Here is a 71,294-nt window from a genome sequence, read left to right as displayed (position 1 = left end):
TATAATTAATAATAAGTGTTAGTGTGGTTATTTGGGGAGTGGCTGGTTGGGGGTCTAGACGGAAAATCCTGTCTACAGGACTTCCCTCAGAGGAGCCTATAGGGGAAGGTACAGGGAATAACTGAGCCAGTATCTAAAGAATGTGTAGATGCACTAGATGCAGGGAGGGGCGTTAATCCTGATGATGGGAGGAGAGAGACCTCAGACCCAAATCGTTATGGCCAAATTAATTAAAGCAAGCAGTTAATTAAAGCAAGCTTTTTGTATTCCTATACACAGGCTTCCTTCCCCTAAGGCGGGGTTTGAGAGGTCAGCACTGGCTGTGAGGAAGACAAAGCTTTTACAGCTCAGGGGTAGGGGGTTTCCAAATGGGGAATTTGGCAGACGAAATAGGTGGGGTTCCAGGAGCAGGACACAAGCATACACATTATTCCTAACACACTCCTGAAACAAAGACGTGGTGGCAAGGTGGGTATAACAAGTAGTCAGAAAACAGGTAGTCAGAACAAGGGAGTCATAGGTGGTCACATAACCTTTTGAAACAAAAGTAGATTGCAAGATGGTTATAAGCAACTTTTTGAAATAAGGACATGCTTGCAGTTTCCTGGAAGAGGCAGGGTTACAAGTGGCTCATAGCCCAATCCTTGAGAAACAGAGGTTTAATCATAAACAGGAATGAACCTAGTTTATCTGTACTATAGGATGGCTTTTAAGCTTAATATGGAAGCAGGCTGGTTCATGAGGGGGGAAGATTGTCCCAGACTTCCAGAATAGTCTATGTAAAGGTCTTGCAGTAAGAGGGAACACAGTGAGTCTGAAGATGAGGTGGTGTGTGTGTGTGTGTGTGTGTGTGTGTGTGTGTGTGTGTAAAAGCTGTGTCAAGGGTGTTGCTCTTCATCTTTTGGAACACACAGCACAAGGTGCCTGCTCACAGCCTTCAGGCCTTACCCCTTCAGGTGTACCCCACTTTCCAACCCCTTCTGTTTGGTTTCTTTGCCTGAGGATATCCTGCAGTGGGGGAGGCCTTCCATCTGCGCCCTGGGCAGGCCAGACTGCTTGGTGAATTAAGCAGGAATTGGGAACAGATGACAAAGGGTGCTCAGATCTCTAAGCTCCATCCTCCACCTCCTTGGACAGAACGGCTTTGAGTTTCAAGTTCTGTACCACTTCCCAGTGTTCCTGGAAGGAATGAACCTGACTTGTGCACTGTGTTTAAACTATCTGCCTACTGCCCTTTCCCGGCTTCCCCCTGCCGAGGAAGCAGCTGTTCCCTGCCTGGGGCCACCTTCCCAGGAAGGTGCTCGCCCTCCAGTCTTTGCCCCATATCTGCTTCTGGAGGGATGCACACTGAGACACCCTTGAAACAAGACACAAATGTGCCTCTGGCCTCCCGTTCTGATTGTCATCCTCCTCGCCTGGACACCTTCACCTTACTTCACTCTCTCACTTGTAGTGTGGGGACTGGATGTTTTATTTTTTTGATTTGAACCTAAATTGATATGCATGGGTTGTAGCAACATTTTGGACACAACACTGGGATACACCCTACCCCTTGAGGTTGCAAAGTTTCACAGAGATCAAGCCTGGTGAACTATGGGAAAGCCAGGGGACCCAGGTCTCTGTGCCCCACCCCACCCCAACTAGCAGACCCACCCACTGATTCCATCACCAATCCCCTCTGAATTCAGTCCTTCAGTTGTTCTGTACCCTCTGTATCGGACAACCTCCAGATGGAGTCCACTAGGAGGGCCCGAGTGGTCAGGGGCAGGAGGTACTGGCAAACACCTCCCCAGGCATCAGCCTGGCTTTCTCAGTATGCACTGAAGCATTCAGGTCAGAATCAGGCTTGAGGCAGACGATCAGGAATCTCTCCTTAGTCCAGATGCTCAACTGGTCAGAATGAAGGCCTCATCACTCAGCTTCCCATGCAGCTAGGTGTGGCCGTGGAAGTAAATTCTGACCCACAATGAGTAAGAAGAAATGGCCTGTAGCCCCAGGCAGTGTACTGAAAGGGAGGTGTGGGCTTTTCTCTCCCCTTTTCCTCTTTCCTGCTGGCTGAAACAGGCCTCCATGGAGAGCAGAGCCGCCATCCTTGGCAAGAGTCAGGGTAACAGGATGGAAATGCCAACTAGCTCCCATATTGAGATCAATCCACATGAGTCTATTTAATGGGTAATGGGGATTTATTAAGATATAAATTGAGGAAGTACACTTGTGAATACAGAATGGAGTAGACAGCTGAAGTCCTCTGATCTGACCAGGAATGAATCCACTTCGCAGGCATCAGGGAGAGGAGCATGTGACCCCTCTCCCTTCCCTTTAAGAGGTCATGGGCAACAGCAGGAACTACTGCCTCCTTCGGGCCCTATCTCCCAAGGTCATGGGCAGAGCAAATGCCACTACATTACCCCTTTTTGTCTAAATAAGAAGATCCTAAACTTAACGCAAACTATATACAATAAGAATATTAAGTATTGTCCAGGAAAAATAAATGGTAATAACATAAACAAAAATGGAACTACAACCAACAAGAATAACATCAAACAAGAAAGACATGCTAAATGTCCAGAAATGTCCAGAACATAGGTGAATGGCAAATTACCAAGATTACTCCAATAGCTAGCCTGTCTTGAAGATTCTAACTCTAGTACTATGTTCTAGCTAAGATATGAAAAGATTGTAACTGTAACTATCTAGTCTTCAACTTTATCAAAGACCTGAGAAAGAACATAATAATACCTGAGAAAATGGAAAATGCAAGCACGCAATTTCAAAAATTCTTGTGAGAATAGACAGAGACAGCTGGCAGCCTGGACAGTCACCTAAAGTTTCTCAGCATCATTGGGGCATCCAGTTTGGCTACAGGCATAGAATACCTGACAGGCCATTTTTCAGAAGTAGGAATTTTGAGAGACCATCATACCCTGTCTTGGCAGAGTTCAGTAGTCACCTTTCCTTGTGTCCTGATTGTCCGGAAAGGACAGCATTCATATTGTCAGCCGGCGAGGCAAGGGCAGTTCTTTGCCCAGCAGGCTATTTTGTGCCAAGAAGAAGACAAACTTCCAAACAGAAATGTCTCAGATGCCGGGTGGTGGTGGCACACGCCTTTAATCCCAGCACTCGGGAGGCAGAGGCAGGGGATCTCTGTGAGTTCAAGGCCAGCCTGGTCTACAAAGTGAGTTCCAGGAAAGGCACAACTACACAGAGAATCCCTGTCTTGAAAAAACAAAAAACAAACAAACAAACAAACAAACAAACAAAAGTAAAATTAGAAATGTCTCAGAAGCCCAACATTCTCTTGGGATCAGATTAGTGCTGCCAGGGGCAATCATGTCTTGTGTCAACAGAATTCTAAGTTATCAAAACATTTAAATGCCATATTCTCTAGGTCTATGAAGTGTTTGAAGATTACCTGTCCATCTGACATATGTTTCTGTAAATCTGGACAATCCAGTCAACCTCACCTCACCAACTCCTCAGCTTCCAAAGAGAGCTACTTCCTGTATACCCACACCTACATGCCTTTCTGTTCTGCCATCTTACTTCCTCTCTCTGCCCAGCTACATCACTTCCTCATTCTGCCCAGCTCTGTCACTTCCTGTCTGTACAGACCTCCCGATCTTTATGGTTAACTAGTGTTGTAATTAAAGGCATGTGCCACCACGCTTGGCTCTGTTCCCAGTGTGGCCTTGAACTCACAGATATCTGGATGGATTTCTACCTCCCGAAGTGCTGCGGGCCTCAAGAATATTATAAGAACTCAGCTGGTTATGGCAAAGTCACTACCTGGAGGGATCAGGGAATTCCTCCAGAGGAAGCCAAATCCCAAGGAGTTTTTGGTGTTACTTGGCTTGTTATATATCAGCTGTATTCTGTTATGAAAATCATGTGTGCCTTCATAGCTTTCCCAATTGATTTTTCCCTAAGAAGGGCTGACAGTGTGGACTGAGCACTCTCTGGACATACACATTCCAGGTATTTGGAGAACAGCCTCAGGAAAGGCTTTCTCTGCAATCAGATTGTCCCTTGGCTACTTTCAAGGACTAGCAGTAATAACAGTCCACATACAAGTCTCCTGATTTAAGACAAATTCCACAAGGAGACACCGCCTAGGTCAGGTGGACATTAAGTAATAGCTTTACACAATTCAACTCAGACCCTCCTTTCTTATAGCTTTACCAACTTTATAGACCACTAACTCCTTACCTAACCACTTCTAGGAATATTTAGATAACCTTCTGTACTGACAGCTATGCTCAGCCAGAACCCCAGTTCAAGCCTCCCTGTAATTATCATTAGCAGCATCCGGCCAGGTCCATCCCCAGATGGAGGAAAGTACTTTATCAGAGATACTTCTGTGCTCTCTAAGAACAGACTTAAACATCCTGGCTACCTGTTTGAGAAGGCCTGGTGGATGTGCCAATAAGCCTTACTTCCTCCTTTCCCAAACCTTACCTCCAGTTCCAGATCTCCCTTTAACTATCACCAGAGGCATCTAGCTGTACACAGATTGCCTAGCAACTGAGCACACTTTCCCCCACCCTGCAGAAAAAAACGTCAGATAGCTTGGACAGATAGGAGCCACAGGAAAAAAGAAGACAGTTTTATTTTCTCCCATTGACCTAGCAACTTATAGATTCTTAACACTTTTTACCAATTATGTTTAAGATTATAGTTGAGCACACAAGAGCCATCTTCTTAGATATTACCTGAATTTAGTCTTTAGTTAATTCATTTCCCCATTGGTCACTTCCCTTTGGGGTTGCAAATGATAATTAATGGTTATTGCCTCCCTATGTGATTCTTATCACCCCTCCATTTGACCCTGGAAGCCTGGCTTTGCACTGCTAAGGGAATACTGCTTGTAAGGGTATATATACCAGGACTCCCAGGGCACGAGAGACAGAGAAGAGAAAAGAGAATGGAAGAACTAGATGGGTAAGAACTTGAGAGGAACAAACTGAGATGGGGAAGAACTAGATTGAAGGGCTAGAAGAGAGGACTAGAGGAACGAGATGGAAGATGAGGAAGAGCCAGATGGGGAAGAACAAGATGAGGAAGAGCCAGATGAGAGAGAAGGAGACGGGAGAGGAGCTGATAGGGGAAAGAACTAGATAGATGAGAACCTAGAAGGGATAGAACTAGATGAAGGAATTAAGATAGAACCTAGAGGGGACAGTAGATAAATATAGAGAAATCAGGCAAGAAAGGAGCTAGACATGAGAGCAGAATAGAAGCTGTGTAGAGAGAGAACTATCACAGAATAATAAAGTGTATGAACTAAGGAGTTTCGTGTACATAGATTCATTTCTTCTCATTAAAGATTAATTATCAGCTGGTTGTAGATTCTTCCCGGACCCTGGGAGGGGACTATCGAGGGGCTGGACCCCCATAGTCCCTGATACCGAAGACTAGGATTAAAGGCATCTGCTACTATTGCCTGACTTCTATGTTTAATATAGTGGCTGGCTTTTTCCTCTGATCCTCAGATAAGCTTTATTAGGGTGCACAATATATTGGGGGACACAATATATCACCACACCTGCCTCGACCTTGTTTGTTGAGTTTTTCTTACAACTTGTAGAATTGTCACATCAGTGGATGAGCTACTACTTCTCCTCAGCAAGGGGTTTCTCCTGTTCGAAGCAAATTTTTATTAATTTTGTTGATATCCATAATTTCTCCTCTCCTGCAGAAACAAAAGCAAAACCTCTTCCCCAATGTGGGACACATCCTGGTTTCCATTCCAAAGTCAGCAAGCACATCTTTGAAGTAAACCCATTGCTTTAGCTCAGGAGTTTTTTTTGTTGTCCAGTGTCTCTCTGCAGCTGTTGTTTCTTTCTCATCAGCATTGAGAAAATTCAAGGTTAATAAAACATTATGTGATCTATTTCTAGGAATCATTGTTACCTGTTTCTGTTTATCTTTAAAGTTCGATTGGATCTTTCTATGACTGCTAAGCCTGTGGGATTGTGTGGTATACCTGTGACATGCCTTATATTGTAATAAGCAAAAACAGTCTCATTTTATATAAGACAAATGCTGGAGCATTGCCAGTCTTAATTTGTACAGGTATTCCTATGATGGCCATTACTTCAAATAGGTGTATAATCATAGAATCAGTCTTTTCAGAACTCATAGGAGTTGCCCATTGAAATCCTGAATAGGTGTCAATGGTATGGTGTACATATTTTAGTCTTCCAAATTCCGCAAGATGAAACACATACATCTGCCAAATTTCACTTCTTTGTATACCTTTAGGATTATTTCCTGCAAGTTAAGGAGTTTGGTTATAGAAGGAACAAGTAGGAATTTTTTTTATAATTTCCTTGGCTTGTTGCCAAGTGATGGAAAAGTCCCTTTTCAAACCTTTGCTATTTACATGGTGTTTCTTATGAAATTCTGAGGCTTCTGGCATAGTACCTATCAATAACTGATCAATCCCGTTGTTACATTGTGCTAGAGGACCTGGCAGACACTTATGAGATCTGATGTGTGTTATATATATATATAGGATGTATCCTATTTCTGATTATTTCCTGTAATTGTATAAATAGTGAAGTTAATTCTGTATTATCAGGAACAAATTCACTCCCAACAAAGCATCTTGTGACATTTGGGAAGGAGCAAACAGGAACCCTGAGCTTCCTTTGATTGGATGAAATGCAGGAAATCCAAAGCTTGAAACAGCTCTCAGCTTTCTATGTCTGTGAGTGGCACATCTTTTATTCATGGACTTCTTAATTGAGTGGGGACCAGGAGCTGAGCACTGAGGGGTCGGGGTGAGGTGGGGGAACACTAGGTTTGCAGCTGGAAGCTGGATGCTTGGAGAATGTCCTCAATACCTTCATTGCCATTCCTGACATTTCATTCTAAAGTGTTTCTAAAGTCACCTGCAGTGATGATGGCACTGAGTTCATGCTTTAAAAATACCTTCTGCTCCTCACCTAGAATGCCAGGGTGCAAAGGAGCAGCTGCTTTGGAAAGAAGGTGCAAGTTTTTTTCCTTCCTTCCTTCCTTCCTTCCTTCCTTCCTTCCTTCCTTCCTTCCTTCTTTCCTTCCTTCCTTTCTTTTTCTTTTCCTTTCTTTTTGTTGTTGCTATTTTGCTTCTGCAGAATCTCATGTAGCTCAGGCTAGCCTCAAACTCCTACACAGTCAAGGCTGGCCTTGAGCTCCTGATCCTCCTGCTGCTACCGCTCAAGTGCTAGGATTACAGATGAGTTACACCACACCAGCTAACCTAGAAGTTCTATGAAGTTAAGCATATACTTACCACACTGCCTAGGAACCCTGCTCTTTAGCAACCCAAGGGAAATGAAAACATATCCATGCAAGGACTTGCACATGGATGTCCACCAGCCCCAAATTGGACACAGTTTAAATGTCCATCAAGAGGAAAATGGGTAACCATGTCCTCATGCAACCGAATACCATTCTAAAAGCCACGAAGTGTGGGAGTCCTCACCAGGAGCTCAGGGAAGATGTCACACAGAGCCCATCCAGTCTCATTCCACTGACGGAATTCTGGCAAATGCACACTGATGTTGGGAGGGACCAGTGCAGTCTGGGACAGAGCTGGAGAAGGGGGCTGCAGAGGGACAAGCTCGGCTTTCCGGGGTAAAGGAAATCCTTTCGTTGTAGCTGTCATTATGCCACTGTAGGTTCAACATCCACTGGGTCATGCACCCCAGTTGGTGGTTTTATTGAATGAAAGTTATACTTCAGTAGTTACGATATTAAAAAAAAAACTTCATGAACTAATGGGGAAAATGTCCTCCACTTATGTAATACTGTAATAACAGACAATTTTTATCTTTTAAAGTTAAAAAAATCACACTCATAAACACAACAAACTTTTCTTTGAAATAAGAAGAAACTGAAACTCAAAGATATACAGAGCTTGTAAGCTGAGGCCAGGCTGTGACTCTGCAGTGGTCAAAGTCCTACAGAACACATGGCGATAGAGTTGGCCTTGGGGCTGGAAACCAAACCAGAGGGGACAATAGCAACCTGAGGCAAGCCATCCAAACTCAGTCAGGCCTGTGCCCTGTCTGTTCTCACCAAAGGCTAAGAACCCTGAGCTGTTGGTAGGAAGCCTCACTTGGAGCTGAGGTCAGGGACTGGCTTTATCCACGTGCAGAAAAACAACATGGACAGAGCTATTCTTCTTCAGAATCAGGCTTCAAACAGGATTCTAAAGGCCATGAAGAAAACCAACATTAAGGGAAATCCAGGTGAGCGAGATGGCTCTGTGGGTAAAGGTGCCTGCAACTAAGTCTAAGGACCAGAGTTAGTCCCTGAGACTCTCATGGTGGAAAGAGAGAAAAGACCCCTGCAGGATGTCCTCTGACCTCCATATGCTACACACACAAATAAATAAAAAACAAATACATACATACATACATACATACATACATACATACATATATACATACATACATCATACATACATATATACTCTAAAAAGAGGAAAGCCAACAAACTCAATACAACAAATAAATCTACTTGTGGTAAATATATGTAATAAGAATTCTGAAAGTCATTTTTAAACAGATTTAAAATCCTAACAAAAGTAAAAGAACTGACTCATAAGAAGAAAAGTTATTAAGCAAAACCAACTGTAATCACCTGTTGATGTGAAAAAGAATGAGAAACGAAAAGACCAAAAAAGAGAATTGTTGAAGTGAATTCAGATGAGCAAACTCTAAAAGATAAGACACACTGGAAGGAACAATTGGTAAACTGAATGTCCTAAGGAATTCATCTGGAAAATGTCACAGAGAGATAAACACAAAGGACAGATGGACATGATGGACCAGCCTGACTCCATCTTATGGATAGCAGCCACTTTATTATAAGTCAGACTAAGTTTTTCTTGTTTTTGGAATTTGACATGCTCCCCACCCTATGAAGTTTGACTCATACCTTGAATGTACCCTGATAAGATAAAAATATCCTGCCAAATAATCTTGAAATGGTTAGCCAAGTTCCTGTGTAACCAAAATTCCTCTGGAAATTATCTAACCCTTGAAAATCCCTAGTCTTGAAGGTTTGTTGGGCTATATAAACCCCTATCTTCTCCTGTGTTCCATGATAATTTTGTAAATCTCACTTTAGAGAGATAGCCCTGTTTGACAGAAAATAAAGCTTGCTTAACTAGACCAAAGAATTTGGGTAATGGTCTTTACTCTCATTCTGTGGGATTAACAGACAGACAGACACATACACACATATACACAAATGTAGATGTAACCAACCGTCTTATTAAATAAGAAACACAGAACCAATGTAAAAGAGAAAGCCAAGAGGTCAGAGCTCAGAGCTAAAATCTCACCCTTCCTCCTGTGGTGTTCCTAGCTCCCCAAAAGAGAGCTACTTCCTGTGTGTATGTCTTTTCATAGTCTTTTTTGTTCTACCTTCTCATTGGTTATAAACCCAAACACGTGACTGCCTCATCACTGCCTGTATGTACAGCCCCCCAGGTCTTAAAGGCGTATGTCTCCAATGCTGGCTGTATCCCTGAACACACAGAGATCTACCTAGCTCTTCTATCAAGTGCTGGGATTAAAGGTGTGTACCACCACCACCACCACCACCACCACCACCACCACCACCACCACACTCTTGCTATGGCTCTAATAGCTCTGACCCCCGGGGAACTTTATTTATTAACATACAATCAAAGTCACATTTCAGTACAATTAGAATACCACCACACACAACTATTTAAAAATAATCTCAAAGACTATAAGAGAATAGACACAATGTCTACAAAGCAGTACCAAGTAAGATGATGGGATTCTGTTTCTGCTGTTATTGTAGTTTTTGAGACAGGGTCTCACTAGGTAGCCTTGGCTTGTCTTGATGTCACAAAGTCCCTTATGCTTTCTTTCCCAAGTGCTGGGATTAAAGGTGTTCACCACCACACATGGCTCAGTAGATTTTTCCTTAGCAGCACTGGATGGCCTACAGAAAAGTGATATTCTGAGCATGCCCAGTGAAGAGAGTCTATCATTCTACCTCAGTATACACTAAGTGAACTTTTAAAAAGGAGAACATGTCATGGGCATTTTCAGAGACTGTAGACTAGTTCATCACCCACAGCTTTCCTGAAAAGACCATAGACGTTAGCCAAATACACTGGTAAATCTAATTTCTGATCACGTGATCCATTGTTTTTTCTTTATTTATGTAAGGCTGGGGATTAAACCCAGGCTCTTGTGCATTATAGATGCACACTCCCCCCACAGACCTATATTTCTGACCAATATTTATTCTTGGAGTGTGGCCATAGCTCAGGTGGTAGAGTATTTGCCGAGCACTCACAAAGCCCTGGGCTTAATCTCCAGTTCAGTGTAACTCATGTGTGCTGGCTCACACTTGGGAGCCGGAAGCAAGAAGATCAAGAGTTCAAAGTCCCCAGGTATGGTGGCACACAACTTTTACCTTTAATCCCAGCATTCCAGAGGATAAGGCAGGAAGATCTCTGTGAGTTTGAGCATAGTCTGGTCTACAAAGAGTTGTAGGACAACCAGGGCTACACAGAGAAAACCTGTTTCAAAAACCTAAAAACAAAAACAAAAAACCAACAACAACAACAAAAAAACCCAAGAGTTCAAAGTCATCTCCAGTTATACAGTAAGACCAGTTTGTGCTGCAGGAAACCATCACATACATTTTTAAAAAAAAATTTTTTTTTGAGACAGGATTTCTCTGTGGAGCCCTGGCTGTCCTGGAACTCTCTCTGTAGACCAGGCTGGCCTTGAACTCACAGAGATCTGCCTGCCTGGGATTAAAGACATCTGTGCTGGGATTAAAAACATGTGCCACCACAGCCAGCAACTCATTAAAATATTTTAATGATAAATGTTAGAACTAAAGTCCTAGATAATAATGGAGATGGGGCTGGGAGGAGTGAGACTTCACACTCGGTTCCGTGTGTGTGTGTGTGTGTGTGTGTGTGTGTGTGTGTGTGAGAGAGAGAGAGAGAGAGAGAGAGAGAGAGAGAGAGAGAGAGAGAGAGAGAGAGAGAGAGAGAGAGATTGTCTCCACGGGAGGAGTAATACGCCATTAGGACACTTTATACTTAAGCAACTAGGTTAAAAATTAAAATGAGTAAGCCGGAGAGATGGCTCAGTGGTTAAGAGCACTAGCTGTTCTTTCAGAGGATTATCTATATGGTGGTTCACAATAATTTATAACTCCAGTTTCAGGAGATCCAACATCCTATTCTACCCTCCACAGGGAGCAGGTCACAAAAGTGGTATTCAGACACCCATGCAGGCAAAACAGCTGTGCACAGAAAATAATAATAATGATAATGATAATAATATTATTTTTCAAGTGTCTGGAGAGATGGCTTAGTGGGTAAGAGCTCCTGCTGTTCTTGAACAGGCCTGGAGTTTGGTTTCTAGAGCCCACAATGGGTGGCTCATAACCACCTATAACTCCAACTCCAGAGAATCCAGTGCCCCCTTATGGCCTCCAAAGGCATGTGAATGCACATACTAACATGCTGACATACACACACACACACACACACACACACACACACACATACACAATGTGATTTTTTTTTTTTCAAAACAGGGTTTCTCTGTGTAGCCCTGGCTGCCTTGGAACTTGCTCTGTAGACCAGACTGGCCTATAACTCACAGAGATCCACCTGCTCCTGCCTCCCAAGTTCAGGAATTAGAGATTTGGAGTTGTATGCCACCACATCCAACAAATTTTCTAAAAACCTCAAAATTGCCCTTGGGAGGCAGAGGCAGGCAGATCTCTGTGAGTTCGAGACCAGCCTGGTCTACAAAGTGAGTTTCAAAACAGTCAGAGCTGTTACACAGAGAAACCCATCTCGAAAAACCAAAACCACAAAGAAAAAAGAACTCAAAATCTAGCTAAAAGTTGCATATAAGGTACACCCAACATCCTGGTGAAGCCAAAGGTGAAAACGGGTGTAAAATACGTCCTCGGCAATGGTCTGCGTGGGAGTTTCAAGATAACCAAGGCTATAGAGAGAGATCTTATTTCAAAAACAAATACACCCCAGGCAAATACTAATGTTAAAAAACAATCTGGTCTGCCAATAATAATATCAGGCAAAATAGACTATATAACCAAAAGCAGAACTTGGGTTAAAGTAGGTCAGTACATTCACAATGAAAGCAACAATCCCACTATGATGGCACAGACCCAGAACGAGAACAGCTCCCCAGCATTTGGATGGAATTCTTATCCAAGAATTGTTTGTTCATTAAAGCAAAACTTCACGCAGGCCCAAGTCCCTTAATGTGGAACAGGATGAGACTCGAGGACCAAGGATATTAAAAAACAAGGTTGCTTACTAAATTATTAACCATCAAGCTATAGGCTAAATCAACATGACTGCAACTTGAACAGCACAGGCCCACTGCACCCCAAATCACCAGCAGCCCATTTGCATATTTAATTGGAACATTTATATAGACGTAGCCTAGAAAAAGGCCTTTATTAAAACATGCCCACAGTTAACCCTTTCAGACACCACTGGAATTGAGGGAGCAGAGCCTCCTTCACAGGCAGGGTGAAGGACTGGGGAGAGGGTGGGCTCAGAAACCCGGGGTGAGTTACACTGAACAGACAAAACCACATGAAAGAAGAAAGAGGCTGGAGGCCATCCTGTGCCTTGAGGGCGGCTGTTTAGCGGACATTGTTAGGCTGTGAACCAGACCCAAATCCTAGGTTTGTTTTCATTCATTGACTGGATGATCTCGATAAGGTCTTCCCTATCATTATTGGATTTTACCTTTTATGTTAATCTATTTATTGTGTGCATGTATGTGTGTGGACACACAAACTACTACAAGCATGTGGCAGTCAGGCGACAACTTGCAGAAGTCAGGTCTCTCCCATTGTGTGGGTCTGAGGGCTCAAATTCAGATCACCAAGCTTGACAGAGGTACCCTTATCCGCGGAGCCATCTCACCGGCCCTAATATATGTATCTTATGTGTGTGTGTGTTTGTGTGTGTGTATGTACATGCATGTGTGATACGTGGATGCATGTGATGGATGGATGGATGGATGCATGTGTGTGCTCGCCCATGTATGTGAATGTGGGCACACGTGTGCCATGGCACACGTGTGGAAATCTGAGGACAACCTCGAGTGTGAGTCCTTACGTTCCTCCTTGTTTGTTGCCTGCTGCTGTGACCAAGCCAGCTGGATGCCAAGCTTCCTGTGTCTGCCTCCCGTCTCCCCAAAGAAGCACCGAGATTACACAGCCAGCTTTACCTCAGTGCTGGGATCCAAATTCAGGTCGTCCTGCTGGCACGGCCAGCACGCTACCCACTGAGCCATCCGCCCAGCCCTTTCCTGCCTTTCTATTCGTCTGGCCATCAGTCTCTCCAAAAAGAGATGGTTGCCTATTTCAAGGCAGTGTGCGGATTAAATGGCATCAATCTCAGAGGCACTCAGCGCGCCGTAGCACCAAGAGCTGCTCTGCTTCCCACTTAGAGCACAGGAAGAGAGCTCGGGAGCCACAGAGTGGAAACAGGATTTAGAGTTTTGGTTGAGATACAGAGCAACAGTATGAGAGCTGTCTGCGATTTGGGGCTATAATAAGAGGATGCTGTCCGTGTTGAGGGAGGAGATAGCTCAAGTTGTGATTGCAGTTTTAGAAGCTGTGGGTGTGTACCTGCATGTGTGAGCACCCTAGACCCTAGACCCACCAGTTCTGAAGTCGTGGTGGCCACAGCCAGCACCAGGAACAGCGGCAGCGATAGAGAATTTTTAAAGAAATGCAAATTTTTATGACCTGCTCCAATCCTGCTGGATGGTGCCCAGTCATTTGCATTTTAACAAGCTACTATTCACCAGTGTTAGCATAATTCTGACACGTGCTGTAATTTGAGAACCAGTGGCCCTAGCTTGACGCACAGTAGGGAAGGATCAAGGTTTCCAACCAGGTCTGTGGAGTTCACTGGAGGAGAGATCAGACCAATCCAAACGACAGAAGGGCTGGCTTGTTCCTCCATCCCCATAGCAATGGTGAGGATCACATGTGGGAAGGGTAGTGTAGTGCCTGTCTTAGAAACAGTGGAGTGGCCAAGGCAGAAGGTGCTGAGAGACCAAGGATGGGGGAGACAGTCCAGGATGGCACCACAGGCAGAGAGTGTCAGTGAACTACTGAAGGCACCATGACAAGCTCGAAAGGAAAAGTACCAGCTAAGAACCCCCAAGACCAAGTTCTCAGCACAAAGGAGATTTATTTGCCCCAGAGGGACAGCGGGCAGGGATAAGAGACAAAGACAGGAGACAGAGGGAGAAGGAGAAGGGAACAAGGAGGGGGCGGGGGAATTTGTCCCCGGGGGTGGAGGAGACTGGACAAAGGACTGCCTTTGAACAGAGAGGAGACAGACAGGGCAGGCACATAGGAAAATTGCGGTTTATAAAGGTACAAGGGCACCCCCATGTTAGCATGAGGTGTTTAATGTTAATTGGGCATGTTAATTAGGTAGGCCAAAGGGGGCTTTTGATGGCTGGATTTTAGTACTTTGTTAGCTGGACCTTGGTAGTCAGCCTGGGGGTGGGGGTAGATTGGCCAAATAAGGGCATGGACCTTGGGGGCTAGCTTCAGAAATGTAATCTAACGGTTTTTTAGCAAAGCAGAGGGAATCAGGGAGAAGGGCAAGGCCTGCCAGAGCCACATGTTCAAGTGGGCCAGTGTCCCCTCAAAGCTCACACTCTATCTACAGTGGGAGGAAGGGGTCTGTATGCTCAAGTAGACAGGTGAGCCTGAGCCAACCAGAATGCTCCTGGGCTTCCTATAAACCATGGATATGTCAAATGGCAGCTAGGAATAGGAAGCTGAGAGCCTCAGCTGACTATCTTAATGACTTTGTTTACCTTGTTTGGAATGTGTGCCAGGGTCAACTGGGCAAAGTGCAGTCACAATCAAGATGGTGGCTACGGCTGGAGAGATGGCTCAGTGGTTAACGACATTGTTCTTTAGAGGATCCAGATTTGGCTGTCAGCACCACATGGTTCACAACCATCCATAACTCCATGTGATGGCTACTCTTGGCTGCCAACTTGGCTGTGTCTGGAATTAACCAAAATCCAAGGGGCTGGGTATACCAGTGAGGGGTGTTTCTCTTAATTAAATCGTTTGAAGTAGGGGGACCCACTTTTAATCTGGGTCTTCTCAGATGGGAAGATATGACTTTAATCCAGATCTTTTGAGGTGGGAAGATCCACCTTTAATCTGGGCCACACCTTCTGCTGGCAGCCTATACAAGGACATACACTCTCTTTGCCTGATTGTTCTTGCTCTCACTGGCAAGTCCATCCCTTCACTGGCATTAGAGCCTACTTCTTCAGGATTCTGGAGTATACTAAAGACCTGCTGAGGCATCCAGACTCATGGACTGAACAACTATTGGATATCTGGACCTTCCATTGGTAGACAGCCATTGTTGGATTAGCTGGACCAGGGTGTAAGCCATTCTAATAAGTCCCATATATACATACATGCATATGAATATATATATTCACTCTAAAGTTCTGTTCTGACTAATATACTCCAGTTCCAGAGGCATGCCTGTGGTACACATACACATACATAGGAAAAAACACTCAAATACATAAAGTAAGTAAACACACACACACACACACACACACACACACACACACACACACACACACAAAAGATGGTAGTCAAGCCAAGTCCCTACCTAGGGTAGATTCTCTTGGCTACAAGTAATATACAGCTGACCTAAATGGCCTTGATTATCAGGGATTTATTGGTGGTAGCAGGAGTCCAGAGATGGACTGCTTCTGCTTTTGGCTAAGCTACAAGCTCCAGAAATCCTCAAAGACACAGGGTTTCCCATCAATCATCTCTGCCTGGCAGCTGGCTCAGCTGCCCTCCTAGGGGATACCCAAAATGGGGAGGAAGTCTGCCCTCCAGTGCTTAAACATCAAGAAACAGAGAAAGGAAGGATGCTTTCTTCTGCCTCCTTTGAAGAGTTTAAAAAAAAAAAAAAAACCACACACACAAAACTTTTCCATGAGAAATCAATGTTCTCTCTCATCTCACCAGGTCACAGGACACAGTGTAAGCCAATCATTGGCAAGGATAATGGACTGTGAAGATCATCAAAGACCAGGTTCTCTCTCTCTCTCTCTCTCTCTCTCTCTCTCTCTCTCTCTCTCTCTCTCTCTCTCTCTCTCTCTCTCTCTCACACACACACACACACACACACACACACACACACACACTGCAGACCCTCTGGTAGTATGGTGGGGCTAAAGATATACCAGAATAGTTTTCAATTACATTTATTTTTAAAATGGCAAAAGTAAATCCATTCTAGTGAAATACAATTTCTAAAACTATCTTTTTAAAGCATGCAATAGGAATAAATATGCTTTATTTCATTTTGTGGTGCTGAGGGATGGAACCCAGGGCCTCACACCTGCTAGGCTGAGTGCACTACCACTGAGCCACACCTCCAGATGGTACATGTGTGTCTTTCCTGTTATGTGGTAAGACACCCTGACAAGCAATCTAAGGAGAAGAGGTATATCGTGGCTCACAGTTCCAAGGGCCACAGCCCATTCACAGCATGAACGACAGGATTCAGGAAGGCATGGGGACAGGAGCAGGAGACTGGCTGATCACATTGCATTCAGGAAACGGAGACGGAACCAGAAGTGGGGTTGGTCTAATAAAGCTGGAAGTGCCCACCTCCGGTGACCCACTTCCTCCAGTGTCCTCGACAGGGTTTCTATTGCTATGATGAAAAACCATGACCAAAGTAACTCGGGGAGGAAAGGGCTTATCTGGCTTGCATTTCCACATCTTAGTCCATCGTTGAAGGAAGTCAGGCCAGGAACTGATGCAGAGGACATGGAGGGGTGCTGCTTACTGGGTCACTCCCCATGGCTTGCTCAGCCTGCTTTCTTATAGAACCCAGAACCACCTGCCTGGGGTGGCCCCACCCACAAAGGGCTGGGACCTCCCACATCTATCACTAATTGAAAAAAATGCCCTGCAGGCTTGCCTACAACCTAGTCTTATAGAGACATTTTCTCAAGTGAGGCTCCCTCCTCTCCAGTGACTCTAGCTTGTATCAAACTAACCAGTACCTCCAGCATGACTGATTTCCTAAAGTTCCACAGCCTTCCCAAACAGCGCCACTAGCTGGAGGCCAACTGTCCAAACACGTGAGCCCGTGGGGGACAGTTCCCATCCAAACCACAGGGCCTGCTTCTTTACCAGGCCAATAAATAACGGATTCCAGCCGCTGGCCTGATAACAGCCCGTTTTAAAGCTGCAGCGAGTGTGTGCAGTGTCCTGGCCACCTGCAGGAAGCACTGTGGGATGATACGAGGACGCTCTGCAGTTCCCATAGTGACAAAGTCACTGGCTGTTGATGCCACAGTGACAGCTAACATGGTTCCTTTTGTTCCGGGGAGAAGGGGATGCTGAATTTTACACAAGGTTAGTGAGAAGAAAGAGGTAAGGCTTCCCCACCCGATGTGGGCATTTCCCACTCCTGTGTGTGAACCTTGGGTTCTATCCACAGAGCACTTGGACTTCTGACTGAGCCAGGCCTGGTGGTACAGGCCTGTGCTCCCAGCCGGTGGGGAGGCTGAGTCAGAGCGGCCACAGGTCCAACCTGCCGGGTCTTGAATTAAGTTGAAGTCCAAGTGGACCAACTTGGTAAGACCATGTCTCCAGGTGAAAAGGAAAGAAGGCTGGGAATGGAGCCCAGAGGGAGAGCACGTGTCTAGCACACGCAAGGCTGTAGGTACAATCCCTAGTGCCGAGGGCCGGGGAAGACACCCCTTGGGAGCCTGATCAAGACGTACAAGCCGAGACCAGACAAGTCTTCTCTGAGACAAGTGGTCTAAAAGGAGCGTAGAGAACGAAACCAAATCTGGACTAAATCAAGAAAAGAAAAAACTGTGGGATTTGGGAGAGGGTGGGAGCAGCTGAGGAGGCGTGGGTGGACATGGCTCCAGGGTCTGCCTCAGTAGTGACGGCAAGGGCTTCTTCATCAGCAGAGCAAGGCTCAGCACACGGGGAAGAGATGTTGTCAAGGGGACTCAGACACCAGATGGTGCCCGGCCTAGGATGCCTGCCAACCTCGCATTCCTTCATCTCCCTCCCCCATTTTATTTACTCTTGCGTCCTGATTGGTTTTCTTCAAATATTGATCTGTGTTTCAGGTGCAGATGTAATACTTACCCTTTGCAAACAGCCAGCCTCCCAGCCTCATCTTTTCTCTGCCACTTACCAGCAGTGACGGCGGCTTTCACCTCACCTGTCTGTTCGAACACCTCACTCTGCACGAAGGCTATCCCAACAAGTCCCCTACTCAGGCAATGCAGATTCCCAGGCGCTACCCTGTCACCACCCTATGCTTGTAAATGAGAACAGTCTCACTGGACCAGATGCCACCTTTAGTGCCTGCGTAAATTTTCTTAAAAAAAAAAATTTGGAAGTTCAGGGAGAGGAGGTGGACCCAACATCACATACCTCAAAGGTGGCAGAGCTTGGATTTGATCCCATGCCTGTCTATCGGTCCTGGCTGACACAGCACTGACACTTAAGCTTCACCAATAAGGTTGAGGCTCTTAAAACAGTCTGTGGAGGTTTGAATAAGAATGGCCCCCATAGGTTCATACATCTGAATGCTCAGTCACCAGGGAGTGGAACTGTTTGAAGGAATCAAAAGGATTAGAAGGTGTGGCCTTGTTAGAGGAGGTGTGTCACTGGGGGTGGGCTTTGAGACGTCCAAAGCCCACACCAGGCCCAGGCTCCCTTCTTTTCCTGCTGCCTGTGGATCAGGATGTAGCTCTCAGCTACTCCTCCAGCACCATGTCTGCTTGCTTGGGGCCACCATGCTCCCCACCATGATGGTAATGGACCAAGCCTCTGAAACTGTAAGCAAGACCCGATTAAATGCTTTCTTTTATAAGAGTTGCTGTGGTCATGGCGTCTCTTCACAGCAATAGAACACTGGCTTATACAGTCACAGGACATTGGATAGTGCTGGGGAAAAAAATTAAGCATTCACATCAAAATTAAAAGCCCAATAACCTTAAATCCCGGCACATGGGAGGAAGAGAAGGGGTTCCACACTAGCCAGGGCTACCTCAAAAACAAAACAAACAAACAAACAAAACCAGAAAACAAAACCAACTCTACCAGAACTCTCATTTAACAGGAGATACTGGCCAATGCAATTAGAGAAGCTAAAACAATGAGAAGTGTAGATGTTGGAAAGAAATACAGTTGTCATTTACATGGCTGGGAGGCGGGGTAGGGGCAACCAAGTGGAAAACCACTGGGAATATTACAGATTCCATAAAATGGCTGGATACAAAAGTGAAAAATACAGAAACCAGGCTGGGGGTGGAGCTCAATGGTGAAACAAGTGTTTGCAGACACAAGACTTTGGGTTCAAGCCCCAGCACCAAAAAATACAAAATACAGAAGCCAGTAGCTGCACATGTATCAAACAGCAGCAAATTAGATGACTCTATTGCAATGGTAACAGCAAGAAAAGTGAGAACTAAAAAAATAAACTAATTAATTAAAAAAAAATAAAAAGAAAAGTGAGAACTAACTCAGCAAAAGTATGCACAGACTAGAGAAAGAGAACGTCTTTATGGTGTGTGTGAAGGGGTAGTTGCCTTATGATGGTCCCAAGCTCCTGGCCTCAAGCCATCTTCCTGCTTCAGACTCCTGAGTGGCCAGGAGGACAGGCATTTGCCACTGTGCCAGGCTCAAAAGCAAACCTAAGTGTGCTCTCTTCTCTCAGCATCTCTTTTGAGAAGGATTCTATTTTATGTATGTACGTAAGTATGCATTTATTTATTTAGGGTTTTTTTTGCTTTTTGTTTTTGAGGCAGGGTTTTTCTGTGTAGTCCTGGCTTTTCTGGAACTTGCTCTGTAGACCAGGCTGGCCTCAAACTCACAGAGATTTGCGAGCTTCTGTCTCCTGAGTGCTAGGATTAAAGGTGTGTACCACCACTACCTGGCAGAGAAGGATTTTATTTTAAATTATGTGTATTTGTGGAGGCTGGAGAGATGGCTCCGCAGTTAAGAGCTCTGGCTGTTCTTTCCAAGAACGGGGGTTTGTTTCCCAGGCCCCACATGGTGGCTCACAACCATCTATAATTCCAGGTCCAGGGGACCTGATGCTCTTTTCTGACGCCCACAGGCACACACACAGTGCATATACATGCATTCAGGCAATACACTCACAGACACAAAATAAATTAATCTAGAAAGAAGATATTTTATTATATGTATATTGATAAGTATTGGATCCCCGGTTATTGGGTATCCTCCACCGATGCAATAAGCCAGTCAAGCCGAATTAATAAGTCCAGGTTTAATAAACAGAGCAAAGCAATTCCTGGGTGACCCTTGGGAAGGCAGGAGAGAAGATCACATGGCAGGTCTGGTGACCAGATCTTAAATACCCTGTAGGCATGGTCTTAAGCAGCCCTGGGGGAGAGGCTGACCCTTGGCGGGCTTTCTGAGGGCAGGGTCTGGAGAGGGCAGCTCCAAGGGAGATCCCCAACATATATGTTGAGGGGGGTGTACATGAATGCAGTGCCTGGGAAGGCCTGAAGGGAGTGTTGGATCCCATGTAGTTGATGTTAAAGAAGGTTGTAAGCTGCTCAACATGGGAGCTGAGGCGTCTCTCCCCCTCCCCCCTCAACATCTTATTATTAAATTTCCAGGCCTGAGGATGTAGCTCAGTGCTGGAATGTTTACCTAGTGTGCCAGAGCCCTAGGTTTGATCCCTAGTACCCTCAGCACCAAAAAATAAAAATTAAAATAAGAGCTTTAGTAAGAATAAAAGTTGAATAGTACAGAACACACCCATATACCTACCACCCTGATTCTCCAGTTAGTATTTTTCTAGATTTCACAATTTATATTTTACTTCTCTATCAATCCATGTGACTAGCACACATATTTATACTACCAACTGAAGAAGTGTCGTAACAGGGAGGGAGAGTTGAGACACACAAAGACGGGACTACCTTAAGCTTTCGATGTGCTAATTTATGAGTTTAACATAATCCCAGCTATGGTGGTTTGAATGAGAATGGCCCCCATAGGCTCCTATATTTGCATGTTTGGTCACTAGTTAAAGGAACTGTTTAGGAAGGACTAGGAGGTGTGGCCTTGTTAGAGGAGGTGTGTCAGTAGTGATGGGCTTTGAGGTTTCAAAAGCCCTGGTCAGGTCTCTCAGTCTCTCTCTCTCTCTCTCTCTCTCTCTCTCTCTCTCTCTCTCTCTCTCTCTCTCTCTCTCTCTCTCCTAGGATTTCTGTTACTGTGATGAAACACCATGACCAAAAAGCAAGTTGGGGAGGAAAGGGTTTATTTGTCTTACAATTCCGTATTACTGTTCATCATGGAAGGAAGTCAGGACAGGAACTCAGGACAGGAATGAGGAGGCCGAAGCTGATGCAGAGGCCATGGAGAGGTGCTGCTTACTGGCTTGTTTGCCCAGGCTTGTTCAGCCTGCTTTTCTGTAGACTCCAGGACCACCAGGGAAGGAACCACCAGAAATGGGCTGGACCCTCCCCCATCAATCACTAATTAAGAAAATGCCTTACAGCTGGATCTTACGGAGGCATTTGCTTGAGGTTCCTCTTTTCAGATAACTCTAGTTTGTATCAAGTTGACATAAGTCACCCTCCCCTCCCCCTTTCTCCTGCTTATGGATAAGATGTGAGCTCTCAGCTACTGCTCCAGCAACATGCCTGCCTGCTGCCATGCTCCCTGCCATGATGGTCGTGGATTCACCCTCTGGAACTGGAAGCAAGCCCCTAATTAAAAATTTTTTTAATGAATGGCCTTGGTCATGGTGTCTTTTCACAGCAGTAGAACAGTAACTAAGACACCAACTTAAAATAAGATTGAATTTTGTCTGAGCTGAGGATAGAACACGCCTTGAGCATGTTGGGGGGAGAACTTTTTTTTAGTGATTTATTTATTTTTATTTTATGTGCATTGGTATTTTACCTGCATGCATGTCTGTGTGAGGGTGTTAAATCCCCTGGAGGTAGAGTTACAGGCAATTGTAAGCTGCCATACTGGGTGCTGGGAACTGAACCCAGGTCCTCTGGAAGAATAGCCAGTGCTTTTAACCACTGAGCCATCTCTCCAGCCCTGAGGGAGAACTTTCTAACTCAATGATTCTAGGTCTAAATGAGTAAGCAGGTAAGTTCTGGAGGCAAAATGTTACACATGAGCCAGGCAGTGTAGTGCAGGTAGAGACAAGAGGATCACTGTGGGTCTGTGGCCAGCCTTGGCTACACAGTGAGTTCCAGGACAGCCAGGAATATATATAGAGACCCTGTCTCAAAACAAAACAAAACAAAACATTATACAGAGGGGGGAGTAGAAAGCTTCAGAACACATTGGAATGTGTCATAAAACAGTGATGCTGACCTGTCATAGATGAGCCGAAGAAGTAGAAAGAAGATGGGAGAAGAGGCCATGGATGAGGGGGAAGAGGCCATGGATGAGGGGGAAGAGGCCATGGATGAGGGGGAAGAGGCCATGGATGGGGGAAAGAGGCCATGGATGAGGGGGAGAGGCCATGGATGGGGGAAGAGGCCATGGATGAGGGGGAAGAGGCCATGGATGGGCGGGAAGAGGCCATGGATGGGGGGAAGAGGCCATGGATGAGGGGGAAGAGGCCATGGATGAGGGGGAAGAGGCCATGGATGAGGGGGAAGAGGCCATGGATGAGGGAAAGAGGCCATGGATGAGGGGGAAGAGGCCATGGATGAGGGGGAAGAGGCCATGGATGAGGGAGAAGAGGCCATGGATGAGGGAGAAGAGGCCATGGATGAGGGAGAAGAGGCCATGGATGAGGGAGAAGAGGCCATGGATGAGGGAGAAGAGGCCATGGATGAGGGAGAAGAGGCCATGGATGAGGGAAAGAGGCCATGGATGAGGGGGGAGATGCCATGGATGAGGGGAAGAGGCCATGGGTGAGGGGGAAGAAGCCATGGATGAGGGAGAAGAGGCCATGGATGAGGGAGTTGAGCTTAGTGCTGATGGCATCTCATACGAGTGGGGGAAATAAGGGTGCTGCTGACAGTCTAGAAAAATTAAACAGCTTAAAAAAAAAAGTGAATCAGAGACTTTAGCTCATACCTGAAGACAATTTAAATTCCCTGAGTCTCAAATTTATGTTTATATAATGAAAGCTAACTTAGAAATGATAAAGCAATAGAGACTGAAACTACTTAACAAAAAAAATTTGTCAAACAAAAAGTCAAAAGGAGAAAGAAAACAAAACCAAATTGAAATGCACTTCACAGAGATGTCACAAATCAACAGGGTGACAGCCCCAGCCAATAGTGAGGCAGCCAAGACGGAACTGTCAGTCCCTGGGGAGGGAGAGCAGAGGGTTCTCAGACCAGCCAAGAGCTGCTGGGTCCTGCTCACAGGAGCCAGGGAAGGGAAGCAATACCAGCTAGCCCACAGATCACCAAGATCAGTCCGTTTGATTCTGAGGTTGTGGGGATGGGGAAGAAGGGGCCAGGTGCACATTCACACACCATTTATAGAGGTGCAAATTGCTCCCACTTCTGCGGAAAGTAATTAACAGGAATTAAAACACTGTCGGTGATTTGACCCTGCAATTCTAAGGTATAGAGATGTCGTACGGAAGTGCTCGGCCTATGCTCAGGTTTGCCAGGGAGAACATTCCATGCAGCCTTTTTTTCTGGAGGCAGGAGACCCCATGGAATCCTCTGGATAAATCATTCTCTGTCCAACAATGGAATACCTACAGTCATTTGAACTCCACAGGGAGACTTCACCGAGGCATGGTGATCTTGGGGCTGCTCAGTAGCTATAGATGCTAATAGGGTCTGAAAGCCAAGAATTTAGAATGAACCCCACACTGGGGTTCTTTTTGTGGTTTTTGTTTGTTTATTTTTCCAGTCTTGAATTCCTAGGTTTACCAGGCAATGGTGGCACACACCTTTGATCCCAACACTCAGGAGGCAGAAGCAGGCAGATTTCTGAGTTCAAGGCTAGCCTGGTCTATGGAGTGAGTTTCAGGACAGCCAGGGCTACACAGAGAAACCCTGTCTCAAAAAACAAAACAAAATTCCTGGGTTCAAGCAATCCTCCTGCCTCAGCAGCCAGAGTGCCTGGGGGTCCAGGCATATACCACCATATCTAGTTATTCCAGGTTATTCTTTGGGGCATATGCATAAGTGTTTGCATGTGGAAGCCAGGCAGCTCAGTGTCCTTCCTCAGCTGGCAGCGTCTGTCCATCAGACTAGAATCTATTGATTCGGCCAAGTTGACTGGCCAGTGCTCCAGGGTCCCATCTGTCTCCACCTCCCCAGCCTTGGGATTTTAAGCATGATCCTGCCTACTTTTTTAAAATGTTCAAGTGCAGGTCTTCATGTTTGTACAGCAAGCAATCTACCAACTGGGCCCACAGGCTATTCCTGTGCTGGGCACAAAGGGAAAGCGGCTTGTAACTGCCCTCAGGGAATGTTGGGGTTCTTCTGAACCTTCAGGACAGGCCTGGGCACCACCTTGGGAACGTGTCTCCAGCCTTATTACAGCACTTCCCCCAGCTGCTACCACCGGCTGTCCCTAACTCTCTCTAGCTTTCATTTAAACATCACAGAGATAATAAACAGGAGCCATAATTTCCAAGAGCCGGCCATGTGCCCAGCTTTGGCATGTGGGCACAGAGCTGCAGTTAGGAGTATCCTGTTTCTTTTGACAGCTTTATTGAGATATCCACACACCATACATTCATCCACTTAAAATATCCGTCAGTGATTCAGCAAACCCACACAGTCGTACAACCCCAGTGACAACCAATTTTAGAATATTTTTTATCACCTTACTTATCACAATGTTCTCAGGGTTCCTATACGCTGTACTGTGCATGAAAATATTCTTTTTCACTCTCAAATAATATTTCATTGCCTGGGCAGACACTCACTGACCCATCAGCACATCCATTCACCCATTATTCATCCATCACCCATCTACTTATCCATCATCCATCCACCAACCATTCATCCATCCATCATCCATCTACCAGTCCATCCATTGTCTAACCATCCACCTATCATCCATCCATCCACCTATCATCCATTCATCTATCCATCCATCCATCCATCCATCCATTCATCCATCTATCCATCCATCCATCCATCCATCCATCCACCTATCATCCATCCATCCATCCATCCATCCATCCATCCATCCATCCATCTATCCATCCACCCACCCTGCCTGACTTCAGCTACCCTCCTCTGAACTTGTATCCTTACTTGAAAATTGAGGACACAGGGCCTGTCTCGGGGGCCCAGTTTCACCATATCAACATACCTCTGTCCCTGAGTAGTGCTATTGGTTTCTGAAGGTGCAGAGAAAGGGACCTGCTGGCTATACTGGCCTGGGAGGTCCATGTCAACACATCTCAGGTAAATTCTCCGCAGAACCATGGCAGTCGGGATGATCCAAGGTTTGCATGGTGAGGAAGAAGGGGTCTGAAAGGATCCGGCCTTGCCAGGGCCAACCACTCACACTTTTAGGCTAAGGAAGGTCCAACTACTATGTGAGCTAGGGTGAACTATGTACCCTCTCTGACCCTGACTCCTCTTGTGTAATATGGGGATGGGGATGGTCTAAGGAGAATATGAGATCCTAACGTGGACAGCCTGGAGCACCGGCCTGGCAAAGCTTGCCAGGCTCTCAGGCTTGTATGCGCAGCAGACATGGAGACATAGTTCACAGCACTAGCCCCAGACAAAGCACTCAGAAGGAACACTCATCATACCCTGTCAATCCAGCACTGGAGAAGCTGAGGCAGGAGGATCAGGAGCTCAAGGTCATCTTTGACTACACAGAGTTTGAAGCCATTTGAGCTATGTGAGACCATGTTTCGAAAACAGAAACACAAAACTCAAATATATAGGGACTGGGATATAACTCCATGGGAGAGCACTTGCCTAGCGTTCCTCATCCCCAGCACTCAAAATAAATAAATAAATAAATAAATAAATAAATAAATAAATAAATAAATGTGAATTAAAATATTTTGTTTGAAGTGACAAACTCAGTTGGTGAGAGAGCTCCGTGGGTGAAGGCACTTGCCACCAAGCCTGATGACCTGAGTTTGATCCCTAGGACCCACATGGTGGGAGGAGAGAACTGATATTCTCAGGTTGTTCTCTGACCTCGGCACACACGCTGTGGCATGCCTGTACCACCCATAAAGATGCGTGTAATAAAAAATAAAGTGATATAATACAGGTATTAAAACTAAAAACAGCCCACTAAATGGTGGCACACTTCTACAATCCCAGCTCTTGGGAGACTGAAACAATGGGACCACGGGTTCCAGGCCCACCAGGGCTAGATGAGACTCCAAAATTGATGGTGGTGGTGGTGGTGGTGGTGGTGGTGGTGGTGGTGGTGGTGGTGGTGGTGGTGGTGGTGGTGGTATTACCATAAGAGTTACCACTGGATTCCCCCGAAGAGTGAGGGAGGTGACTGTGGAAGAGACTGGGGGCTGAGGTGGGGTCTGCTTGAGAGTGACAGGTTTTCTGGGTGGCAGCTACAAAGATGTTTATTGGCTCCTGAACACATGCTTCACAGATCCTTCTGAAAGTGTGATTATCGCAGGATCCAGGACTGAGTCAGGCGCCAGTATTCACAGTAGGGTCGACAAAAGCTGCTTCTCTTGCCCTTTGGGGACCCCTCTCCCCAGCCAGCAGCAGCGACTGCCCTTTGAGGCTCCTCTCAGCACCAGGTCACTTTGCCCAGTGATGTGACCCACCAAGCCCACCCTCCCCCTCCCTCCCTCCCTCCCACCCCCCTCCCTCCCTCCCTCCCTCCCTCCCTTCCTCCCTCCTTCCCCGCGGTGGCTCAGCTGCCAGCCCCATCAAGACACTGTCTGGGTTGGTTTAAACCGCTTTATTGGAGTTGGCTGGTACTCACAGGTTGGGTCATATACACAGGGCCCGCTCACCCCTAGGCAAAGCCCTGGGCCTCCCACCTCCCCTCCATCACCGAGGGTGGCCAGAGGTTTGAGCCAGTTCCGGGGCGGGGTGGGCCCAATAGAAATATTTACAAACCACCAGGGTGGGTGTCCCCTGATCAGGAATGGGGAGGGGGTGGGTGGAGGGGATCCCTTGGGTGGACTTCACAGGCCCAAGACAGGGCTGGGCGTGGGGGGTGCCGGCAGAGGGGGGCTCGGGGAGAGCCTCGAGGGCCCAGAGCGAGCCTGCTGGTGCTAACTCTGTCTGGCAGGGCAGCCTCCCGCGTGGGGCTGGTGGGTCTCCGCTTCCCGGGGGGACCCGGAGCCGGTTCCGGGTAGAAAGAGACGGAACGGGAGCGTGGGGCCCCCTCGGCCCGGCTCCTCACCAGGGGGCTGGCCGCGAGGACGGGGTGCACGAGGCGGAGCCGGGAGGGGGGCAAGCAAGCAAAGCACACGCGGGACTCCTCTGCCGCCGTCGCCGCAGGGCCGGGAGGACTGCATGCGGGGCGAGCGGACTACAGGCTGCAGGCCTCGGGCAGAGAGCGCTTGCGCAGCTCCCGGCCCGGCTTGGGCGGCGGCGCGGGCGCGGCGGGGGGCGCATCAGGCAGCTGCAGCACCGAGTTCTCCCCGGGCTGCACCCGCAGGTAGGCCTTGACCTTGTGGTGCCGGGCCTTGCCGTCGCTGAAGTCGATCACGCGACACTCGTAGGTGCCTTCGTCAGTGGGCTTCACCCGCGACAGCCGCAGCTTGTGGGAGATGTTGCTGCCCACCACCTTGACCACCTGGGGGCGACAGAGGCACCGTGAGGACCGGCCGGGGTCGCGAGCCACGCCGCCAGGCTGCCCCCACCCCAGATAGAGCCAAGGAGGGGACCCAAGGTCAGCATCCGAGCAGCTGAACGACAGGCAGACAAACAGAAGCAACGCTAATGCCTAACCACCGGGTGGTGCAGGCAGCCGGTGGAATACTGCCCAGCTATGAAGAAGGGAGAGCCAGAACCCAACCTGGGAGAGTTCCACGCGCAAGCAGGGAAGAAGCCTCCTGGCAAAGCTCCCGGGCTGTGCTGCTGTTCATGAACAAACGGAAAAGCCCTGCATAGGAGGGAAGCCAGCTGCCTCACAGCAGAGCCTGGGAGAAACTTGAGTCGGGAGCTTGTGGCACCGTGAATGTGTGGTCAGAGGAAAACCTGCAGGAGTCACCTCTCCGTCTTTCCCCCATCTGGATGCTACGGCTCAGACTCAGGTGTCTGGCTTCAGTACCAGCGCCATCACCTGCTGAGCCACCTCACCAGCCCAAGGTTCTGTTTCTTCCAGATAAAGGCTGGACGATGGGGACTGGAAGGATGGCCCAGCACTTAAGAGCACGGGTTGTTCTTGTAGAGGACCAGAGTTCGATTCCCAGCACCTACATGGCAGCTCACAACTGTCTGTAATCCAGCTCCAGGGGATCCAATAGCCTCTTCTAGCGTCCACAGCCACCAGGCACACGGTGGTGCACAGACTTAAATAAAGTCTAAGGGGGGGGACATCAGGCTGACATCCAGAGCACTACAGTTGATGCTAGAGTTTAACTGTCCACTCCCTGGCGGTAGAGTGAGTGTTACACTTGTAAAGTTTTGCCTTTTTATTGATTTGAAAAAATTTTGGGGGGGGGGTGTCCTGTTTCGAGACAGGATTTCTCCGTGTAGTTTTGATGCCTGTCCTGGATCTCACTCTGTAGACCAGGCTGGCCTCGAACTCACAGAGATCTGCCTCCTGAGTGCTGGAATTAAAGGTGTGTGCCATCACTGCCTGGCGATTTGAATTTTTTTTTAAGATAGGCTCTCACTATGTTGTCCAGGCTGGTCTTCAAGTCAGGACCTTCCTGTCTTAGCCCCCTGAACACTAGATTGTTGCACCACACCTAACCCTTGATCCAATTTCTAATTTTCATTTTACAGTTGGGGCCCCACTGTCTTGGGTCAAGTACACCCAACGGGGTGCACAGCCCATTCATGCTTGTGTCTGTGTGTCTGCCATGTAGACTTTCTAAAGCTCTGGGTCCCTTCTGTGCCAGTACTTAGTCCCCATGAGGGGCAACCTCTCCATATCTGTCACCACAGTTTAGCCGCTTTCTAGAACACTCTACGTTGGGGAGGACTCTTTGCCAATTCTGACTTTCACACAATGCAGTATCAGCTGGTTCTGTGCATTGCTGTGTAGTATTCCATTGGGTGACCACACTGTGGCTTGTCTACAGTTTCCTGTTGGCTGGTATTCAGGTAATTTCCAGATTAGTACTCTCATGAATAAATCTGCTGTGAATATAACTCTGATGGCAACTTTTTTTTTTTTTCAATTACAAGAGAAAAGGCATTTGGAGTAAACTACATCATGGTGTGACTGGATGGTGGGTATGGGGACTCTGGTTTATTTTTGTAAATTTCTACATTTCTATAACTAAAAAACAAACAGTTAAAGGGGATGAAGTTGGACCTTTATTTAGGTAAGGACCTTAGAGCTGGAAGCCCGGCCCTACTGGAGCTCAGTCCCAGCCATCATCTGGCAGCACCACCCTTCCAGGCTGCTCAGCCCGCCAGCCTGGTCCCTGAGCACCAATGTCCCCTCTTCTAGATAGCAGCAACAGCTGCACTGTGCCTGCCAACTCCCAAATTCTGCTTGGGGACCCTAGTGGGTTCCCTGCTGTTCTCCCCCACATAAAGTGAGGGACCCCAGGGCGAAGAGGATGGTCCCCGAGAGGGCGGGTATGACCTGTACTGAGACGCAAACAGCAGCCAGTGTCTGCTGAGTGGAAGGACTCGCCTCATCTCCTTTTTCCAATTGGAGGAGAGCCCGAATGCCATCCTCTTGTCTTAGGATGCCTACACACAAGGTAACCACTTTACTGATGGGGAAACTGAGACTCCAAAAGGAGTGAAGGAGTCTTGGCCTGGTCCAGAACCCAAACCAGTAGGCAGCAGGGCTGGGCACTGACCCCAGGTGAGGCTCCATGCCTTCGCCCTAGAAACAGCGCGACAGACCCACAGAGGATTCCAGAGCTGGCAGCACAGGCTCCCTAAGAGCCCCCTGGTGAGGAGCCCATCCCCCAGAAAGCAGGAAAACATGGGCTTATGGTACATCAGAGGGCCTGGGATGGGACACGGACAGAACGTGCCAATAGAAAACAGGACACGAGAGTCAAGAATCAGACGCTCCCTCCCCGCGTGGGGCTCAGCTGATGTCCACTCTGCCTGCTAACTCCATCACCCTGACCAAGGGCACAGAAAGACCCCCGCGGTCCCGCCACGCTCTCCGGTGAGTTAGGAGAAGCCATTGCAAATGCGCAGCGGGAGCGAATTACCTCAACATCTGTTTCCCTCACGGATATTAATTATCCTTCATTTGTCAACCCTACAAGGCGCTAATGGAGTAATAATGCGCAGCGCTGGGAGCAGCCGCTCCTGGGGAGGGAGGCCTACGCCCCGCCCTCCAGGCGCAGGCAGAGGGGCACACTGAAACCTCTGCCCCGGCTGTCAGCCCCCTCCGCAGCCTCCTGGAGGCCAACGGACCACGGTGGCCTCCAGAAGGGCGGCCCTTCCATCAGGGCTTGGTGGGACAAGGTCTACGGCACAAGCCACTCACGGGTGCCCTGGGCATCCAAGTCAGAATCCAGAAGGAGGCGAGGCTGCAGCCCCGGCTCTGCCTTTAGCACGGTGTGCAAAAGGCAAAGACCCAAACAGCAGCCACCAGTGCTCAGAGCGCTTCCTAGTTACAGCACGATGTCCCTGAACCTCCCAGGGTCCCTGAGGGAGAAAACCCAGGCTCCCGAGATCAGGCATGCAATGGCCACACCCGGGGCGTGGCCTACGGGCAGAAACCCCTCCCACCTCACTCCCCAGCCCCCAGCACTCTGTGTCCTTGGGGAGAGCCCTGCCCTAAGCCTCATCAGCTGCTGCTCCCTTAGAGGGGATCTCTATTCCACCTCAGTCGTTTGGGGTGATGGAAGAGCCTGCTGAGCTTCCTCATTCAGGAATCCGTGCGACTGGAGAGGCCAAAAGACACACCCGCAGGGCAGCTTGGCTGTAAATCATAATCACAGCCCAGCATCGACAGGCCTCAGCGATTAAGCACCTAATCACGCCGAAAGAGCCTGGCCAGGCCGGCTCTGACCGCCAGCCTCCTGCTGGCCACAGCCACACAGCCCAGGCTCTGTCCTCCCAGCTGGGCCAGGAGGAAAGGCCAGGCAGGCAGGCCATCTGTGCCCATAGAGTGACCTTTGCCTCCGTGTGGCTCCAAGGAGAGACCTGGGAGGTGCCTGGGGAGGCAGGGAGGGGTGGGCTGGTCTAGCCAAGGCCAGGCTCTGCTCAGCTCTACCGCTTCACCCCCTGGGCAGATTCAAAGCCCAGGGTGGGAAGCCCCCAGCTCTGGGACCTGTGGGTCTGAGTACCTCCAGTTGGTCCCTACTGTGGTCACCTTGCTCCATGAAGCATTTCCAGCCCCGACTCCCACTGCCCCTGCCCTGAGCACGTGAGACGCCACCGTTCTATCCAGACCGCCCCGCGACACACACACACCATTGGCAGGAGCCAGGGCAGCCCCTGACTCTGCCAGCCAGGCCTGCACCAGAGCCCGTGTGTGTCTTCCCAAAGGCCCCCCAGCCCATCCCACCTGCTCCTCCTTGATTGGCTGCAAACCCTCCCACAGGGGCCCTGGAGGCCTTAGGCCTGCCCTCCAGGGAGCCCTCAGGCCTGTGTTAGCTCAGGCCACTGGCACGGACTCTCAGAGATCAGCCATTCTCCTGTGGTGGTGGCAGCTGTCATGTTCCCTTTTATCCCCTGGGAGTAGTGGATACATGCCCACTACATTTCCCACTTGGGCCTGGGGATTGGGCGTAAGTGACTGTGGCCTTCAGGAAGCATTTCCTGCCCACTGTGACTGCAGCTATCACCTGACAGGCCCAGGGAAGAGGAACTTTTTTTTTTAAACTAATTTTTGTGAGTGCATGAATGTATGGGTATGTGCTTGTTCTGACATGTATGTGGAGGTCAGAGGGTGACATGGGGTTCTGTTCCCTCCTACTGCACGGGTCCCAGGGATCAAACTCAGGTAATTAGTTGGGGGCAAGCACCTTTACCCACTGAGCCATGTTTCCTGTCCCAGGGGGGAACTTCTTAAGTCAGGAATTCAGCACCATCTCCCCCTGAGAGACGAGTGAGGGATCAACTTGACCCCTAGTGCAGGGAGCATTGGCTAGACCACAGCAAGCCTCCCAGAACTCACATGGCTGGCAACCCAGGTACCCTACGCTATGCAGAATGGTGCCATGAGGCTCTGCAGGCCACAAGTAAGGACTGGCTCCCTCGGCACAAGCTCATTCTGGTTTCTAGTGTTTTCTTATACCATCTTATTCCAGAAACAGAGATGGAAAGGAGGCAAAGCCAGAGCCAGAGCTCAGCTCCTGGCTCACCAAGTGCCAGCCCCATGGTATCCTCAGGACCCCCAACTACCGTCAGGACAGCCAGCCCCGAGTCTGGACCTCTGTAGGGCTCCACAGGTCCCGAAGTATCCCCACAACCTACCAAAGCCAATTCTCCCACAGGCCCCGCCACTGTCCATGTAGTGGTTTATCAAAGGCCCAGAGATGTCCCAACAGCTAAAGCTTGGGAGCTAGTCTAGCAAATGTGGCCTTTAGATGATGTAAGAACATGAAGTCTCGTTTTGGTCCCTGTGGTCCCCATATGAGTTCCTCCACTCGCTATATCACCTGGACACACAAGTAAACAAATGAATATTAAATAGTAAATAGTAACTGGGCACCAGGCTCTCTGCTGGTCCACAGAAAACCAACAAGTGATCCAGGCTCATCCTGGGCCTCCTGTCTCTCGGGAAGACTGACACGAAGTGATCCTGACATGGATAATGACAGGTGAAGCATAGCCATCAGGGAAGGGAAAGGGTGCAGTTATGACTGGGCCCAGGGTCCCCCCCTCAGCTGAGCAATGAAAGGAGAGATAGGAATCGATTTCTAGGCAGAGACCCTAGCCTATGCAAAGGCCCAGGGGTGGTAGGGAACAGACGAGCCTGTGCATGACAGAATAGTCACAGAGCTCTGAAGTCTAAGAAGAAAAGTTCGTACTGTCTCCTAAGACATTAAGCACCCAGGCTGTGGGTCGGCCTTTGGGTGTGGTCTGCTCTGCCTTTGTAGTTAGGGACGCTGGCGTGCATGACTGTGTAAAAGGCTGGGCCTGGTACCAGACCCAGAAGCCCCAGCTGGTATGAGGATTATGGGGATGGACTGGGGGTGACTTCCCACTCCCACAGAGAACATTTATTTTATTTAACTAATTAGCATTGCATTCCCCTCTCATGAGGCTAGCAGCCTGGAATTATAATCCTCTCAATCAATTAGATAATTCTTTCTTTGCCAGAGCCCAGAGCGGCTCACCAAACGGGACACAATAAAGGCAGAGGGTGTGTCCTCGGAGGGGGTGTGTTGGTACATCTGGAGACCTCTGCCTGAGAGGCTGATGGGTGTAGAGGCAAGGAATGGGTCGTGAAACAGGAGCATGGCCTTGACTGAGGGCAGGAGAGCAGGGTTGGCTGCCTTCAATTGTGAAGCTGCATTTCCCACGCCCTGCCAGAAGGTATCAGGGATGCTGTGGTCCCTCACTTTCTAGCCCCTCCCCCGAGTGGCTGAAGACGCCTCTTTCCTGGCCTCCTGGCCACGGTGCCCTTACTTGTCCTTGGTGGCCACTCTGCTGAAACCCCTGGTTCAGGAGCATGGCTTCTCTTGTACTGTATCTAATTGGCCCTGAGGCCCTGAGTTCCCCCTGTGGTCCCTAAGAAGCTGTAGGAGACCCAGGCAAAAGTGGGGGGGGAGCTGGAAAGGCTGCCCACACACTTTCATATCTGTACTAGGGTGCCTGTACCATGGGTGTGCTGTTGGTGAACTTCCAGTAACCCAGCCCAGTCCTGTGGCCATAGGCATGCCCAGAATAGTCCCCTCTGCTCTGTGTTCTATTTACTATTTAATATTTAATATTCATTTGTTTACTTGTGTGTCCAGGTGATATAGCGAGTGGAGGAACTCACTTTCCCATCTTATCTTCTTTCTCGATAGTGCCTGTCTCTTCCAGGCTGAGCTTTAGGCCCTCCAACTCCACAGTAACTGTCACATCCCAGTTCCCTGGCCTCCCTGGCAGAGGACAAGAGGCTCAGCACAGTAACCACACTTCAGGTACTCGCCTCAGCGCCCAGGCTGTAAAATGGACAAATGCTTGGCCCTCTCTGCCCACTGTGGCCACAAAAAAAAAAAAAAAAAAAAAAAAAAAAAAAAAAATGAGTGGATGCCTAAGCCTGCCAGTCCTGGAGTCCCTGCTCCTGGAAGTCACACCCAGGGACCCTGAGATGCTCCAGCATCCGTCATGGTGGGCCAAAAAATTGCCCACTCAGCCTCCTGAGACCTTGTAGCTTCCCAGTGACAAATGGGGCTGAGTCAGGCATGGAACACCACGGAGGCATACCTGGCCTTGGCCCGCCAGGGGAGAATTCGTCTTCTCTCTCCCGTCATTTTTCTTACCTGTCATTCAATGAACTTGAAAAAAATCTCTGGCCAAAAGACCCAGAAAAACAAACAAAAGATCCCACCAAGCTGGGGCACCTCCCAGCCCCCTCCCCCTTCGTCCATTTTCTTGCCCAAGTTCCCTGCTGAAATGGACCAAAAAAAAAATTTTTTTTTTCTTACAGCTGCATCTTCCATTAGACTATTTGTGGAAAGTCATTATCAAAACTCACACTTATTTTGGTGGCGTCCTTCCCCGAGTCCTCCTGCTGAGAAGCTTTTAGCTGTCCAGAGAGGGAGAACAGAGAGCACAGAGGAGGTGTTAGCGAGGGCTGAGTGTGGGGAGAAACACCATGCGGACAGAGGACCGTTAGGCTCATGGTCAGGGATGCTGGATTTCACCAGTGCACAGCGTGTACAGCTGTGGAAATGTCACCCTCAATCCTGTTCATAAAGACACTTGTATACATTCTAGTCAAATTTTAAAATGATAATTTAAAAAAATGCAGGCTGGAGAGATGCCTGAGCAGTTAAGAACACTTGCTGCTCTTCCAGAGGACCCAAGCTTAGTGCCCAAAGCCCAGCTCCAAGGGATCCAGTGTCCCTTTCTGGTCCCCACAGGTACTTGCACCCACATAGTACACACACACACACACACACACACACACACACACACACACACACACACTCAGGAACACACATGTACCTAAAATAATAAATAAATAAATCGTATAAAAAGTAAGATTCTAGCTAGAGGTCATGAGGTCTGGAATTGAGGTATCTCACCTCTGTATCCACTGGCAATGCAGGAGAGGGAAACCAAAGGGAGATAAAGGGGGGTGGTTGTGACACCGGCCACAGAGCCAGGCGTCTGACTCATGAGGATGTTTGGCTATAATGGCCATGTGTCTGTGCACATATACGAATGGGAAAGAGTGTGGGTGCATGTCCCCAGAAGTCTGTGCCTGCTCTCCATCTGGGAATGTGCTGCTAAGGTTGTATGTTTGAACCTGAATGTATGTTTGTAGCAGATACGGTTAGATCCTGGCCATGTCCTGGAGGCTTCCACCCCCAAATACCCAAGAACACCTTGAATGCCCCCCCCGTACCCCAAACTTCTTTCCTAAGGGTTTCCTCTGGCCACAGGCATCTTCCACACCTGCATGTGGCAGTGGGACATATTAGGGACTTGTTACTCCCACAATCAAGACAGAGTTTGCCATAGACTTGTATTAAGGGTGTGTGTGCGCATGTGGGTGTGTGTACATGAACGTATATACACACATGTTCACGTGGTTATGTATATATCTTTGTGCTGCTGTGCAGACATATGTGTGGGATGTCACTGTCTCAGAAGGTGTCCCTGAAAGCAGACCTGAGAGTATGATGGACATGTACTTGGCTCATTTGGAAGAGAAGGTTAGGAAACATTGAAGGGAAGTTAGGGAGCCAGACAAGGGCTTACCCAGCCAGGTACACCTGAGCCACCAACTTTACCATGCCAGGCACCTTGGGAACACAGGTCCTTATCAATGACCCAGCCGTAAGGAGAGGGGGCCGGTCACTTCTCTGCCACCCCCTCCTATCTCTGGGCCAAGGCTGCCCCTATCTGCTTTGTTGACAGCAAGTGTGACTTCCTAGAGAAAGCCCTTAGAGTGGCAGAGGCCGGGGGCAGGGGCTGTGGCTGTGTGAACTCAGGAGATGGCGTGTGGAGGGCGGGCTGAGCGTGTCTGCTGTGACCCAGGTCAGGGAGCCTGTCTGCACGGAAGCATGAGTGCTTGGAATGAACTGTGTAACAACATGGCTCTACTCGCAGGGCCCTTCCCAAAAACACTGCCAGTGTGATATGGAGAAGTAACAGCAAGTGTCCTGAGACCCACTTCACCCATGCCCTGAAGGGGGTTCCATCCCTCTGGGCCTCAGTCTCCCTGATACTAGGGGAGGGCCTAGAACAGGCATTGTTCTGGCCATCACCTGCCCAATCCCAGCAAGAAAGGAGTGCCTGCAGGGTGTTGCTGAGGACGGGGACATCATCAGGCACAAGGTCCCCCGAGGCCCCATGCAGCATCCCCCATGGAAGCACCTCCCAAGGTCTTACCTGGTTGGAAGCCCATGTCTGCTTGTCAGTCCAGTCCCGGTGGCTGCGCAGGTACCACCACTGGATCTCCAGTGAGTAGGACGGGGAGCCACTGCCTCGGAAGGAGCAGGCCATCTCCACATCCTCGCCGGTCCGTGCTGTCATGTCATGGGGCGTCTCTGTGAAAAGTGCTGTTTGGGGAACAGGCAGACGAGGACTCAAAAACCTGGCCCCAGGGTAGCTATGTGTGGCAAGACACTGACTGTCCCAGGGCCTGAAGAGGATATGGGCAGAAGTGATGGAGGAGGGCTGGCTTGAAAGCGAGCCAGGAAGCCAGGAGGCAGGGAGGCTGCAATTTTAATTCTTCCAGATTCTTCCCTTCACCCTACCCAGTGCCCACCCCTGTGAGCCTTACCCTCACCATCTTCTAAACTCAAACCAGCTCTAAGGACCCCACTTCCCTTGGGGTGCACCCAGACACCACTCTGACCCTCCTGAGGGGCTCCGTCAGGCTCCTTCCCCTCTGCCTGGATGCCTGCCTCTTCTTCCAGCTCCCTTTGCTCCAGACATTCCTCACTTCCTACCTGGCTCCTGTGGTCAATCAAAGCTCAGCCCCAAGTCACCCATTTGGGGGTCCCTGGCAACTCTTTGTTCAATGGTCACCAGCTTGCCTGCTCCGGAAGTACTGAGAGGGGAGCAGAGGGGAGAGGAAGCCACCCTGCCTGGCATTCCTGCAGAGCCCAGCTCCCATCGAGTCTCAGAACAGCAGTCCCCCTGCCCAGGTTACCCTGCTGCACCTCCACTTCACAATCTCAGCACCCCTCCCCCCCATATGCTCTGGCTCTTTCTCCCCATACTGTCTGAGATGCAATTAGTGTCTCTTCCGCCTCTCAGGAGATTGCTCACACTGAAGGAAGATGGTGGATGCCTAGCAACTGCAGGTCACTCTAGGAATGTGATGTCCATCAGCCCCCACCCCTGGACTATGCAGTCCCCCAGGCCCAGCTCAGAGGGACAGACATTCCTAGCCCCAGAGGGCCTCCCGTCCCAGTAAAGAGGGAGCCCTGGGTGGAGAGGTGGCATCCTGAATCAAGGGCAGTGACCCCCCACTCCCCTCCACAGGGCAGTGGGAGTTTTGTGTGATCAGGTTTGGTAACTGTCTTTGCTCTGTACAAGGTACCCGTGTAGAGCTTTACTTCAGCAACATCTCTGGGCTGAGAGAAAGCCTAGCAGGCCAAGGTTTTTAAAGCTTCTTATGAAAAAAAAAAAAAACAACAACAACAACAACAACAAAAAACGCTTTCTGGTTTCGGCAGAGGGGAAGGGCTAGCTAGCCCTGGATATATAAACAAGGCCGGTTTGATGATGAAGAACATGGCTTGAATCACAGGGATGCTGTGGGGTGCTGTGAGCTACCTTTACACGTGGCCACCCCAAGAGCTGGGCTGTCCCTGTCCTTAGGGGGCAGGAGGAAACCAGGATCCTGCAGGGGTGGTGCCAACCACACTAGCCCTCCTTGTCACTGCCCAGGGCCTGTGACAGTCTCAAGCCACCCTTGGCTCTCTGCCTCAACCCTCACAACCTACACCGGGTCTTCAGAAAACTCCATGGGTTCTGGCGCAGAGGACCTCCAGACGCCAGCCCCTTCCTGCAGGGCCAAGTCGCCATTATCACACTAGCCCGCTGCTCTTCACGCTTCCCTGAAGACAACCTGTTTTCACACAGCACAAACCACCCCATCCCTGCCCTTCTCACCTAGGGTAGGAGCTGAAGGAGGGAAGATGGTCTGTATGTAAGCTAACACAGTGACCACTAGTGACAGTTTGCTGAGTGGACCGGGCACCTGGATTTTAAATTTATTTTAATTCACTTAAATAGAGCCATTTGTGTAGAGGGGTAGTTACTGTCTTGTGTGGCACGGATAATGTGTTATCTTTCCTTCCAGGAGGTACAGCAATTCCTGTGTTACCTATCCATCTGTCTGACTAGCTATCATCTATTTATCTACCATTGATTTATCAATCTATCACCTGTGTATGTATGTATGTATGTATATATGTATGTATGTACGTATGTATATATGTATGTATGTATGTATGTATGTATGTATGTATGTATGTATGTATGTATCTATCTATCTATCTATCTATCTATCTATCCATCTATCTATCTCTCCATCCATCTATCTATCAGCAGCAATGGGAAAGGTCCTGGTTCACAGCGGGAGGTTGGTAGCATTCCTTGGTGTCTAGAAAATGGCCTCCAGGGTCCACACCCGATGATCCTGCCCCAGTCTTTGTGGTCAAGTCTTTCCCAGTCTTGTTTGCCAAGCAGAGCAGGATCCAAGGGTGTCACGGAGCACCTGCCACCAGGAGAAGGCAGTAGGGCCCTGGAACAAGTGTCCCTGGATCGAGGCCCTTTCATTAGATCTGGGTGGCCTGGGTGTGAGACAATAGTGGTGCTCACCTGTGACCTATACCACATGCCATCACTAAGCCTCAGAGAACAGAGCGGTACCACCTGCCCCCCACAGGGCAGGCTCCACTAAAGATCCTGAAGCTAGGCAAGGGGAGGCTACATCAGGCCTGGGATGTAGCCTTGGAACCTCTCCTTCTCCCCAAAGTGTGATTCAGGAAGCCACATGCCGCAGACAAGAGGATGAGGAGCCTCTGTGTGGCTCCAAGTGGAAGGAAGGGAAGGGTGACATGTCCCAAGGAAGGGACATGCCTCTCTCTGTCCCCAGTTAGCCTCTCTTGGCCACAGCCCCCGGCCTGCCTGCTCACCAGAGCAGCAGCTACCTTGGTTGGGGCTCTCACTAGGCTCAGAGAAGGCAGAGTGTGCTCTGGGCCGTCCAGCAGCCAGGGTCATGAGAAGGCCCCAGTCTTTGAGTCCCTGAGATAGCCCTGTCCTGTGGTTTAGGGGGAGTCAGAGTGCAGGATGGGGCCCACCCCAGGTCACTCTCCACTGGACTTCCGGTGATGGTTTAGAACAGCTCTTTCCAATAGAAACATGCATGAGAGAGTGAGTGACATCATGAGTCACAAGGAACACTTCATTTTCTGGTTTCCCCATGATAAAAGGTCTAAAAAAAAGCTAAAATTAATTTTAATAATATATTTTACTTAAACTAATACCAAAAAATATTATTTCAATATGTGATAAAGTTAGTCACTGATGAGACATTTTACATCCTTTTTTTTTTTTTTTTTGGTATGTGTGCTAAGTAGTGGAAATCTGAGCTCTGAGCATGTCTCAGTTTGGGCCAGCCACAGTCCCAGCATTTGTCTTGCAGGCAATGCGCTTCCTTGCCTGTCCTTGTGATTTAAAGGGGGAAGATGCCCCTCCCCAGTGCACTTCTTCTCCACACTACAGTAGTCATAATTTGAACCCAGACCAGCATGACTCCCAAGGCTCCCACTTCCCGCCACCTCATACTTCTTAGGGGATTTGATTGCGTTGGGAGATGCTTTTGTTTTGTTGTGTTTAACAGAAGGTCTCACTATGTAGCCCTTGCTGTCCTGGAACTCACTCTGTAGCCCAAGCTAGCCTTGAACTCACAAGGATCCACCTGCTTCTGCCTCCTGGGTGCTGGGATTAAAGATTGTGCCGTCACACTCTGAGATCTGTTGCCTTTTGCTTATAGAGCTCTTTCTACAAACAGGTGGCCCAGGGCTGGGAGTGATACTAAAACATTTCAGTCCTGGCCTACCATGCACAAGGCCCCGGGGTTTGATCCCTCACATGGCGAAGTCTGGGCACAGTGGCATGCGACTGTAATCCCAACGCTCAGGAAGTGGAGACAGGAAGACTGGAAGTTCAAGATCATTCTTAGCCATGTGGTGAGTTCAAAGCTAGCCTGGGATGCGTGAGACTCTATCCCTAAAAGAGAAAGAAGTGGGAGTGATCCCTGCTGGCTGGTCTACAGCCCTGGAGGGCAGGTGGGGTGCTGTTTCACCAGTCTGAGGCAATCAGGAAGACTTCTCTGAGGTGGCGTCCCGTGGCTTCAACTCCAGTGCACAGACCATTCTGAGCATGGAGTGGACAGGGGTTTTAGCAAGGCCATTGCTGTGGTCATCGCTGCCAGCTCCGCTCCCCACAAGGGCTCTGGTCCCCCTCAGACTCATCAGGATCTCCAAGGTGGGGTGCGGTGAGGCCTCCCTGGACCCCCTCATCTAGCCTTGCAGTGAAGGGGGAAGTGTGATTGGAAGACAAAGAGGGAGGACAGGCTCTGTGCATGTGACAGGACATCCAAGTGGCCCTTTCCACAGTCAGCCACCTAAACACATGTCCTGTCCCTCCAAACAGCTGCATGGGTCCAGTGTGTGTGTGTGTGTGTGTGTGTGTGTGTGTGTGTGTGTGTGTGTGTGTGTGTGTGTAATCCTGAGAGCATGGTTGGCCAGGAGCCCGGAGCACCCCGGGCAGGAGTCATAGCCTGCCTCTGCCAACTGTTCCGCTCTCACTAAGAATTCCTCCCCATCCTGAGCACCAGTTTGTCTTTCTACAAGATGCAGTGAGTCCCGGGGACACCCCAAGGAGAAGAATATGGCCCATGTCCTAAGGCTGTGTCTGGCCTCAGGAAGGAGGCCATTGTGGGAGAGTTCTAAAGACAAGGCGACCTGGGTGCAGTCTGGTGGCACAGGTGAAACTTAGGAAAGCACCCAGCGGTGGGAGCAAAGGCAGAATGGGGGTCCCCCTGGGCTCTGCAGAGTCAGGTGTGTGGGGGGGTGCTACATGACTGCAGGTGTACTGCCATCCGCCGTGAGCCCAGCACCACACAGATCTTGTCCCCAACACTCTCGTCTGCCCCACCTGGAGGAGACAGGCAGGGAGCTGAGAAAATAAGGTAGCTGCCCACATCCACGTGGAACTGCACTCTTGACCTACCTCTGGCCAGCCCATGTACCCAAGATGGCTGCTCCTATCCCCCCTCCAGGGCAGCTCTCATCCTAATTGTCCCCACTTTTCAGATGAAGCTGGGGCTCAGAGAGGTTAAGCAACTTGCCAGAGGTCACAGAGTGAGTCACTGGTTACACTGAACCCAGTTTTAGAAGCCTTAGAATGGAAGCCTGCTCCAGACCATCTCTGAACACCTCCTTCCAAGCCCCCAGACTTCTCCTTCCCACCAGTCCCTGCCTCCCGGGGGCATCTCAGACATGAGCCCTCTCTTCATTAGCCCCCCGCCCCCGCCCCGGTTCCTTCCAGCTCAGGTCCCTCCTGAAGACTCAGCGCATCTCCAGAGCCAGGGTAATTATAGATTTTGGAGGAAGGGTATTGGTGTTCTCCAGCCCCAGGGCCTACGCCTGCCTGGCTGACTCTCAGGAAAACTCAGGGAAGACAATTAAACCCAGTGTCCACAAATTAGGATTCTGTAGAAGGAACAGGGGCTCGATTGAGCGTGACATCAGCTGCCTTTCTGCTGTTAATTGGGGCAGCGATACACTCATTAACCCCATGCCCTATCGGGCATCGGCTGCAGGGACTGGTGCCGAGGCCTGGCTGAGCTGGGCTTTAGCTCCTGGCAGGTAAGAGTGAGCTGAGGCAGGTCCTGACCTTCGGTATCAGGCCCTTCCAGCCTGGGCCTGGTCCACCCGGACAGCTCTGACTCTGCCTTCAGTCCCGTCAGCTTGGCCCTCACTGTGAGACCTGGGCCGGCCCCTTCGCCTCTCTAAGCCTGTTTCTTTATCTGCAAAAGGGGAGGATTCAGGGGCTGCTGAGAAAATGGCACAAGGCGGCTTGTGTGGAGTAGGTACCCACTCAGCAACCCCACCTCTCGCTCTCTAGAGATGCAACCTCAACACCTCGTGAGGCCACAGGGCCACGTAGCAGCTGCATCCATGCATGGTGGGCCCTGTGACCCCCATGCACCAGTTCTGGCCTCTTTGCCCCAATGGTCCACCTTCCAGGAGCCCCTGGGCTCTTGCACACTTGGGGAACTCATCCACCCACACATGGGCAGCCCAGCCTGACTTCCTGCTGCTCTGAGCCCAGATCACACATAAACACACCACACACACACACACACACACACACACACACACACACACACACTCACCACACACACACACCACACATGCACACACACTCACCACACACACACACACACACACACACTCACCACACACACACTCACACACTCACACACACACTCACCACACACACACACTCACCACACACACACACACTCACCACACACACACACACACACACACTCACCACACACACACACACACACACACACACACACACACACACTCACACACTCACACTTCCTTTAGCTCCGTTTGCACGGCTGGTGCCTGCTCCTTCCTTTTCCAGGCCCAGTGATGGTTCTGAGCCTGGATCTGCTCCGTCCCTAGAAGATCTGGAGCAGAGTGTTGCAGGTGGCTCAGAAAGAGATGTCACCTGGCAGGGCGGGGACAGCAGTGGGGGTGGTGGTGATGTGCTGGGTCTCTGCTCTACCTGAGCTCTGTTGGGGACATATGTGTGTGGTGTGTATGTTTGTGTGTGTGTGGTATATGTGTGTGGGGGTGGGTGGGTGTGTGGGGTGTGTATGTTTGTGTGTATGTGGTATGTGTGTGTGTGTGGTGTATGTTTGTGTGTATATGATGTATGTATGTGTATGTGTGGTGTGGGGGTGTGTGTATAGTGTGTGTGTGGTCTGTGGTATATATGTGTGTATGTGGTATGTGTGAGTGTGGGGGAGTGTGGTGTGTGTGGTCTGTAGTGTGAGTGGTCTGTGGTGTATGTGTATTTGGTGTATGTATATGTGCATGTGAGTGTAGGGTGTGTGTGTGTGAGTGTGTGCTGTGTGTGGGTATGTGTGGTGTGTGTGTATGTAGTTGATTCTCCATAAACAGTTACAGGGTCCCCCTTACAAGCCCCAGAGCAGCTGCATTCACAGCGGGAAAGGGCTATTGTCATGGCCGAGACTCTGTCTGCCCCGGGAAAATTTCTGGATAGTTCTGACAACAGTTCAGCAGACTGAACACACTTTGACTGTCCGGTTACGCACTTAAAAACAGTCAATGTGACAAATGTGTGCTCTGAGTATTTTACTACATTTTAAAAAGCCCCTGGTGGCTTCCCTAAATCATAGCAGCTGCCCCTCAGTGAACATTTCACAGCTCGTATCTGGGTATCCGGACCATGCCCCCACACTGGAACTGCACTTCCTGTTCCCTGGGCTCTCAGTCCCCGCCACCTCCCAGTGAGGTCTCCTGGCAAGGGCTTACAGCTTCCCCACCTCTTCACTAGCTTGCTGGCTTCCAGCTTGTCTCCAACTGACGCACAAGCTCCTAAAAGCAGAGATTCCAGGCTGTTTGCTTCGTCCCAGCCACCAGGATGGTGCCGGGGACACAGGAGGCGCTCGGTGAACTCCACTGTGCTTGGGAGTACACTGGCCACAGCTGCTGCAGCAGCCTGGCATGAATCCACTCTGAGCAAGGCTCTAGGGCCCAGGGCCAACAGGGCTAGCCTATGCTGCAGCGTAGAAGGCAGGAAACCCATTTTACACCCCAGTTCTTGTACTGAAAACCCGACTTCCTTCAGACCTGGTGACGTGGACCATCGTCAGCCTGTTTCACCATGGAGTCGAGAGGTCAGAGAGGGAGCGGCTAAGCCTGAGGTCCCAGAGCGGGAAGGCACAAGGTCCCACAGCTGCAGAGCTGGCTGGGACATTCCTTCACTAGAAGTGACATTTTATCTGGGCCCTCTTTTCTCAGCATAGGAAGTGTGACACTTTTTCGGGGCCATTCTAAGAAGCCTGCTCCATGCCTAGCCCAGAGCAGTATCCCTCAATCCCCAACCCGGGGGTGGGGGTGGGGGTGGGGGTGGGGGATGGGGGGTGGGGGAAATGAGGGGGTGGAGGGGGTGGAGAAGGTGGAGGGGGTGGAGGGGGTGGAGGGGGTAGGAAATAGGTGCTCTTTTGGTCTGATCAGTTTGCTAATCCTTTCACACTGCTTAGGGAAAGGTAAACTTCCCTGAAAGGGAAAGGCAGGTGTAGAGGGGCGACAGAGACAGCCCCAGCCCCAGTCCCTCCTCCCTGGAAACAGTGCAGTGCCTTTGAGCTGGTATCCGGAGGTTCTCCTGGGGCGCTCTCAACCTGATAGATTGCCTGCACCAAGAGGAAGGAAGGAGTATAAAATGGGGGGACTGACTCAGAAGGAATGGACAGGCCAGAACAACTTTGCTGTGTGCTCCTTGTGAGAGGCAGATGTCGTAGCGCTGAAGGAATGTGCTGTGTGTCCTAATGGGAAGATGGCTGCCTGAGCTGGCAGTCACCATGCAGGAGGAATGAGAAACACCAACTCTGATCCCCTCCCCCAGGAGAAAGGCTCTGGCCTTCAAGGAGCCGACAGAAGAGCACACACACACACACACACACACACACACACACACACACACACACACACGCGCGCACCAGGGACCACTGTATGAACAAAGGCTAAGACTGAGTGTGGGTGCTGTGCACAGTTGTTCCCGGTATGTGTGATTTGCACTGGCCGTGAAGTCGAGCATCCCCCCACCCCTCCGGGCTTGTTACACTGTATGTGGGAACTCTGGAAAGAGGCACCGAGTCTGGAGGATCCTGGGGAAAGGTAGCCTGCATCAGCGTGGACAGTCAGAGGAGGCTCTTAGCAGAGGGGACAAGCTGGGATGTCAAGCCGATGAGGCTGCATGGTGAGGGGGACTCAGAGCAGCCCAGGGCCCGCTACAGGCAGGTGCCTACACCCAGCGTTTGAGGGCGGCCTCCACTTCTCCACAGGGCGCCTGTACCACCGGCGCTATTATTTACTTAATATTTATTTTCAAAGCATCTTTCCCATTTTACTTAAATAAATTCAGCTTAAAAGGAGACTTTTATTACTGCCATAAATGGAAAATCAGCATTGCTTGCCATCAATAGAGGGAAACTGTAAAAATCAACACTGAGAAGCAGCCGGCATCAGTAAATCCCAGCCAGCAAGGCTGCTGCGGGCTCCTGCCTCTACCTCCTGTTTGCTCCACTAACAGGGAGGCGGGTGAAGGGAAGAGGAGCCAAGAGGAGGTTTTTGGCTGAATCCGGAGCGGCACCACACACAGACATTCTTTCTCACCCACTGAAGTGTGGGTGCCCATGGGCACCCCTGCCTCCATTTCACTGGTCTAGTATCACAAGTCACACTTAGCCGTCAGAGGCCAGGCAGGGGCTGTGCCACAGACCTGAGCCTCTCTCTGCCGTCAGAACAGCCCCGACACTCTGTCCCCTCCACTTTATGATACTTGGGGTGCTTGGAACAAATGAGTCAAAAGCCAAGGACGGACACCCTTTGGTCTGTTCTTCTCCAAGCAGGGAAACAACTGCTCAAAGAGCTGGCTTCTCTCCAGAGACAGAAGAACGGGGTGCGTGAGTGTAACAGACACAGGAGGGAGCAGAGCACGGAATTCATGAATCTGGAATGAAATGGGGAACCTCAAGGCGGGTCTGTCCCTGCTGGAGCCGGCTTCCCTCCTGCACAGGAACAAGAAATACCCCGGTGGCTGGCTCTCATCCCATCTGACCCACGGCCAAGCTCGTCTCAGCAGCCCGGCGCTCCTTAGCCCTGTTCTCACAACTGTGGCTATACTGGCCCCAGTGGGAAGACGACCTGGAGGGAGGGTGAGGGGCCAGGGTGGGGAGCCCGGACGCCCAGGTCAAGTGTGAGCTACAGCCTGAGGTCTGGTTCCTACCCACTTCACTGGCTGAAGGCTTAGTTTGAGGAGGGAATGGATTAATGAAGGCAAAGAAGCTGCTGGTGTGGGGGGCGTGGCCAACACCCACTGCTCTCTGATAGAATCACTCATTGATGGGGTTTAGATATGAGTGTTCACGGGGCGGGGGTGTGTGTGTGTGTGTCTGCCCACCCTGGGGTGTGTGTGTGTGTGTGTGTGTGTGTGTGTGTGTGTGTGTGTGTGTAGGTTGCTACAACCAATACAAATACAAAGAGAGCAGATTTGAATACTTAACTGCATGCTAGGCGCCCAGTGATGCTGTGCCTCAGTTTTTCTGTATCTCCATCTATAAAATGGGAGCTGCCCCCAAAAGTTGCTGTGAGATAGAACACTGTCACTATCTAATAGGGTGGTCTGCTTCCACCCGGGAGAGCGCTTTCCTTCTCCTTCCCCAGTGCTGGGATCAAAGCCTTGCGCCTCATGCATGGCAGCTCTAGTCATTTTCAACTCAAGTGAAATTTACTTAAAACTCACCATCCCTAAAGTGAAGACAGAAGAGAGGCTGAGAGGCCCGCAATCCTGCACAACCCTCACAGCTGTCTGCCCCCACAGTCTCACCACGCCAAGGAGGCCCTGAACCTGAAACAACCACCCCACCCCGCCCTGCCCCACCCCACCCCACCCCACCCCCGCCTTCCCGCAGCCCTGGCAGCTGCACGTGTGGATTGGCCTATGCTAGACATTCCCACGTGCTAAGATGTGGTCTTCCCTGACTGGCTTCTTCCACCGAGCACAGCGGCTTTGGGGGGAGTGGCCATGTTTCATATCCTGTTTCATTACATTTTGTTCTTTTTGTTTGTGTGCTTTTTTGCATGTTTATTTATTTTATTTTGGATTTGTAGGAGAATTGGGATGAGGCGTGTGCCATAGCACATGTGTGATCAGAAGACCACTTTTGGGAGTTGGCTCCTTCCTTCCACCGTGCGGGTCTTGCGGATTGAGCTCAGGTGGTCAGGCCTGGCACCTTTACCCACTGAGCCATCTCATTGGCCCTCATTTTCACATGTCTGTCTGTCCGTTCTCTTTTCCTTCCTCCCTCCTTCCCAAGAAAGGGATTCACGAGTCCCAGGCTGACCTCCAACTTACTATGAAGCCAAAGATGATGACCTTGAACTTTTGATCCTCCTGCCTCTGTCTCCCAAGTACTGAGAATACAGATGTGGGCCACCATGCTTGGTTATGTGGTATTGGGTGTAAAACCTGGGGCTCCGCATATGCGAGGTAAGCAATCTACCAACTGGGCTATGTCCCCAGCTACAAGGGTTTCTTTTGTTCGTTCGTTCGTTCGTTCGTTCGTTCGTTCGTTCGTTCGTTCGTTCGTTCGTTCGTTCGTTCGTTCGTTTGTTCGTTTTTTTATGTGCACTGGTGTTTTGTCCTGGGTGTCAGTTCCCTGGAACTGGAGTTACAGACAGTTGTGAGCTGCCATGTGGGTGCTGGGAATTGAACCTAGGTCCTCTGGAAGAGCAGTCAGTGCTCTTAACTGCTGAGCCATCTCTCCAGCCCTACAAGGGTTTCTTGTTTGCTTGCTTGAAACAGGGTCTCACTTTGTAGCCCTAGTTGGTCTGGAACTTTCTCTGTAGACTAGGCTGGGCTTGAACTCACAAAGATTCATCTGCCTCTGTTTCCCAAGTGCTGGGACTAAAGGCATGCGCCACCATACCCAGTTACGTGTGTTTCTTTAATGCACTAAGAATTCTCACTACAACCAGAAAAGCACCCTTCTCACACTCCTCTCCTTACACATGGGGAAACTGAGGCACAGGGAGGGAAGGGGCCTGCTCGTGTTTCCTGCCAGGCCACTAAGACACTATGCATGTCCCCACAGAGCAGGCAGTGCTGACACCCAGCAGCTGGGGCAGGGTGCTTCCCAAGGCCACCAGCACGCATCGAGGGAGACGGGAGTGGAATTACAAATCTGCGGAGATTTAAGGAGAACAAAACTATTCTGGCGCTTTCAGGACTGTGGGAGTTGATCAGGCTTCCCCAGTGGAATTCCTGCCGCCTCCTCCCACAGGGAGGGAGAGGCAGGCAGGTGTGGGAGGCCCAGGGAGGAATGCCAGGGCCTGCAGGCGGGAGCCAAGCAGGCCAGAGTCCTGCTGGCTACAGTCATTGTTTCTCTTCCCAGCCAGGCCATCCTGGGGAGCCAGTGCCCCGATGGCTAGTGGGGGCTCAGTGGTGCGAACAAGGCCTAAGATTTGAGCCCCCATGGTATTGTCCTACCTGCTACCAAACGGGCAGAGAGGAGCAAAACTAGGGGGCAAGGATGGAGGCTGCCCTAGGTCATAGGAAAGAGCACCCTAGGTCAGTGGTTCGCAACCTTCCTAACGCTGCGACCCTTGAATACAGTTCCTCATGTTGTGGTGACCCCAACCAGAAAATTATTGTCATTGTTACTTCATAACTGTAATTTTCCCACTGTTATGAACTGTGATGTAAATATCTGATATGCAACCCCAGTGGGGGTCATGACCCACATGTTGAGAACCACTGCCCAGATGCAGCCAAGAGAAGAAAGAAGAGCTGCAGGGAAACCAGGAGGACACCGCCGGGGGAGTCAGGGGCGGAAGCGGGACGAGGCAGGGATGAGGTAGGCAAAGGTGACTGGCTGAGGTGCTCTTGAGCGAGGCTCTTGGGCAGCTCCACTGGCAGGAATGGAGGAAGGGCCGCTGTGGTGTGGGGCCACCCCGGGTCCTTACTGAGAGCCTCGTGTTTGCCTGGTCACAGCCCCTGCTCACCCTGCCCAGCTGCACTTGGGAATCCCAGGGTGGCATCCAACGCGGGCTTTGAAGACCAGGATTGGAACTTCCACCGCATTTTCTCACCATAGTTAGATCCTAGGCTAATCTCCGTGCCTCTGTTTCTCCATCTGCAAAATGGGCGTGTGAGGCCCACACTAGCTCGGAGGAATACTGACTCACTGGCCATGGATCCACTGCTGTTCACACCCCCCTCCCAGGGTGGGCTTGCTGTGGCTCCTCCCTCTCCACCGCTCTCATCTTCTTTTCCTTCAGAGAGGACTGGTCTAACCCGGCCTCTTTAAACCAAGATCAATTCTAGAACCAAGAATTTTGAGCAAAAGAGGTTCTGCCCTACCCCAGGAAAAAACCTCTGCCTGGGCCAGAGGCACAGCACCAGAAAACAGAGAAGAGCGGGAAGAAGGACATGCAGGACTTCAGAGACCCCTGCCTGCAGGGAGTCTGGGCTCATACAGGGACCAATGGGTGATTTCAGCCCTGCCCCGGGCTTCCTTGGGTATCAGCCTGCCCCTCCCTCTCTGGGCCTGCATGCCCAGAGACCATTAGTGTGGCTTTGTTTTGAGTGCTGTTTCCACTACTGAGAGCTCTGGCCGCAGGGCCTCCATTAGGGACCCTTTCCCGGGGCCGATGACAGGCGGCAAAGAGCTCCCCAGCGAGCAGGCAGTAATTGCTGCTGTCTCCAAGGCCGGAAATGATTTTTTTAAAGCCTCACAAAGCAAAACAGACACCCGGCTGCATGCTTTCCGCCTTCTTACCCTAGCCAGGAAGCAAGCCTGAAGGTCTGAGCACAGGGCCCACCAGAGACTCCTGGAGGCCAAGAGTATGCTGAGGAAGCCAGGCTGGGGGGGCCCAGGCCCAACGTGCCCCTGAGAGCCTCAGTTTCTTCATCTACAGGCTAAGCGTGTAGAGTGATGTCAGAGGTACCTGTGGCTGGGTGCACAGGGGACCTAGAGGAGAGCCAGGGGAGAAGGATGGGCGTGAGCTGGGTAGGGAAGGGCACAGGGACAGGTCTGCAAGGGTTGAGGAGCCTGGCACAGGCATGAACTGGGAGAGGACACACACTCCATGCACATAGGCGGGCATGCATACACACCAGTTCCCACCTCCGACATGGCCACCCTCCCCAGATGCTGAGCCAATGCCAGCATCCCACAAGCCCACACTCAGGTGAGGCTCGAACTATACTCAGTGCTTTCCTGGAAGGTGGCGTCTCCTCCAGCCTCCCCCACCAGCCTGGGCTCCTGTTTCCCCGCACTGCACCAGCCTGACCCAGGGGCCGTGTGGAGAGGTGGCTCAGTGCACGCCCCGCAAGTCCAAGGACTCGAGTTTGATCCCCGGTGTCATAAGGTTAGGCGTGGTGGCGTGTGTTTATAATTGCAGTGCCGGGGAGGCAGAGCCAGGCGGATCCTTGGGGCTCGCTGGCCATCCAGTCCTAATCATAAGTCTCAGGTCAAGGAGAGACCCTATCTCAAAGCCAAGGTGGGATGCGTCTGAGAAGGAACATCTTCGGTGGTTCTCTGGCCCCCTCATACATGCGCACATGTGTATACAACCACACATACATACAACCATACAACCATACATACACACATGTGTGAGGCCCTGGGTTAGATCCCCAATGACACAAAGAGAAAAATACAGCTCGCTCCAGGGACCAGAGCCTAGGTCCTCACATGCTCTGCAGGCCCTGGCCACTGCTGGCTTTTCCAGACAGGTCCACACATCTCTAAATTTCCTTACTAGAGTGACGAGGCTGCTTCCCTGGGGAGCCGGGGATGGAATTTGGGGTCTCCCACAGCCCTTTGGAAGTCTAAGCAAAGCAGGTTCGTGTTTCAGAGGCAGTGGTGGGTGGTCCTATCGGACTCAGAGGATTGTGGTCACTGAGAAAAGTGGAAGCCACTGGTCTGGGCACGCCGAGGCGCTCCAAGCTTCCACCTTCTGTCACTATGTATATCAGTCATTCATTCACTCAGCCCTGACTTGGCCGACATTTACTCCATTCTGCGTGGGTGCTTCTGAAATAGGAAATGTATGTGTGTGGTTCTGGTTGTCATTTGATGAGGTGCATGTGTGTGTCTATGTGTGTGCACATGCATGTACAGACAGAGAAGAGAGAGGTGGGGGGACAGAGACATGAGAGAAGATGGAAACAGACACAGAAAAGGACAAAGGGGCTGAGCGGCAGGGAGAGGGAAGAGACAGAGACCCAGGAAAAGCGACTGAGAATACCAGGGGAAAGTGAGTCCAGAGAGAAGGACCCAGGCAGGTGGCAGGCACAGCACCTGGCCAGTGGCACTGCTGACCCCAGGCTGGTAGTTCCCCAAGGCCCCTTTCAGCTGCTGAGCTGACCTCCCAAGGGTACCATGGAGGGCAGTGGAGTCTGACCCTGAAGCAAAGGCCACAGAAAAGAGGGTCCCCGCATGGCCCCTCTGCACTCCCTCCTAGCCTGCCCACTCTCCAATTACAGCCACCCAAACACACTCCAGGCACACGTTTGAGCAAAATCGCCATCCCTGTGCTGGGCTGCCCAGGTGGAGACACACAAACAGCACCCACGTTCACAGGCCCCAGCGTTCTCCCTGACAATGCCTGGCTGAGACCGCAGAGTGCCTTGTGGGTTCCTTCAGGCAGAACGCAGCAGCACCCTCCCTATCCTGGCGGTCCCTCCCCCACGACAGCCTCACAAGCCAGGGCCGTGAGCCAGGGCACTGTCAGGTTCAGGACCAGGGCTGCTTACACACTCTGCTGGCAGGCAGGCAGCAGCGGAAAATGCAGGCGCTCGGCTCTGTGTTCCTCATCCAGGCTGGGCCTGGCTGTGTCCTGCCACATCTGTGTGTCTCCAGGTAAGTGGTGTCTGATCTCCTTTCAGCATCCTGGGCTGAGATATGGGGTGCCCTTGATTTTGTGGTGACGACCACATGGTGAGAGGAGGGCGGAGAAGTGTGTGGAGAGAAGATTGGATGCTCGAGCCTCAGACTCCAAGACCTCGAAGCCACGTACTACAGGCTGGGAGGGACCTCAGCCCCCAACTCCACCCACATCTGCTGCTAAAGCACAGATCCAGAGGGACTCTAGAAGCCTAGCATTTAGAAGCAAACCCAGCATTGTTCAGGTGGGGAAACTGAGGCCAGGAGAGAGGCAGGCAAACCACCTAGCAAGGCAGAGGCAAGGGGAGCTGGGCAAAGCCGCTGGTATCTGCCTGCCCCCTCCCACTCCAGCATTTTCACTGAGATGGTGTTCGCACCCCACTGACCCACTTACTGTGTTCCCTAGATGGCTGGGAAGAAACGCCACTACGATGGCCCCTAGGTGGGGACAAGGACTCTCCCGACTGGGAGCTCTCTGTCCCCTCCCACCCTGTGGCTACATTGCAATGTGTCAGATCTTTTTGAACACCTGCTGTGTTCTGGCTCATTCACCCTCTGCTGACTCGGGGTTGGACCCTTTGGGAGATAAAGTGGAACCCCCCCCCCCCTGACATCTCCAGCTAAGACGGGGCTGGGTTATGCTTGCACACCTTCTGTGATGGGGAGCTCACTCGAGGCACCATCATCGCCCAGAGGTGAGTGCTTTTCTCTGAACTGAATGTCACACCCTGATTCCATGCTCCTCAAACAGTCTCACAAATTATACTTAAATGTTCTTTATGGGTACCATTGTCTGTCTCTCCCACAGACCCGAGAACTCCCCGTGGCAAGAACCTTACCTACCCACTTCACTTACAGTCTCCAGGAGCTGAAGGGCCTGGCATAAGGCAGGTGCCCAATTGCTATCTGTCAAGTAAATGAATGCCCAGCTCCTAACACTTGGCAGCATCCCCCACCAAGGTATAGCCCTGGCATGCCCCCAAAGCTGCCCATTCCTATTCTGGATGCCCACTGCCAGGCCTGGGTACCACCTGTACTATGATGTTCTTAATGGTTTCCTATAAACAAACCCACTATTTTTAATACCCTGTTAGTCTCATCCTAAGCAATCATATCTGTGAAATCACAGTTTTGATGTGCTGGCTATATTTTCCAACCCACATTAAAATAAATGCATAACTATTAAAATGTAAGAGGTTTGTCTGGGCTCTGCCTAAGACCATCTCTCAGGGAAGGCCCTGTTTTGCTGAGGCCCTGGGGAGGCTTTGGGAGGGATTGAAACTGGAGTTAGGGGTGAAGTGGAACTGAGCTGAGGCCCCAGAGATCCCACCGATTGCTTCCAGGAGGATGAGGGGGGTTACTTAGCTGTGGGAGGGGCCTTGAGGAAAAGCTGCAGGCTCGGCCTCCCACCTCCCTTCTCCAGGATACTGGGCACCACAGGGAGCCAGTGAGTGGGTACTGATCCTCTATCACAGATGGTCGCTGGGTGAATAGCTTCTCTGGTTTAGCTGGCCATTTTTCTGATGTGCCACCAGATCAGGGAGGAAGCTCATTTGCACCCCATCGACACCCACCTGGCAAACACATTCCCTTGGCACCCAGGGGCTGGGCCCAGGATATCCACTGCAATGTGAAATCAATTACCCACCCCACCCTGTCCTTGCTGTGGCCAGTAGCCTTGAGGAGACTCCAGTTTTGTAAGGTTTTTACTGCAAGCATGGATCCCTTGTGATATTTAAGTTATTTCAGTGTTTTTTAAATGTATTAATGTGGATGGAGCAAGTGTGAGAATTTGAACCTCGGACCACCCATCATTCCCTGCACCTCCCTGAGCTGATTTGAGATGTCCTTCCCATAATCCTGCTAACTGTCAGCTCGACCCTAAAGCCTCAGAAAATGGCTGAGCACCTGGAAATGGGCTTGAGTCAGATCACCCGGCTTTCCCTCCCTGTCTCCTTCCTTGCATTTTTTTAAAACAGATATTTTGGTTGCTTTTGGTTTTTTTTTTCAGGTTGTCTCGCTATGTAGCCCTGCAGGCTACAAGGAAACATCCCATCACCCTTGCTGTCCTTGTAGCAAGGAGCAGAGTCCAAGAGGCCACCTGTAGCTCCTGTAGCTCCCGTTTGGCAAAAAGGCCCCAAGAGTCTGCCGATGGGCAAGGTGTCCAAAGCAACCGGTGTGAAGGTCTTGAGGAAAACCATTTCTGAGGGCCAATTTCCCACAGGAGGCCGGGAGGCCCTCAGCCCAGGCTGAGTATTTATGAGAGTAATTGATGGTATAATCACCAGCGCGGGAGACAAAGGAGAACACACATTTTTAACATCATAACCTTCAGGAGACAAGGCGGTTTTCTTCAGTCGTCCAGTCACCAAGCCAGCCGGCTTATGGATGGCGAGACACCAGCAGTTAGGGAAGGAACCCGGAGAGGCCACGGACAGTTTGTCAGAGCACAAGCTGCATGTCAAATGGTCCGGAGCCCCTCCTCCAGGGCACCCCACTGCTTCTTCCCGGCAGTGCAGAGCACTCCGACCAGCAATCACTCACCGACCTAAGGGCCAGGCCAAGCTGGGGGCTTCGCCGCGCTGGGCGGGGACAGTAATAATTGACGGTACTGGGCTGGGTTGGGGGCCACATGCTGCAAGGGACTTCTGAGATTTTGCTGTGGATTTCACGTCTCCTTAAAAAAACCAGGCCACCTGGTGATCCCCACTCTATATCCCCCAGCAGGTGTGGGTGACTATTTGTGGCAGGACTTCCTACCTCCAGATGCCAAGAATCACCTAGGAGCTCATTAAATGCAGATGGGGGTGTCGAGGACTGAGGTGTGGGTCAGTGGGAGAGCTCATGCCAAGCTGGTACACGGCCCTGGGCTTAATCCCCAGCATAATAAAAAAAAAAAAATGGGAGCATGAGATGGCTGGGCAGGTAAAGGGGCTTGCCACCAAATCTGACTGGTACCTGAGTTCAAACCCCAGGACTCTCAGATGGTGGAGGGAGAACCAACTTCTGCGTGTTTCCTCTGACCTCCACATGCACACCCCACAAAATACACAATGGAAAGAAAGAAGGGAGGAAGGAAGAGAGGGAGGAGGGAGGGAGGAGGGAGGGAAGGAAGGACAGGTCAGTGGTCTGGGGGCATACACATCATCACAAATACCCTGGTGTGCTCAGACTAGGGCCTGTAAATGTCTTCACAAAGCTCCTGCCTTCTTGCCCCTACCCAGAAAAAAAAACGTAGGAAGCTCAGATGTGGACTCCAGCAAGATCTGCCGCCTCCTCAAGCTTCTGAGCCCTCCCGGTGAAATGTACTGCTTTACCAGTTCCCTGGGAAACTAGGGGACCCATATTGGAGTTAGGGCCATGCAAAGAAAGAAGTTCATTGCAGGACTGGGCCGAGTCTGCCCAAAGGCAGGTCTCAAGATGACAGGTCCAAAGCCACCTGTACGCCTTCATTCTGAGTCTGGCCCTCCAGGCTCTGCCCAGGCTCCGTGACCTTGGGTAAGTCGTTGGCTCTCTCTGAACTCAGTTTCCTTGAGTATCTGACGCCAGTCTCACACAACTGACACCAGCCTGCATGGGTTCACAAAGGCACGAGGTCTGGGGCACCTAGAACACATAGTCAGCATTCCATACACTGTGGTGATCTGGCCCTTTCTTATGAGGCAGGGCAAAACAGCTGCTGTTACCACGTAGGAAGCATGGGTCTCCCCAACCAGCCTCCGAGTGCTGGGGTTCGAGGTTCCTTCTCAGCGCCAGGCACCACCCATTCTGTGAACCTTTGCAAAGCTTTCTTTGAAGGAGGTTGAATGGATGTGGGAGGAAGCTGAGGAGTAAACAGATATCCTTGCTGACCTGGTCACAGGCACTCCCTGTCACAACCCTGGGGACAGACAGGTGCAAAGCAAGAGCTGGTGACTGGGCAGGGCTCAGATGGAGCTGGAGCCACGAGCTGTCTCCAAGCTAAGCAGTTGGGGCTCAGGGGCTTGTCCCCAGGAATCCCTGCTTTACCCCCAACCCTTTAGCCCAAACCCAGAGACACCATCCTGACCTGGCCACATTCCCTGAATCAGCTGAGGACACGCGGAGCCCAGGAATAATGAAACGATCAGGCTCCAATCTGCTAAACAGCAATTTCGGGCTTTTTCAGCACACACAGCTTTTATCAAATTGGTATTCTCCTCCTGAACACAAATGGCTTATTAGACATGACCCACTTATTCGCCGCGTCTCACTATCATTAATAACTGTTTCTTTTTGTGATTAAGTGAGTGGCTCCAGACCCTTCCTGTGGTGACGGGGTGCTGGGCCCGGCAGAGGGGCAGCCGTGGGGCTCCTCAGCAGTCACTACTTGGTGACTTTGAACCAGGCAATGTCGAGAAAGCAGCCTGGCCCCTGCAAAGCAGCCAGGCCATTTCTTGAGGGACGGAGCAGGAGGTCCCAATGGGTAACTGATTTACCCAGAGACACAGTCAGGAGGGGGTCGGATTCCCAGCAGCAGGTTGCGTTCCCTTTGCATCCAGCATCTCCCTCGGGCCTTTAGGGATTGATCCAGAGTGGAAATGGGAAGGCTACAGAGGGGCTGTGACCCTCAGCATAGCTGGCACCAGGGGGCAGGAGGAGACCGTTACACAAAGAGCCTGCTTGCTCAAGAATGACCCAAATCCTGGGGGTCTGGGACCCCAAAGGTAGGATGACTGTAAGCCGCAGAGTTCCATGTTCACGCCTCAAGGGACCTCAAACTCAGAAAGGGAAGCCCTTCTCAGAGAATCCTCCCAGTGTAAGTTTTGACGGTGCCCAGGAACTGAGCTGGGCAAGCAGGTGGAGAGGGGAGAAAAAGGAGGAATTCCCAGTTCCCCTTGAATGAGAAGGAAGTGACAGGGAGATGAATGCCCTGGACAAAGTGCTGCTTCGCCTGACAGACCCTGGAGCCAGCCTTGGCTCGGTCCCTCTCTCACTGTGTGACCTTGGGCAACTCCCATCACCTCTCTGAGCCTTGGTTTCCCATCTGTAAGTAGAGCATCAAAGTAGTCCTTTCCCGATTTACTGCCTGTCCAGCCAGGTCAGCAGAAATCTTGACAGACACAAAGGTAGGTAAATGATGCGCTGAGAGAGGTTACTGTCAAATACAGTGAGGTGTAGGTACAGGGATCCCCGGCTTCCCTAGAAGCAGGGATCCTGAGCATGGCTTTGAACCCGCCCCCCCCAGCAACCCCATTCATGTAGCACACCTGTGAAAGGCCTTCCCTGGGTATCTAGGCCCCTACACACACAACTCGGACTCGTTCCCACTAGAATAAATCATCCGGTCCTCAGCCCTTTGTTCAGACCTCCTCCAGCCTGGGCACACGGAGCACAGCATGGGTGCTGTAGCCTCTGCTCAGGGAGGGGAGCAGGGTCCTCTCGGCTTTCATTCATCTCTGCCCCATAACACAGCGGGGCTCAGAGGCAGGGAGCCTCCACAGCTGCCTGTCTCACATCACCCAACTCTGCTGCCAACTTGGGCTCCTGTGGGGAGGGAAGAGCTTCAGACACTTGGGCGGGCAGGACTGGGAATACTTGCTCGCTCTGTAATCCCACAGTGCTGGAGTCGAGGTTCAACATTTCAGTCCTCTGGGGGCAAGGGTGAGATGGGGTGCCTTGAGGAAGGATGCAGGGGTTTCCTGCCCACCCCCTCAGGACCAAGAAAGCACCCTATTCCTCTTTACTCCCTGCCTCTGGCTGGAAGGAGTGACCTCAACTATTCCAGTGTACCCAGTTCTCCACCCCTACTCCTTCATCCCCACATCGCCCTCATTCTTGGGAATGCCACCCACATGGCAAAGGAGGCTGCCACCCAGGCTAGCAGGTCTCAAGCAACAGCATCTGGCATTCCTCTGGACCATTCCCCGCGGTGGGAAGGACGGATCCAGATGAAGAGCTTCAGCGTTAAACCCACAAAGGAGAAAGGCAGAGAGGAGTGGGTGGGCAAAGTGTATGCACAAGTGTGTGCGTGCATGTGTATCCGTGTCTGCAGACAGGCAAGAGTTGTGGCAAAACGAAGCGTGTGTGCCTGGGTGCCAGCTGGCAGGGTGAGCCGCCAGCCAGTGTCTGATGCGTGTGCATAGTGGGCACAAGTGTATTTACCAGCGAGGAGAGGCTCGGAGGGGGTGTGCGGAGTTGTGAGTGTGGGATGCAGTGAGCGTGGCTGAGTGTGTCCGCGGCTGGAGACATCTGTGTGGTCGCGGAGGTGTGTGTATCCGCGTGAGTGTGCGCGCGCGTGGAGGGGGTTCTCCAAGAGCTGGGGCGAGAGCGGGGATGCGCTCGGGATCCCTCCTCGCAGCGCTGGCCAGGATAGGGACCAGGGTGGGTCCCTAGCCCCAGCAGGGGGCGCCTGGGAACTCCGGGCCGCGGCCTCTGTGGTCGCAGGTTCGAGCCCGGTAACCGCCAAGTTGGAGCGTCTGCGGCCGGGGTGGGGTTCGGTGGGGAAGTCCGTGGGGGCGGCACGCGAACTCACCGTGTCCGGAGACGTGGTTGTCCCAGGGCGCATGGCCCGCGGGCCGCGTGGCGCCGCCGAGTTGCAGGAAAAGTGCCAGATAGTGGAGGGCGCCGAGCGCCGCGGCCAGCGGGGCCCCCATGCTACGCGCTCCGGCCGGGGGGGCGCCGCCGCCTCACATCGGGGCTCCGCAGCCTGCAGAACCCGCTCCAGCCGTGTCCTGCCCGGCGCCGCCGCCGCCCTCTCCCGCTGGCCCCGGCCCGGCCCCGGCTGCAGGCAGCGAGCGCACGCCCAGCCCGCCGCCTCCGACTGCGGGACTCTTCGCTTGCGCGGAAGGCCACTCCGTGCCGCCGCGCACCCGCCCTCCCCCTCGCTCCCCGCCCTGAGCCGGCGGCGGCGGAGGGATCCGCAGCTTGATTTATCATCAAAGTTTTGCCCAGGCTGGGATTTTTAAAGCGGTACTCGCAACTGGCCTCCCGCGCGGGAGCGGGGGTGGGGCGGGCCCGAGCGCAGGAGGGCCACCTGGGGCCCCGGCCCCCCGCGGGGAGGGACACTAGGGTGTTGGGAGCAGAAATCTAATCGTCGGGAATAAGGGGCAAAGCCTCCCACCTGCCGCCAGACCCGCGCGCTGGAGGGACCGCTCAACTTTGCCAGCTGGGCGGTGCCGGGGCCAGGGCCAGGAGGGGTGCCGGCCAGGTGGACAGGGGTGGAGGGGGCACCGGGGCCGAGACACGAGTGAGCTGGTCAACGCTCTGGCAGCCTTAGGCTCCCCGCGTGATCACTCGTCGTCCCTGCTGTCTGCACCTCAAGGTCTTCGTCTGAGAAATGGGGACAGACCCCACCTCCAGAAGCAGTAGTGAGGATCTTTAGAGTTACGTGTGTAAAGTGGGGAGCATCGCACCCCCCCACACACTCCCTCTGTGGTTATTGTGTGGTTCCCCTCTCTGGGACTCCACAACAGGGGAGTGAGGTTAGCCAGTTAGTGGGGCTCCTAGCTTAAAGGTGATGGGGCTCTTCGCAGTGAACTGGATCGCCCCCTTCTGGACTGTAAGGTTCTCCCCTAGATGGAAGAGTCTAGATGGAGGTGTGTGTGTGTGTGTGTGTGTGTGTGTGTGTGTGTGTGTGTGTGTGTGTGTGTAAAGCATGAAGCTTCTTTCATTCCCAAGTGCGGCAATCCAATTCCGATTCCTTCCGCGACCCTTTTACTGAGGCTGTTGGGACCGGAAAGAAGGGTTTGGGCTCATTTTAAAGAGAAGCCCCTTTCATCAGACTGATTTCCCCGAGGTCCTGCGCAAGGCCTCAGACCCCAGGAAGGGTCTCTCTGCCCTCCTTCCTCCTTCGCCTTCGCCGGCGTGGTTTCAGCATTGCGAAGAACGGCTTCCTTCTCTCTCCATCCTTTAAGTACCGCGGACAGCGCCTGGGCCGCGTAGATGCGAGGGTTCAGCACCGTGGACAGAATCCTGCTCCCCACGCAGCACCACAGGGGTCCAGCAGCCAGCAAGGCGCACGGTACCCAAAGTTTGAGAGAGCTAAGAAGCGGAGGGACACACGGTGCTCGCTGCCTTTAGTCTGTCTTCCCGTCCCTCTTTCAGAGGTTACGGTGGATAGCACACTGTGGTCACCAGGAACAATTCCGCTTCTTCAAGCCAGGTGTTTGCACACCATTGCAGAGCCACGCGCGTCCCCGCCAAGAGCTCTTTCAGCACCACGGACAGATCTCCTTAGGGACCTCTCCCCCCCACCCCCGCCCCAGCAGCGCAGAGGCTGACAGTCGGAGGCCTTTCCAGAACACTGTAGTGGCAGATCGGGGGCTCAAACCTGGGCTTTCTCCTCTTAAAATGCAGACTGGAAACAAATAAATACATTTAAAAATAACACACACACAGAGGGAGGGAGGGAGGGAGGGAGGGAGGGAGGGAGGGAGGGAGGGAGGGAGAGAGAGAGAGAGAGAGAGAGAGAGAGAGAGAGAGAGAGAGAGAGGATAAAACAAAGGGACAAGAAGTCATTGCCTCTCAGCACCTAGTTAGTTACTATTTTTAATTCTTCATTTATTTTCTGGTTGGTTTTTTGTTTTGTTTTGTTTTGTTGGAGTGTTTCATGTAATCCAAGCTGGCCTTGAACTCACTATGTAGTTGAGGCTGGTCTTGAACTCTCGGTCCTCCTGCCTCCATCTACCTAGTCCTGGGATTACAGGTGGCATGCATCACCATGGCCAGCTTCTAGGAAAGACTTGACTCTGTAAGGCTCATGACTGCCTATGTCCATTTTCATTTGAGAACCTTGACTTGTCTGGCTCGTATTCATCTCTCTGTGGTCTGACAACCACTCCCCCCTTGAGCGTGCCTTCTCTCCATTGGATCAGCCCTTCCCATTGCCTCTCATGTGCACACACCAGGTCCACTATGTCACTGAGTCCCTCATGAGCCAAAATCCAACCTAAGTCCCCATGGAATATCTTCTACCTTCTCTCAGCCTCCACCCTCTACAGCATCACAGTGGACACAACACTGTGCAAAATAATGTAGACATCCCACTTGTCGCCAAGAAAATTAGGCCACATAGTCAGGACGCTGGTTGTAAGAGTGGACTCCAGGAACTGGGAGGGTAACTAGGTGGGTAGAACACTTACTGCAAGGAGGACCAGAGTCAAGATCCCCGGAACCCATGCAAAACTAACCTCATTAGCATGCATCTGCAACCCCAGCATTCCTACAGCTAGAAGTGAGGTGGGACATGGGAATCCCTTGAAGCTCATGGGCCGGCTGGCCTGGTGTGCACAGTGTTGAACAGCAAGAGACTGTCTCAAACAAGGTGGAAGGTGACTGACGCCATGAGCTGTGGTATGCATGTACATGCTTACAGGTACACACACACACACACACACACAGAGAGAGAGAGAGAGAGAGAGAGAGAGAGAGAGAGAGAGAGAGAGATATTTTAAAAATACTGGGTCCTAGAAACACACCCTAAGTTTCAAATGCTGCCACTTGCTAGCTCTGCTACCATAGACAAGTCATTTTATTTTTCTGCCTCAGTTTCTTTCTCTGTAATATAAGGATAATACCTTTGAGGGTTAAATCAGTTGCCACACGGAACAGTGGCTGCACAATGGAAATGCATGATGGTTATTCCTGTCCTTGTCAACCACAGATGAGGAAACCGAGACACAGAGAGGGCGGACTTGCTGCTCAAAGCAAGGCCATGCTAGAAGTGTGTTGGTCCAGGCTGCAGAGAGCATGCTCTCAGGAACGTGTGAGCAGTTTGAACTTAACCCACCCTCCTTGCAGCTTTGGCGAGGAAGAATCAGGGAGTACCCTGGCTTCCTTGGAGTCACACACTTTCCAGAACAAGGTCCAGTCCTCTGTCTCCCATCTCAGGCCTCCCCCATTGTGTCCTGTTGCTCCACTGGCATTCCCTACAACACCCACTTAAAGAGCACTTTACAGTTTACAGATCCTATTCACATCCAAGAGGCCTGAGGTGTTCCCCTCGGGGAACTCAAGGTGTCCCCATTTCTCCCATTTTAATTGCATTTCCTAAATTGCTGCCTAAGATTTGGAGAAAGAGAGTGACTTACAGCTCCAGTAATGGCCATCAGAGCTCCTGGCCCAACCCAGGAGTGGCCCGGACTGGACCAGGTTCCATCATTCACATTCCTGACTCCTGAGGCCAATGTTCTTCTTTCACAGTCGAGGAGACTGAAGCTCAGGGAGATGAAGTCACTTGTGCCAGGTGCACGTGTGGCTGGCAGAGCCAGATGTGAAGAACAAATCCCCAGGCTACATGCCTTCCTTGTGTAATTGTCTCTTGTCTGCATCCCTGATCCAAATGCAAACTGCAGACCCTGTAACAACTGAGTGGGGGCAGGCAGAGGACAACCACACCGTCCCAAGAAAGTCTCTGGGAATCCATCAGAGCAGGGCATTCTAACCACTCACTGGGCTCTGGTATGCTCCAGGAGAGAGGAAGTCTCCTGTCCCTGGAGGCAACTAAGCAAGCATCCAGCAGTCATATGGATGATGTGAGGCAAATATCACGGCCATTTCCCGTACGCATGAGGCTTGGAAGGTGAGCAAGTTCTCTGGCTGGAAGAGGTGCCCATCTCAAAGTTGCTCCAAGCAGGGGATCTTACGCTCTCAATGCCAAGTCAGCAGAGCTCACTGGAGAGTCTCCACCCTCCCCTTGACTCTGAGAGGCCACCCTCCCTCCCTTCCTTGAAAGGTGTCACTTGAGCACTGTGGCTCTGTCAGTGGTAACAGCCGTAAGATTTGTCCTTTTAATCCAGAATCAATAACAAATTTCATTTAAAAATAAATTAAACCAGGCATTGGAAATCATTCACCGTGCGGGCCAGGGCCCTATAGAGCACCGTCTAAATGGCTTCCTCTCGCTCATCTATCAATGTCACGAGGGGGGAAATACCTGAGCTGCCTGATTCATGGGGAAACGACTTAAATGTATCAGGACCTAACAATGAGCAATGTAAGCCAGAGCCGCACCTTGCACACACCAATAACATGGGAGCGAGGCTTCATGGGAGCTTATCGAGACCCCACGGTCACTGGCTTTGAGGGAGCCCATTTGTAAGGGGGAACAATGGCTTGAGGATATAGCTGCCTAATTTCTAGAATGCATTACTGAGCTCAGAGGAGCAATGGAATTCTATTAAAGCCTTATCTGCCACGGGAGGGCATGAAACCGGCAGGGAAATCCAGCCTTGGCACCAACATTGCCTAAGACAGCAGCACCAGGGCTGACCTGGGAGGTAGGTGAAGCAGCCTGGAGGTGGGGGCGGGGCAGACAGGGCCCGGGGTGTGTGGAAATATGTACATTAATAGAACTCCAGTTGCCAGCGATTACGTTTACATCAGCGAATAAAACTTGGCAATAAAACATCAGAGCTGCGTCTCCGACAGCACCTCCATTTATAGCCTGTGTATTTCACTCATTCTAAGAGGAGGCAGGGAACTTGAGGTGTCCCCTTTTCTCCCCCTTTAATTAAATTTCCTAAATTGCTGCCTAGGATTTGGATAAAGAGGATGACTTACTGCTCCAGTAATGGCCATCGAGGCTCCTGGCCCATCACTGAAGTGGCCCCGATCGTACTGGGTTCCATCCTTATTAAAGTGAAATATAGTAAGCCTTGCCTTCTTGGGCTCTGGTTTGTAGAAGGAGATACACCGTCTTATGAGAGGCTGGCCCAGGGCCAGGTCTGCCTTAGTTAGCATCTCCCTGTGTGAGCTTGGGTAAATGACTGGCCCTCTCTGAGCTTCGCAGCCCCCCCCCCCCAATGCATACACCGTTATACACATATGCATCCATCTGAAGTCTCTGATAATTGATCAGGGGCTAGAGCAACCCTCTGGTACATATCACGTAAACTATTAGTGCCCAAGCCACAACCGAGTATGCTGACATTAGTGTCCCAGATGAGTCCAGTGCACAGCCAAGGCTAAGTATCACTGGTTTAGACAGATTTTTTTTTTTTGAGACAAAGTCTCACTGTGTAGTCCTGTCTGGTCTGGAACTCACGGAGACCCACCTGTCTCTGCCTTCCTAGTGCTGTGATTAAAGGCAATCACCATCACACCTGGCCAGTTTTTATTTTTATTTTTTTTTAGGATTTAATTTTAATTTTTAAATTGTGTTCGTGTGTGCCTGCATACAGTATCCATGGAGACTAGAAGAGGGACATAGGAGAATCCCTTAGAGCTGGAGTTACAGGCGGTTACGAGTTGCCCTATGTGGGTGCTGAGAACTGAACGTGGGTCCTTTTCACTGTTCTTAATGTGGTACCATCTTTCCAGCCCTTAGATGGAGTTTTAAGACACTTGTGGCTTTAGGATCTGTGGGAAGGCTGGCTGTGCCCACTGAAGTCAGGGCCTCACCTTGGGGGGATTCTTGTTTGGTCTAGATGTTGGGGTGGGGGAGATATTTGGCAATCTGCCAACTTACTGGGTACCCCAGTGTGTCTGATGTGTGTCCTCCGGCACAGCTAGGGTGGAGGGTCCTCATCTCCTGTCCTGATTTGTGATGATGGTGTTATCTGCTCTTGCTCTCCTGGAGGGCGACTCAGAAGGCTACACTGTCACCAGCCCCTCTGATGCTTTCCTTTACGGTCCATCAGAAGCTGGGCACGAGCCCTGGAAACCTCAAAGATAGTCCACATACCCGTCACATGAACATCCAGGTTGGAAGCCTTCTGCTTCCACGGCACCCTGGGGTAGATCCAGCCCTCCAGGTCCTGCTCATTCCTGGGCTTGAGGCCAGGGCCAGGCAGGGGTGGAGAGAGATTGTCCAGTACAGTTCCTGCCTTGCCAAGCTGGAAGCCCCATGCAGACTCCAGCTCCTAGCTGGCAGGGGCAGTCACTAAAACTGAAATCAAATAGATCTCCACTTGAACACTGAATAGACAGGGAAACTGAGGCCCAGAGAGGAGAGGTGACATAAGCCCCCTGACCCCCCACAGGACGGCACCAGAGCCAGGATGGAAGTCCAGGTCTCTCAGCTGCATGCCAGGCTCTTTCCTACATGTCACTGCCTGATGAGGGAGACGGTCCATTGTCTCCTTTGCAGCTAGGCAGCCCATCCAAAGACACACAACTCCAAGACTTCCCAAGAGACATCTACAAAGCTCCTGGGACCCTTTGCTTTAGAGAATTCCATAACAAAATACCGCAGACAGGGTGGCTTACACAATACCGTTCCGCAAGCCGTGATCACACACGGGGGCTGGCAAGGTAGGTTTCTTTGCTAGCCTGTTCTCTTGGCTTGGTGGTGGTGTCCCTCTTGCTGTGTACACAGAGCATGAAGAGAGGGGGTGGGAAAGAGGGAGGAGGGGTGGGAAAGAGGGAGGAGGGGTGGGAAAGAGGGAGGAGGGGTGGGAAAGAGGGAGGAGGGGTGGGAAAGAGGGAGGAGGGTGTGGGAAAGAGGGAGGAGGGTGTAGGAAAGAGGAAGGAGGGTGTGGGAAAGATGGAGGAGGGTGTGGGAAAGAGGGAGGAGGGGTGGCAAAGAGGGAGGAGGGGTGGCAAAGAGGGAGGAGGGGTGGCAAAGAGGGAGGATGAGGACTCCAGCTCAGCTCGAGGGGATCCACCACCCTCTTCTGACCTCCTTGCATGTACACACACACACACACACACACACACACACACACACACACACACTTAAAAATAAAAGTAAATCTTAAAATACACAAAGATTTTCAAAATGTTATAATTTCAACACATAATCATATAAACCACCCCTAGTGAGGTATGTCACACCAGCTCACTGACATGAGCATGTCTCACACTCAGAACATCGCAACTTGGACACAATAGCCTTGTGTGACTCCTGATTTTTCCTAATGGACAATGCAACCAGAGTCTAGAAGGGACTGGAAGGCCAGGGCCTCCACATACCCACATGGCACTCACACAGGAAGAGAAGGAGCATCACTTGAGCTCCTACTGTGTGCCAGGCGCAGGACTTAGCACGTTCAGTCCTCACGACATGGATGTTGCTGCTCTCCTCATCTCCTGGCCGTGTCTACTGATGTTCAGAGAGTTGACCAAGGTCCACTGCTCCAGGTTCCTGTGACCAGAACCCTCAGGTGGAGGCCAGCAGGAAACGGGGTCTCGGTCTCAGGTGATGGAGAGGAACAGATGACCTTGTGAGTGGTGATCAAGAAGGGTTGCTCACACTGAGGATCGCTCCCCATTCTGGGGACCGTTTATTTCGGTGACTTTCTACTGCAGAGCAAAGGGCCTTAGTACAGATGTCAGGGTCCCAGCCAGAGCAGCCACAAAAGCCAGGACGACCTCTGTCACTATTCCAATAAAGTCTGGGTTGTAGTTAGCTGAAGTGTGACCCGCTCCCGAAGGAGCCAGAGTATAGGCTTTGTAACAGCAAAACAATGCCTCTCTCATTCCCCGTGGGGTCCTCAAGGCCAGATTTAGCCCCTGCTTAGTCAGCCACACTCTCCAGTAAAGGAGCAGAACATCTTCTTTAAGAAATCTTAAAATACACAAAGAAACAGGATAGTTTCTTCCGTTTGACCTGGGCTTGGGACCCAGCTTGCCGTTTTACTCTGGGGCCTGGTGCACAGTAAACTCTGGTGCATGCTGGCCATGTGGTTATTTTTGGATCACCATGGCCACAGCTGTTGCTCACCAAAATGCCCCAGGCTATGTGCCACATGGGTAGTGTGGTATTCCATTTATTCCTCTCAGCATTTGGTATGCAAATCTCATCTTGCAGATGAGGGAAACTGAGGCCCAGGGAGGTGCCACCACTTGGCTGGTGGCAGATCCTGGGTCCATGGTGGATCTTCCTGAAGCAAACAATGAACAGCGTGCCTCGGTGACTGTGTGCCGCTCTGAGGAGAGCACTTGGCAAATCCCACCCCACGTGGTGCCAGGGGCCGCCACAGGACTCTGTCCCATCCCTTCTTGCACACAACGACCCTGGTACCTCAGGGCACAGAGTTGGGCATGCATAGACAACGAAATTGCTGGTCTGTGGGTCTTTTCACTGAAGCAGGGGGATCCTTTCTGTTCTGTTCAAGTTTGAGGTCAAGACTTGGTGACGAAGGAGGCCAGGCTGTCTTCCTCCAGTGCTGAGATTCAGCCCTCCCTTGTGGTGACCCTGGGATCCAGCAGGCCCAGGCCTCGTCTCCACTTCCGCTGAGTTCCAAGTCTCCTCCTGCAGGTGTCCCCTCTGGACGCTGAAGGTCCAAGCCAGAGTCCCCTCACTCCTTCTTGTGTGTCAAGGCTGGAAAGGGCCCTCACCACCCCACCCCACCCCCCACCCCCTGCAAGAATCCCCTTAAGGTTTTAGAGATGCAGACATGGCTGTCCAGTGAAGAGATGGCTGCAGCAGGCTTCGGTCTTTGCCAGCACTCACAATTAGATCAAGCCTCGGCCGAAGCGGGGAGGACAAGCTGTCCTCTAGTCCTGGCAGTCTCGGCCCTCGGTTTTTGTAACCCGAGACATCTCTAGCCCTGTTTCCTGTAATCCTGTACTTGCAGTCCCTTCCCCTGTCATTTGTACCGTCTGCAGTCATGGAGACTTTTCTGAACCTCTCACCCCCAAGAGACCCTTTAAGATGCCAAGAACCCCAAGGCAGCTTGGGGGACAGTCTTCAGGCCTGCACTCACATTTTCCTTTTTCCTTCTATCCGTGGGTCCAAAGCTGCCATGACCACTGGCATAGCTCCTCTGCTGCCTCAGTTTCCTAGGCTAGGAGATGTACCTCTCTCCCTCCAGAGCCGTTTAGAGGAGCAGATGTGATTGATTGGAGGTCCCCAGTGAACAAGCAGGACTGTACCCCTGGCTTCAGGTGAACCCCATTAGCACCTCCTGAGGTGGGGTGTGATTATCTCCATTTCCCTGATAGACTAACTGAGGCTGGAGAGGGTGGAAAATCAGCCGGGCCTATACACCTGGTTCTTGCAGTGTGTACCCACATTCACTGCATGCTTCCCGCTGTCCTCCCGTGCACCTCATCCTCAAAATATCACCAGTTTGCCTACCCTTGAGGGGTGCAGCTCCAGTGGGGTGCACATTCCCCCATGCATGTAGCAGAGTCCAGTCGCAGTCCAGCCCCGGTGTGTAAGGTGGAGAACGCTGCTCGCCTTTCTGAGCCTTCAGTCTCTCCCTTCCCAGAGCAGAGACAACTGATGCTGTGTGAGAATTGAGATGCACGTGGGAAATGGGGTTCAGCCCCAGCACCCGGGAGGCCAAGAACATCAGCTGTTGATTCGCTTTTCCTTTCTCCCACTCGGTCATTCCCCAGCTGTGGGGACTCTGACGGTGAACACGGTACCTCATTGTACAAGTGGGGAAACCGGGCCCAGGGAAGGCAGGGACTTCTGAGGTCACATTTCATCTGGCCTGGATCTTGGCCTCACTCCTCTTTGCCACACTCCTCCATTTTGCCGAGGATCCCTGCCCCCACCCAGCTGCAAGTTCAAGTGCATTCTCCCTTTCCTATAACCCGGGACAGGTCCTGACGCTTAGAATGAAATCCGCGCGGCCTCCCGCCATGCCCTGGGACCTCACCACTCATCTTCCACCCTATTTTCCCAGTTCCTTGGCCTTCTGGTGGCTTCTAGACTGTTCCATGCCCTTTCTAGCTCAGTTCCTTCTCCCTACAGCTCCACTCCCTGGAGGGGAGGCTCTCCTGCAAAGTCCCCTAGGCCCCCCCCCCCCCCCCCCCCCCCCCCCCCGCTCCTCTTTCCTCAGCAGCCCTGGACTTCAGGATCCTGCCTTCCAGGTCCTGGGCTGAGCCCAGGAGGCTCACACTCTCATTCAGAGCTCTCCACACAGTTGGGCCCCGGTAAATCCTGCTGAATAAGGAAATGGAATATTAGGCCTGCCATCAGGGGCTAGACATGGTGGGCCTGGTCCCGGACTTGGATTTAACTTCAGGGAAGCTCTTCCCCACATCACTCTGATTTCTGGACCCCATTTTCCCTGGGAGAGCAAAGGAGTTGTTAGGATGGCCTCTTTCTCACCCTGGAATGGGAAGAAGGAGGGCCAGTGGCCAGGGACCCAGAGGTGGCCTAAGGGGCTTAGGCTAGGACAAGGACCAAGGTTCCCAAGGGAAGGGTGAGCAGCCTCCATCTGAAGAAGTGAGCTCCCTGTGGTTGGAGGTATGCAAGCAGGATGCAGTAGGGAAGAGCCCAGAGGTCAGACCTAAGACCAGCCACAGATGGAGCCAAAAGGCACAGTCCAGAAGCCATCATAGTCCTGTTTTGCTGGCCCTGTGACTCTGAGTTGGCTCAGCTCCAAATAACTCACAATCCAGTCTGGAAAATGGAGGTGCAGCGTCAACCTGGCCATGGTGCTCAGAGTCTGGGGTGGGGCTCATGTTTTCTGTCACTGTGTCTTCTAGCCAGGGTGCGCACCAGAATGACAGTTCTGCCACCCTTAGGATGGCTGCAGCATCCTGAGGCCAGGAAGCCCTGGCCCAGGTTGCCAAGTTTCACGGAGTGTTCTGCCTGGGGCCTCACACTCTGGGGTCCTGCCTTGAACCCTGAGGCCTGGAAGACAGGAAACTTAAGTTGACCCCCACTGCACCTGCCCCTGCAGAATCTCCTCTGACCTTTCCCCTAGCTCTCCCTCATCCCCTCTCCCTCATCCCCTCTCCCTCATCCCCTCCCCCTCATCCCTTGCCTCCACACAGGGAGCCCCATCCTTTCCACGCCTCCCAATCACGGCAAACGACCTCATCAATCATGTTCTCTCTAATTAACTTCTAATTTACCTCTTTAGTCAAATCTGTTTACAATCAGAGACAAGAAAACACGCAGCAGCCTGTGGTACAGATGAGGGGACCGGCTCCAGGGACCGTGAAGGATCAATCAGCCCTTGACCAGGCGGCAGCCCTGAGCTTCCCGCTCCTTCCGAGGGCAGAGGTGGGATCACTGCTCAGTGCCCCTGATCCCCAGAGCAGGCATCCAGAGCCCCTATGCCCCCGGCCTCCCCGGGCTGGTCTCCCGCCTCTCCATGGAGGGTTCCACTCTCACAGTCCTCCTGCTCTCGGAGGCTGTGTGGCCCTGAACTTCCGCTTCCCACTTGCAGTGTGAGGGAAAGTACCAGGCACCTCACAGGGCTGTGGAGTCCCCTGAGGCCCCACCACTCCCCGGCCCACCCTATGACCCTGGGTTCAGTGAGGAGAGACAGAGGCCTCCTTTGTTTTTATTGTTTGGATATTTCAACCGTTCTGGAATTTTGAACTGATTTCAAACTCAAGGGAAAGTCTCAGTGTGTGGCCAGCCAAGCGCACACGGTGTTTTCTAAAACACAGCGGCCAGAATTGGGACTTCTCGGTTTGAAGTCACATCTGCACCATCTCGGTGAGGGCCCAGGGCTGTGTGTCTCTGTGTGCATGCTCATATGTGCACATGTGTGGCATGTAGAGGCCAGGAGCAGATGTCAGGTGTCACCTTTGCTTGAACTACATTTTATTTATTTATTTATTTATTTATTTATTTATTTATTTATTTATTTATTTATTTATTTTGGATTTTTAGAGAGAGACAGGGTTTCTTCGTGTAGATTTGGAGCCTGTCTTGGAACTTTCTCTGTAGACCAGGCTGGCCTCGAACTCACACCTGTCTCTGCCTCCCCAGGACTGGGATTAAAGGTGTGCACCACCACCGCCCAGCATTACACTTTGTTTTTTTGAGACAGAGTCTCTCACTGAACCTGGAATTCAAGAATGAATTGAATTTGGCTCTGCTGGCTGGCAGTGCCCCCCCCCCCAGGGCCTGCCTTCTCCTCCCACTGGCAGCACTGGGCTCAGGTGCTCTGTGTGTGAGTGTGTGTGTGTGAGTGTGTGTGAGTGTGTGTGTTTGTGTGTGACAGTGTGTGTGTGAGTGTGTGACAGTGTGTGTGTGTGTGTGAGAGAGAGAGAGTGTGTGTATGAGTGTGAGTGTAAGTGTGTGTGTGTGAGTGTGTATGTGTATGGGCATGCAAAGCCACATCTTCATGCTTGCACGGCCCTCTGCTGGCCGACACACCGCCCCAGCCCCTGAGCTGTTTCCCTTCACTGCATCAGCTCCTGGACCTCACCACCCTTCCGCGCTGTTTCTGAGTCTGGATCCTCAGGTTGCCCCTGCCCCCTGATACATCAGGGTGTGGGAAGGTGCATGGTGCCACTGGGACCCACAGGAGAGGTGCTAGGACACAGTGACATCTGTGGCCTTGAGCAGGAGGAACCCTGAGATTTTGGGGGGACGTCACACACTCCATTTGATGGAGGACCCAGAAGGCCTGGAGACTTTTTCTTGGGCCTGTAGC

The 71,294-nt window shown here is 51.2% G+C and overlaps 1 protein-coding gene across 1 annotated transcript; it reads right to left on the bottom strand.

Annotated features, from left to right (window-relative positions):
- Nucleotides 1-26,970: 26,970 nt before the first annotated feature.
- On the bottom strand, nt 26,971-58,836 carry Vstm2l (V-set and transmembrane domain containing 2 like). Its single transcript, XM_006984135.3, has 4 exons — nt 58,532-58,836; nt 36,687-36,856; nt 34,822-34,872; nt 26,971-27,831 (listed from the first exon to the last, which is right to left on the bottom strand). Exons 1-4 carry the CDS (start codon nt 58,650-58,652, stop codon nt 27,565-27,567), a joined length of 609 nt encoding a protein of 202 aa, XP_006984197.1. The 5' UTR covers nt 58,653-58,836; the 3' UTR covers nt 26,971-27,564.
- Between the last annotated feature and the right edge of the window lie 12,458 nt (nt 58,837-71,294).

This window comes from Peromyscus maniculatus, chromosome 4 (assembly GCF_049852395.1).
Source record: "Peromyscus maniculatus bairdii isolate BWxNUB_F1_BW_parent chromosome 4, HU_Pman_BW_mat_3.1, whole genome shotgun sequence".
In the NCBI taxonomy this organism is placed as follows: Eukaryota; Metazoa; Chordata; class Mammalia; order Rodentia; family Cricetidae; genus Peromyscus; species Peromyscus maniculatus.
This window is presented reverse-complemented; position numbering and strand designations above follow the sequence as displayed.

Bases quoted from the DNA above. Each gene is read 5' to 3' on its own strand.
- Vstm2l (XM_006984135.3), bottom strand. From the start codon at position 58,652: ATGGGGGCCCCGCTGGCCGCGGCGCTCGGCGCCCTCCACTATCTGGCA. The intron at 34,873-36,686 runs GTAAGACCTTGG...CTCTCTGGACAG, and splicing joins AGACATGGGCTTCCAACCAG to CTAAAAGCTTCTCAGCAGGA. The intron at 27,832-34,821 runs GTGAGTTTTGAT...TGTCGCCCCCAG, and splicing joins AGGACGCCACCAAAATAAGT to GTGGTCAAGGTGGTGGGCAG.